General features: G+C 41.4%; 2 protein-coding genes across 2 annotated transcripts; one reads left to right on the top strand and one right to left on the bottom strand.

The window, feature by feature from the left end:
• Window positions 1-3,112: 3,112 nt before the first annotated feature.
• LOC308308886 (sodium- and chloride-dependent betaine transporter-like) lies at window positions 3,113-46,350 on the bottom strand (the record flags this gene model as incomplete). Its single annotated transcript, XM_080754342.1, has 15 exons — window positions 3,113-3,277; window positions 4,289-4,435; window positions 9,061-9,161; window positions 12,365-12,467; window positions 13,607-13,744; window positions 14,496-14,608; window positions 15,944-16,068; window positions 17,069-17,172; window positions 22,326-22,460; window positions 23,962-24,091; window positions 28,288-28,332; window positions 33,409-33,529; window positions 36,849-36,989; window positions 41,585-41,719; window positions 46,146-46,350. 15 exons carry the CDS (start codon window positions 46,348-46,350, stop codon window positions 3,113-3,115), a joined length of 1,908 nt encoding a protein of 635 aa, XP_080610468.1.
• Window positions 46,351-50,919: 4,569 nt separating this feature from the next.
• LOC308309015 (protein mono-ADP-ribosyltransferase PARP11-like) lies at window positions 50,920-60,323 on the top strand. Its single transcript, XM_080754472.1, has 8 exons — window positions 50,920-51,096; window positions 51,219-51,352; window positions 52,501-52,621; window positions 53,793-53,868; window positions 54,699-54,771; window positions 55,329-55,472; window positions 56,267-56,414; window positions 57,648-60,323. The coding sequence occupies exons 2-8, from the start codon at window positions 51,230-51,232 to the stop codon at window positions 57,962-57,964; spliced, it is 1,002 nt and encodes a 333-aa protein (XP_080610598.1). The 5' UTR covers window positions 50,920-51,096; window positions 51,219-51,229; the 3' UTR covers window positions 57,965-60,323.
• Window positions 60,324-60,948: the final 625 nt, after the last annotated feature.

A 60,948-nucleotide genomic window follows, 5' to 3' on the forward strand; every position in this document is an offset into this window, starting at 1 on the left:
TATGTAGAGTTTTTGTTCAGCAACAGGAGTCTCCATGTCTCTCAAGCATTTATTCAATTATACCAATTTCATCCAATCAGGATAAAGAACTCAGACAGCATACAGATTAAAGGACAACTTTGGTTTTTTACAACAAGGGTTCATATTTTATAGAAAAGATAAAGTGAGTGTTAAAATGTTTTCATTTGCTTCGTTCAATTGTTTTATCACGTTTACCGTGCCAAGGACCCATATTGTGTCATTTGCGCTGCATAGAAACCAATGGCTTCGCTTTGTCCATATCTTTTATACAGTCTATGTTTAAAACCCTGAATTGTAAGTGAAACAAATGGTACTTACTGGTCCATTCAATTCCATTTGTACACTCACAGTTACTGACCCATAAGGGTCCATTTGGTCCCCTCTGTATACTCTTGGAACTTTTGAACAGATTGAAAAGTGTACAGTGTAATATTTAATAAGACGTACAGTAGCCTACATAGGTAATTGTCATTGATTACATGTACAGTGCACACACCAACAACCCCCATTACATTACAGAGGTAAACAAAGTGGACCCGTCAGAATTCTTAAAACGATTCTTTCACAATTATGTTTTTTTTAAGTGACACTTTTAATCCACACCTTTTTAAAAGCTCGGTTTAATTTAACTCAGAGTGTACAGATAGACCAACCAAATTGACCCGTCTGTACACTCCCAGAGTTAAATTAACACTCCTGTCCTGTCATGAATAACATAGAAATGCCTAAACTTTCTTTGAAACACCATTGGACTCTAAATCAATCATTGGAAAGAAAAAGAAACTAAACAAAAAGAAAGCCAAAGATGAATGTACAAATATAAAAAAAGGAAGTTCTCCCTGAATAGATGAATAAATGTAAACAGCTCAAACTATTTACATGGGATTATTATTATCATTTTATTTAATTGTCACAGATTGGTGAAAGTCAGTGACACTTAGGCCTGATTTACACTGCAGCCAAATCCAGCCTGAATCAGATCTGTGTCACATCCAGACTGGAATCTGATTGGTATAAATGGTCACATGGTCATATGAAACCAATCAGATTCCACTCTGGATGTGACACAGATCTGATTCAGGCTGGATTTGGCTGCAATGTAAATCAGGCCTAAAGGTAGGGTAAGTGATTTTCCTTGGTTAAAATAAATGTTAAATAGCTCTATATTCTGAAAGTACTCATTGCTATGTAAAGTTTTTGTTCAGTAAGAGGAGTCTCCATGTCTCTCAAGCATTTATTCAACATTTTCAGGTCAGGATACCAATTTCATCCAATCAGGATAGAGAACTCAGACAGCATACAGATTAAAGGACAACTTTGTTTTTTTTACAACAAGGGTTCATATTTTAGAGAAAAGAAAAAGTGAGTGTTAAAATGTTTTCATTTGCTTCGTTCAATTGTTTTATCGCGTTTACCATGCTAAAATGTGGGGCATGCGTACGCATGGGGGCATGCGTACAAGTGGCTAAATATGTCTTTTTAGACACAATAAGCCAGCAGTTTCTTTATTGCTATTTACAGTAACACTTCTAGCCCCAATAAGTCACATCCAACCATGAAAGGTTGCGTTGTATCTTGGGAATGGGCTTATTCTGTGTAAAATGACATAATTATCCACTTGTATGCATGCCCCCAACCACTGAAATAATCTCCAAAACAATAGAAAGAAGTAAATGAAATATTTTTAACACTAATCTTTTATATTCTTTAATTACAATCTAAAATATGAACCCTTGTTCTAAAAAAAAAGTACAATTGGAAGTTATGACACGAAGAAATGAGCGGACAGGTTTGGAACTGGAACACTATAAAAATGAAGCTGAGTACTCTCTCCTGATTAGCTGAGATGTTGCCACCTACAGGGAGACTCCTGTACCTGAACACTATACAGTAGCAATGATTACTATCACAATATAGGGCTTTAACCATTAAACATTGGCTGTGTCCGAAATGCGGAACTCGTCCCCTACTCCCTAACCCTAAATGAGGGATCCAGATGTAGTGGACTACAGTAGTGAACTCATCAGCACATTTCGAACACTACTCCGTCGCCATCTAATTGCGTCATCGCTGTTGCACAGTTAAAACGCTCAGAGCACTGGCTTTTGGAGCAATAAATAATGGCCGATCTACAAGCTCTCAACACTGCGTGAAGCGACACGTTGTGAGCTTGTAGATCAACTCCCCAATGCTTGTGGATTGTAAATAACATACCAACATGTTGCAGTGTTATTATGAGAAATAGGCTTATATAATATGTTTTTATTTATCGAGATTCAATAAAATAATTGTATAAAAAATTGTTTTATTTTTTTAATTCATGGATGAATGAAAGAATAAAATGTTTGTGCCACATTCTTTTTTCTCACATGCAGACATACATCCATGTTTGTGATAAAATAGGTTATTCAAATTTAAATAAAATATTATTATCATGATAATCATTATCAGCTGTGGAAGGTTGGGAAGAAAAGAGCGAGATCGAAAAACAAAAGCCTCCAGCGTCTATTCTCGTATATTCTATTCATAAACAACTTCATAGCTTTTTTTTTTAATTTGTTCTCTGGTGACAAGGCTGTGGACATTTGTACGAGTTGTTTTCTTTAGCTGGTGGTTCTGCTACGGGTGGCTCGGTTGCGTTTGCTCAGCAACAGGTGGCTACGCAGCACCGTTGCCTGAGCTCCTGCCCAGAGAAGTGCCTGCAGTGTGCGTGTGCGCGTGCATAGTGCATGCACGTGCTCAAAGCGCGAGGTAGTGGCCACCGCGCAGTGCATTGTGGGGTGGTAGGGCTTGAATAGTGACCATCGAATGCACCCTACAAACAAATCCAGATGCATTGTGGGATACTTCAGTGCACTATATTAGGGTACAAAAATGCTCACTATACATTCGGACACTACTTCAAAATGGCGGAGCTCCTTTTTAGTACACTACATTAGGGAATAGGGCGGATTTCGGACACAGACATTTTTTTTGTTTTGTTTTATCCAAAAAGTATCACAAAATATAATTTACCCTACCTTTAACCAGCACCCTGACTGACAGCACCGTGATTGGTCAAGGTTCTCCATGTGACGTCGTCAGACGTTCGTCAGACACCTGTGGCTTCCGTCGTCATCTTCTCGTTCATCTCGGTGTCGCTCCTGTGCGACTTCTCACGCCCTTTAAAGACATTCACGTTACACAGGGTCAGGATGGGCCGGTGTGGCCACGCCTGACGCAGGTCGCTGGAGGGAGTGGTCATACCGTTGGGATTCTGAAAGAAACCAATTCATATTAAAGGTAATCTGAGTTCCCAATTCCCAGATGTCATTTTCTTTTTTGAAATTTACATAATTTCTCAAGACAGATTCAGAGCTCCGCACAACAGCAGAGGGTGCCGTTTTTCCTTGTTTTTGCAGATGAGTTCCCAGATTGTGCTAAAGGTAATAACAAAACAACAGGTAACACTTTACTGGTAATGTGCTTATAAGGCATTATAACACTCGTTATAAATGTTTATAATCATCTATGACTGCTTATAACAATGTTTATAACGTGTATTATAAGTGCTGGTCATAATGCATTATATATAAGCCCAATGGAACAGCACATTAACTACATATAACTACCATAACTTTGTCAGTCATAAAGTGTCTTTGTTTTAAGTTGTTATGCATCATTATTAACATTGATAACGAGTGTTGTGAAGCATTATAAGGGCATAAGTGAGATTACAATGCATTATAGATCCGACCTTTAAGTCAAGTGTTATCTGGTTATTACCACAGAGTTTACTAGTAAGACACCTCAGGGAGACGACCTCGCCCTAAAGGGCGTACCCATATATGGGTACCTGGTATATCGGACCAGGTACACATATATGGAGATCCATGTATTGCAGGGTTCCCCAATTCGTTTTCCCAAAGGGCCAAATTATGTCTAGAGTACCAAGCCGAGGGCCACAACATTGCGGGGGGCGACGGTGGCGTTCCCGCTACTCCAGCGACAGTTCAGATATACTAGTGTGTGGCTGCACTTATACCTCCATTATTATAATTATTATGAGAAATACACTCCTTAAAGTTGAAACAATAAGTTAAGAACCAACCAGTCTGCTTGAAAAGTATACACCTGTATACATAACAGCAGCTAGTTGACAGTGCAGAGACATAACTGCAAAATTCAAAAAGAGCAGATCTACAAGCTCATGCGGACGCTTTCCCAATTTGAATGGATTTTAGTTTACTGCGCAGTAGCATTATCATAAGCAGCGTGGTGGACTCACCCGCCACAGCGCTACAAAGATAAATATGGGGATGCACATCAAGGGGACGATGATGAGGATGGAGCAGAGCGAGGTGGTGAAGATCCCGGGGACGTAGTCGTAGACCCTCAGAGGTGTCTGGACCGCCAGGTCATACATCATTGTCACCTGCAGCACAGAGAACACAGGACACATAGAATTATTTTAGGCTTTAACCATTGAAAAATAGCAGATCTACAAGCTCACAGCGCGGCACCGAGTGCCGCGCTGCGAGCTTGTAGATCTGCTATTTTTGAAAAGTTGTGAATATATACCGGTATGTATTTTAGAGTGAACGTTTGTAACTCATTTTTGCTTCTGGGGTTCCTGGAACGAAATGTTTTGAGATGGGGGTCCGTGGCCAAATACATATCATTTTGGAGGTCCTTGACATGAAAAGGTTTGAGCACCACTGACATAGAAACATAGGTTTTTCAAAAAAACCTTAGGATTCAGAAGTCGCTTTTAGAATCGGGTCAAAATATTCAAAGACTTGCACAGATTTTCAAGATTTATCAAAAATAGCAGATCTACAAGCTCGCAGCGCGGCACTCGGTGCTTGTAGATTTTCTATTTTTTTGTGTTTAGGCCTAAATGGCTTAATATCATGACACCAGCTATGGGGTGTTAATTAATTAACTATCTACCACATCCAAACCCTATTTGTTTGACCTAGCACATCAGCGATTTACACTATTCTTCTTGCAAAGAAGTATATTGGGCTTAGGTGGTTAAGGGTTTTATTGATAAAAATGCATGAACATATTTGTCCATACAGTATCTGTCAAACGCTTGAGAGCTTATTTCCATAGTGGTCAGCCAGAGAGAGTTGAGCAGGTTTTACTGGTAGTGTCATTGTCACTCTGGTAACGGCCGCCAGGCCCTCTCCCTCTCTGACTGTCTGTCACCACCCTGCCTCTCCTGTCTTTTCCGTGGACATACATTAGTTCCCCTGCGCTCTCGCTCTCTTTGTCTCTCACTCTGCTCTTTCTCTTATCCCCATGTTACTCTCCTCTGGGCACTCCCACCTGCTTGTCCACCAGCTAGAGAAGGCAGAGATGAAACCAAGTTTCAACTGCATCCAAACTTGCATTTAATATACATGCAGCTATTTTCTACACAGTAGCATCATTCATTTTGGACACACTACATGTTCATACCCAACGGTCTCAAATGCACACAGAATGTTAGGAAAGTGTTCCACCTTGCAGTCAACAGAAGTACTGCACATACATGTTCATGGTATATCATGGTGTATTATAGCTGTTGACATTGTTTATTGGACTTGTACTATTGTACTATTCAACAAATAACATTCTACATTTTAGGTGGCATGTAGTTCCTCCATGGCACGGTGTTGTCAAATACCGCATTGCATTGTGGTACATTGCTACCAGCGCAATGTTGTACAGATTGCAAGCTGTAATAATCCCTTACATTTTGTATGCATTTCATGTAGATATTGATTAACTACCAAGCTTTGGGACACGTAAAAAAGTAATTTCTTGTATCTGAGTATAACTGTCGATTTAGGGCAAGAAATATGCTGTGGGTCTATGAATTACAATGTAAAAGTAAATGTGAGCGCATATGGCAAGAATCAGGAGTCGGCTGAATATTGGACCCATTCCTCGAGCTACATATCTTCTGAATATTCTGGTATCTTTTAGACAAACAAATCAGGGGGAAACGATCTTGTCTCCTTGCCAGCAACACACTCTTGCGAGATCTGGCAATAGCCGATCACAGAATGTTCACAAGATCTGGCAACAAACGATTCAACAGACCTAGCCTAGACCTGCTCCAGAGCATTAGCGAGTTCTCTCTAACAGGCACTCAGACTCCTAGACCAAAAATTCCACTGCCGTCAATGGTAATTTATATTGACCAGATATGTAGTGGGCGCAGTGGAGTAAATCAATTAATTTCCGTCTGGCGGACATATTTTATTTTCTTCCCAAAAAGTGTATTATACAGAGAAGGTGGGGTCCTGAGACATTTCCCACCAGGGGAATAGTCACAAAACGGTCTTTGTTTTGGTGAGTAGCAAAATGGTTTTGATTATTTTTGCTAAATGGAGACCCTCGCACTGGAAGTGGAATTGTCAGTCTATGAATCTGTCAGCGTGCCTAGCAGGGCGTTAGAGAGAACTCGCCAACGCTCTGGACCAGGGCTAGACCTCGCTACCAGTAAGACTCCCTAATCGCATAATGTTGTCTGCAAAAAGCAACCTCATGGTGGCGCTAGAAGAGGGGCATGTGAGAAATCAGGAGGTTTGGCAGCCAAGGAGTGTGTGTGCAAAGTTTGGCATGGATAGGGGCAATGGAGGCGGAGATAAGAGTAGGGGCAAAAGTGTGACGTGACGGACAGACAGACGGACAGCCAGCCGGTGGAGCTTTTCATAGATAACTTGCGAGCTGATGGTCGCAATTAAACCAGAAGTATAATAGTTTCAAAACTATTGGCCAGAATGTGGTCTCTTTGCTCTAGCAGCCTATCCTGTAGCGACTGCCCATTATGTTCATCTGTGTCTTCGCCTTCCTTTTATACTCCCCTGTGTCCTCTGTTCCTTTGACAGTTTGCAGGGTTTGTTACGTACATGTTCTGTATTATTTCATGTTAAAGAGGCGGTGCCATAGTTTTGTACTTTTTCTGGTTTTCATGTGTCTAGGAGGTTGACAGTACTTCATTAGACCCCCTGGTGTGGTTGTATTTGGGGTTTCTTCCTGGAGGCTGCCACCTTGTGGGTCAAAAGTGCCAATCCAAAAACACAGATAGAGTGACATCAGATTATCATCCCCTCTCCTTTTACCATTCACCCAACACTTGTGGGTGTGGCTAACTTCAGCTGGGTCACCACCCACCATGACAACCAGGCATACTTAATGAACTGGTGGGTGTGGCCACATCAAAACCTAATTTTAACTCTTTCTGTACACTTTTTTTGGAAAAAGAATTCCTCCTAGTATAATCATAATACCTGATAATCATGTTTTAGGGGGTAAAAAATCATGGCACTTCATCTTTAAGCGCCATTTCCACTGGGCATGATAACTTTAAAGATAACTTTAACTACATCTTTCACCATTGTATTTCGTCTGCGAACACTGCCATCCACTTGGCTTAGAACGATTTTAAAACTATATTTTTTATAGTTATATAGTTATAGTTATGAAGTTAGTTATAGTGTGATTGGCCCTAGTCTTTTTTCTTGCATAATAATCCCCAGGTGTGCCTCTTACGTTCTGCCTCAGACTGCGTTTTTTGACCTTTTGTATCCTTCCTTAGGACATTTTGAGATTCTCGCCAGCTCCTTCTGGTTTGGTTGCCAAGAATGAACTGATTGTTCATGAATTTGCTCTGCCTAAGCTAGCTGTCCTGCGTGTGGGTCCAACAGTGGTAGAAAGTAACTAAGTACATCTACTCAAGTACTGTACTTAAGTACAATTTTGAGGTATTTTGTTTTACTTTACTTGAGTATTTCCAATGTTCAATACTTTTACTTCTACTTACTTCTAAGGCAATTATTGTACTTTTTACTCCACTACAATTATTATCTAGTTATAATTTGTATTTGGATTATTATTACAAAAAATACAATACCCACTTCAGCCCTATATATACTTTGCAATTTGAAAATGGCCGATCTACAAGCCCACAACACTTCGCATTGCAACGCTTTGTGAGACTGTAGATCTGCTATTTTCAAGGATTTTATACATTTGAGAACTTGTAAATAAGACATTCTTAAGTATGTTTTGATGCCAATATTTTTGTACATTTACTCAAGTAAATACAGGACTTGTACTTGTAACAGAGTATTTCTATACTGCGTTATTGATACTTTTACTTTAGTAACGAGTACTTCTTCCACCAACGCAGGTCCAACTCTCCTGAAGCACAACAACAACATGACTCGTAGCGGAGCAGCACTAATTAAGATTTAGTTAAAGAGACGGGGTGAAACCGACTCCATCCAAATGAGAGAGGCTCCTTCATTGGTGGATTGACTGGAAGCATGAACGGGTCAGGAAATCAATGGTGGAATCAGTAAAATGAGTGCACAGAGTTTCGGCAGCAACACTTCTTCAGGGCTTAATGAAACAAAGAGAGAGAGAGGGGAACTGGGAAAACCGAGTTGCAGTGCAGTAAAAGTCACAATGATTTCTATCCCGAGTACATTATCTTTAACTTCATACCATACGCAGTACGCACCGCTCAGCATGTCGTAAGAAAAATAGAAAATGGAAAGTGAAATGGAAGAGATGTGGATGTGAAGAGATTAAAAAGTCTCCTTTAGACTTTGCATCATGAATGTGTAGAATTAGATAAAGGGCCCGGTCGGCTAGCGTAGCGGTCTGGGCACCAAAGTAGCCTGACAGTGCATTGTGCTTTTCCAAGGATCTTTGCTGCATGTCTCTCCCCATCTCTCTCTCCTCTCCCTCTCCCTCTCTACTGAAAAACTATAAATAAAGCCCAAAAAGTCCCCAAAAATATTGTAAGAATTGCTGCCACAAAACAAATCCCACTTTTGTTAAAAAAATAAATAGAAAAGGAAAACAATAGGCTACTTCTAACAGTAGTAGTTCCTAGTTGAATATATTCACACTAGACCGCAAAGAAAGGTGAATATTTTATTGCTTTGAGTTTCTAGATCAAACTATGAGGTCACAAAAAAGGAGGTCAGAATAAATAAATAATACAAATCAAAGAGAAAAAGTGTGTGTGTGCGTGTATGTGTGTGCGTGCCTCACCCCACAGATGAGCGGTGTGACAAACAGCCAGCAGTACTTCAGCACGGGGAACGGCCGGTACCCTATCATGTCCTCGATGTTGTCATAGAAACGGTCCGCACCTGCGAAGCCACACCGTTTACATCACACAGTCATTTGTGTCCATTTTCACGGGGCAAGGGTCTTCAACGCCGGGTCCGGGACCCCTAGGTGGTCCTCAAGAGTTACTACAGGGAGGGCCACAAAAACAAGCTGACAACGCCTCAAGCTGCAAGGCGTTGTCAGCTTGTAGATCTGCTATTTTTGGCGAAGAGATTTGATGTAAGGGGGGAAAGAGCTACTGAGGTTTACTCAGGTTTACTGAGGGTCAGTGCTGTGTTCTACCTGTCACGCGGGTATACGGAGTATGCTGTGAAGACATTTTTTTTTAAAAGCGTATGCCCTCGTGAACCTTTCTGATAGGCATTATGCACTGGCGTATGCGCTGGCCACACGAATAGCCGCGGATCATAGACTATAGTATGCCCTCAAAGAAAGTCTAGAACACACCACTGCTGAGGGTGTAAGCACATTGGAAATACTCCAGTAAAGTCAAAGTACCTCATAATTTTACATAAGTACAGTACTTGAGTACATGTACTTATAGTTACTTTCCACAACTGCCAATGGTACTTCGGAAAAATGTCCCTTAACTTGGGCTAATGGAATCGCCCCATGTTGACTGATTGACTGACTGAAGAGTACACAAACAACCATATTAAATTACTGTAGCTACTGATTCCATTGAATATTGCTCCATGATACTTAATCCCTTTTTTTTGTTGATTTTCACTCCTTTGGTATTTCCTTTGGGAAAGTAAACCTGGAATTTGAGAGGAAACGGAAATCCCTTCAGGCAAAACAGAACTCTAAACTAAACTAGCTCAAATTGGGGATCTCTGCCAATCCTAATAAACCCCAGCTGGGGTTCAAAATGATAAGAAAAGCCAATTGTTTACAAAGATGTTTGTTTAACTCCTCATAGTGGCTTTGCCATAACGCCTCTATCCTAGCTCTATTAAAAGAGTAGTTCACCACGGTAATTCTATCAATTACACACCCCATGAAGACGTTTTTGTTCCATTCCTGAGCCAATCATTTGATGACGAGACTCCGACGTTCATCAAATTATCGTCTTAGGAATGCGACAAAGATACAAATGTCCATGAATCCAAGCAGGGGCGTCACAAGAGGGGGAAAAGTGGGACTGAGTTACTAGGGCCCAAGGTGGAGGGGCCTTCATTATTTTACACTTAAATATTGAAAAATAGCAGAGGGCCCACTGCGAGCTTGTAGATCTGCTATTTTTGAAAAGTTGTGAAAATGTGTGCAAATCTTTGAATATATGTATTTTTTAAGCGAACATTTGTAACTCAAATTTTGCTTCTGGGGGGGGGGGGGGGGGGGGGGGGGGTCCCTGGAACGAAATATTTTGAGATGGGGGTCCGTGGCCAAATACATATGATTTTGGGGGTCCTTAACATGAAAAAGGTTTGAGCACCACTGACAGAAATATAGGTCTTTCAAAAAACCTTAGAAGGATTTGAAATATTCAAAGACTTCACCATTAAAAAAAAAAAATGCAGATCTACAAGCTTGCAGCGCGGCACTCGGTGCTGCGCTGTGAGCTTGTAGATCTGCTATTTTTCAATAGTTAAAGCACAAAATGTGAGTGAATCCTTGTGCCCAGGGCCCAGGATTTGGTGTGACACCCCTGAATCCAAGGGGCTGTGCTTGATAGAAAACAAGTTGTTTTCTGGGTGAACTTTGAGTCCACTCTTTCTAATCTAGAACGTTTAACCGCTGAGTAACTGAACAGGAATTTTGCAACACCAGATGTGTGTCCTAGATGTCTGTCTGTCTGGCTGGCTGGCTGGCTGGCTGGCGGATGTTTTCCTGCTGCCTTTCTGACAGCTGAAAAAAAAATAAAAGAAAAAAAGAAAAAATATTGAATTTGTTTACAAACCACCGGAAGGGATACACGCTCGTCAGAGCCGTCTGGGAGAAATGCAAGGCCCTGTGCAAAGCCCTGTGCAAAGGACTCTGCTGGTTTTATTGTACACGGCCACAGAGCAGACTGCTGCAGAATGAATATGAATGCAATAGAATGAGGTACATTTAATTTACTTCACTAGGCTATCAATCAGACACTGACAAGATCGTCATGTTGTCAGATGAGGGTATTCCTCATACAACTTTGTAGAACATTACCCTGGCCTTACCTTGCGCAGATATGATGCTCTCTCTCAACTAGCTCTGTTTCATAAGTAACAAGGAAGCCTGAAATCAAGTTGTAGGATCCCGCGTCTCAAGAGATACAGTAAATCCCATAGCCCAAAGGGACAGTCAGCCGTTTTACTGGTTGTTGCTGGTTGTCAGGGAGAAAGCACAGCCAATCGGTTGACAGGCTCTGTCTCGCGTCCTGCAGGTTGCAGTGTTTGTGTGACAATTTAATTTGAAAACAAAACCAACTAAATCAATGACCAAACCCAAATCCCCTCCACCACCACCACCACTACACCCCATACCATGATTATTTAGGTGGATTCATCATGTAAGTAAACCTAGATTTTAGGTCTGTGATGGAAAGTGATTCTGTAAAAAAAAGGGATTGTAAAAAAATAAAAAATAAAGCGAAAGGGACAGATACCAATAGAATCACAGGGGGATCAGCAAATGGCGACCGCAAGGTAGCAATGTGCAGCACCACTTTTGGTCAGTCATCGTATTCAGTAAAAGGGATACACTTGTGGAATGCCCTACCAACTGAAATAAAATAAAAAAAACTAACTGACCTCAAAATATTTAATGAAAAGGTTAAAGGTTGGTTAAAACCAAACGAAAGCTGTGAACATATTTAGGCACATTTAGAATGTTAATGTCACTGCTTTCTGAATTTGGGAATATTATTGATGTTGTACTTTTTAGAATAGAGCTTCATGCATGTATTTTTTAATAGACTTTTTAGGTAGATATTTGTACACTTTTGTAATAGACTTTTTAGGTAGATATTTGTATAGATAGGCCTAACCAGGGACTGGGGTTGCAAATTAGCCTTGGCTATAAACCCTATATACAATGCAACGGTTTCATGTTTTTATAACTTGATACATTGTCTTTTGTATTGTCCCTGTCAAATAAAATAAAAAAAGAAGAAAGAATCCGCCCTTATAGGTAGAATTGTGGTGTGACCGTGCCCCTTGTACTACATTTTTCAGATCCAGAATTCCATGACAGTAAGAGAGTAGTGTAGTGGGAGCGTTTAACAGCTTGTGACAGAACGTACCATACACCCAGGCGATGACGACAGTCTCAAAACAGGCTATGAAGAGCAGGCTGGTTCCACTGGGACCATAGGTGTCAATCAGCGAGAAGATCAGAGCCCCTCCCTGTAACAGACAGACACACAGAGGCATAGAACTGAACGGGCAAACCCTGGGTGGGGATAGTTGGTACACAACTAAGTACATGTTCGTACTGTACAATTTTGAGGTATAATACTTTACTTGAGTATTTCCAATTTCCAATACTTGAACTTCTACTCCACTACATTTATTTGAAAACCTTAGTTACTGGTGGTTATTTTGCAGTTATAAATTATAATATTACAAAACACACATACAGCGTCTATTTTTGCCAAATGTTTCTGTGGCAAAATACATATTAATTGACATGAAAAGGTCTGAGAACCAATGGTCTGCTGCTCTACGCTATAAAGTGTCTTCCCAGACATCTTGCAAGTTGCAACCATTCGCCATGTTGCCAGCGCATCATCGCTCAGGACTTTAAACACCCTGTGGTGTTGAGTTGCTTAAACCCTTCTCCTTCCTCTCTGTCTCTATGTGTTAGAACCGATGCATACTCCACTTTTAGAGACAAATTTCCTCTGGTTCAATCTGGTTGAAACGCAAGCCGACTCGCGGACAATTTGCAAGAACAAACCAAGGTTCCAAGAAAGTTGAACGGCACTGGTTATTGAACCACGGTTCTTTTGGTGGAAAAGGCCCCTAAAGGTTGAGTATGGATCAGCCTAGGGGTGGGCGATATGGAAAAATACAATATCACGATATTTTCCCAAGCTGTATCACGATACACGATTTTATCACAATTCTTTTTTCAAGTTGTTTTTTATGGATATTTTTCAAGTTACTTGACAAAAACTAGACTCTCTGGGTTCCTTTTGGGAGGTCTAAATTGAACTTTACAAGTATGTAACTCTGACAGTATACAAATGAAACCAAATGGACCCTTACGGGTCCATTTGGTTTCATTTGTATACTGTCAGAGTTAAGTGGAGACCTTGACATTTTAAAGTTTGAGAACTACCGATTTAGACCAAAATGCAGGTTTAAATTGAATTCTGCAATGAATCTCTGTATTAACAATTAAACAGGATTCTTTTACAAGGCTCCCTCAATTGTATCACGATATATTCGATACCTCTGAAAAGGCATATCGTGGAGACATTGTATCGTCTCAACGATAATTATCACCATATCGCCCACCCCTAGATCAGCCCTTAGTCTACCTGGCTGACGAGGGGCAGCCCCAGCAGGAAGCAGGACACAGCGATGGCCAGCACCAGGAGCTCTCTGCGACCGGGTCCACGCAGCACAGCCGGGAACATGTCTGTGACGGCCGTGGCAAAGCTCTCCACGCACACAAACTGATGGAGGGAGACAGCAGCGTTCACATTATTAGTAAGTAGCGAGCTTCAGGTAAAAGAATATCGATACACATGACAGGGCTTGCCAATATATCATGCACTGTATGTACTAAGGGGTGTAACGATACATTTTAACAGCGATACGATACGCATCACGATACATGGTTAACGATACGATACATGGACGATATTGGTTCATTCATGGAGATACGATACGATTCGATTCAATGATTTAAAATCGATATAGTAACTATTTAGCAAGGAAATGAAATCTGTGTAAAACGTGTAAAAGAATCTATTATTATGGAAGTAAACGCTGTGATTATCTACATTATATGGACAAACCCACCTTGACATGAACACAGAGATTATTTACACACATATCGATAGACCAAGAGTAGCTATATGGAATGGAAAGGAAATTAGACCCCTCTTTTCCCTCTTAAAATTGCCAAATACAAGGCGAAGCACAAATACTTAGTTTCCATACAACATTTGCATTGCAAAACGATTCGATACTGATTACCGCATTTTAAAACTATACGAGACAAAGCCAAATCGATTTTTCCGATTCAGTTACTATATCGTTACACCCCTAGTATGTACTGTGCTCTTTAAATTGTTTTATTTTGTAAAGTCTGATTCACATTCCTTGTCAATCTGTAATGGATATGGATTGTGCGAGTCAAAATGTCAAAACGTATCAAAAACTTGCTACATCTCAATTCACCGCATACACACATGCACGCACCTGGCTGTCCAGGCCCAGCAGGATGAGCATGAAGAAGAAGAGGACAGACCAGAAGTTGGCACCAGGCAGCATGGACAGAACCTTAGGATAGGCGATGAAGGCCAGCCCAGTGCCTGCATGTGGCCAGGACAGAGTTCATTTACGTTACATAATGCAGCTTTACATTTATAGTTTTTTATTTTATTTTTAGGCTTTTGCTCAAAATATGAGATTTTTATTTTCTTTAAAATAAATAATCAATCAGAGTTATAGGGAGTGAACGTATTTCATTGACACATTTATACATTGACCTCTGCAGCCACTAGAGCAGGGGTTTTCAAAGTGGGTGACGGGGCACCCTGGGGTGCCGTGACGGCAGTCCAGGGGTGCCGCGAGATCATTTGATAATATTTGGACACAAAAAAAATATTTAGTATCATTTTAAACTTGAAGTCAGTTCTAACCAAAATAGCTATTATCTCAACGTTTTCCTCGCAACATAATCACTAAAATATCGTCACTGTCGGGCAGAAATCTCCAAGTTTCAAATGTGTACGTCTTTTGGTAAAGCAAAGCCCTAGCTGCTTCATCATACAAGACTGTCGCACAAAACTAGTGAAAACAGACGATCTACAAGCACACAACGCCTCGCGATGCGAGGCGTTGTGTGCTTGTAGATCTGCTGTTTTCACTAGTTTAGTACATTTTATAGATGATAAATACAAAACAAACGGTTTTGGACATACAAGGTTTCTACCCGACAACGACGATATGCTATAAATATAAGGTGCTGGGAGTGACAATTATAATGTAAGGGTGCCTCGGATTTAAAAAAATATGTATGGGTGCCCTGAGACAAAAAGGTTTGGGAACCCCTGCACTAGAGAGCTCTACTGTGTTAAACTGTATATGGGGTGCCATCTGCTGGACATTGGTTGACATGGCAGTTTATCTTTTTGTCTGCTGTACTGAACTGAATGCATGCAAGTGAGAAGAAAGAAAGAAAGAAAGAAAGAAAGAAAGAAAGAAAGAAAGAAAGAAAGAAAGAAAGATGGAGTTGACTTTTCATTATAATTTTTGATGATATTTTGAATTCATCAATATCACTTCACTATGTGAAGACCTGAATTGCACTGTACTTGAGGAGTTATTTTTCCATCTACCGCCAAATCTCTTCACCAAAAATGGCCGATCTACAAGCTTGTAGATCGGCCTTCCCTCCAGAATAGGGATGCTGGGGTTCAAGTGGTTAAACATCAAGTATAGAGTTATTTTCAGACAGTTCTGATGGGAACAGATATTTCTCCGTGACATAGCCTACGTGTAAGATTCCCAAAATTAACAGTGTATAATTCAGGGGTGCCATGGATGAAAAGGTTATTTACAGGGGTGCCCTGAGTCAAAAAAAAATTGAAAACCCCTGATTTACAGTACTTACAGTAAGTAAAGAAGAAAGGGAAAGAACTCACCAGATGAGGCCACTTCTGAAATATCCACGCCCAGTTCATGAGCCATGTATCCCAGTGCGGAGAACACGGCGAAGCCAGCAAAGATGCTGGTGGCGCTGTTCAGGCAGCACAGCGCTATGCAGTCCCTGTAGCAATGAAACACATCTTCTCTGTCGGGTGGAAACCTCCTAATGTCCAACACTCTTACTTTTCAGGATTCACATTCAAAGGTTTCGTGCCGTGTTTCAAGCTTGTGGACAGTGGTGGAAAAAGTACTGAAATGTTTTACTTGAGTAAAAGTATCAGTACTGCAATGTAGAAATACTCTGTTACGAGTAAAAGTCCAGAATTCAAAATGTACTTGAGTAATAGTACGAAAGTATTGGCATCAAAATGTACTTTAAGTACCAAAAGTAAAAGTAAAACATGTTTGAAATGAGCCAATCTACAACCTCACAACGCATGGCATCACAACGCATGGCATCACGACGCATCGCATCACGACGCATCGCATCACGACGCATCGCATCACGACGCATCGCGACGCATCACATCACATCGCGAGTCTAGCTATAAAATAGGGCTAAAGTCGTTAATGTGTGTTTTGTGATATTATAATGTATATCTGCAAAGTAACTAAAGTAACTAAAGTGTTCAAATAAATGTAGTGTGGTAAAAGTACAACATTTGGGTCCCAGATCTGCTACTTTTGATGCGTTTGTGTGACGCTGTAGTACGATCAAGTAGGACGCTAATTTACAACAACAACAAAAACGCAAAAAGTTAGAATATGGAGAATTGCCCGACAGCAACGAAATACAACAGTGGGACTAATGTTTCACACTGTACCATAAGTCACAGGTGTGGGCCTACTGTGCATGTGCGTGTGTGTGCATGTGGGCATGTGTGTGTGTGTGTGTGTGTGTGCATGAGGACTTCACAAAGCTTGGCAGTGCTTGGCTCAAGTCCGCTTTAGACGGCACACCTCTGTGTGTGTGTGTGTGTGTGTGTGTGTGTGTGTGTGTGTGTGTGTGTGTGTGTGTGTGTGTGTGTGTGTGTGTGTGTGTGTGTGTGTGTGTGTGTGTGTGTGTGTGTGTGTGTGTGTGTGTGTGTGTGCGTGCGCGCGCGTGTGCGTGCGCTACTGACCTATAGCAGTTGTTGTTGTATTTGTTGTAACTTCCCAGAGCAGTTAACACTCCCTGACACACTGCGTATGAGAAGAATACCTGAGTCCCTGCATCACGCCATATCTAGAAAGAGAGGGAGAGGGAGAGGGAGAGGGAGAGAGAGAGAGAGAGAGAGAGAGAGAGAGAGAGAGGAAATGGGGAGAAAGTGAAAGAGAGGAGAAGGGGGGTGACAAATGGACAAAAGATAAATGAAACAATATAAGGCCGTTATAAGAGGAGGAAGAACAGCAGCATCTGTTAGCCATTAAGTTCTCTTCTTGTCGGGTGATAAAAAGTCATTAGACTCAGGTCAACAGCACCATTAAATAAAGGCTGCTTCACGGCAACACAAACAATCATCCCACTTTCCCCTGCTCTGCTGCCTGTGTGTGTGTGTGTGTGTGTGTGTGTGTGTGTGTGTGTGTGTGTGTGTGTGTGTGTGTGTGTGTGTGTGTGCGTGCGTGCGTGCGTGCGTGCGTGCGTGCGTGCGTGCGTGCGTGCGTGCGTGCGTGCGTGCGTGCGTGCGTGCGTGCGTGCGTGCGTGCGTGCGTTTGTGCGTGCGTGCGTGTAGTAAAATCCTCAGTATTAATTTAACTGGACCCATATTGATAACACAACATCTGTATACATCTGTATAGTTCCAAATACAGTAAATGAACACAAGGATTTTACTGCGTGCGTGCGTGCGTGCGTGCGTGCGTGCGTGTGCATGTGCACGTGCGTGTAGGTGTTGCTGGGCTGGTTCCTTTTGGTTTGAAGCATCTGGTTAACATTAGCAAAGCGCCATGCAGAGCCCTATAGGGCTAGAGCAAGGGTTCCCAAACTTTTCAGGCCGCGAGCCCCCCAAAATATACATATTTGAACTGGGGACCCCCCACCCACTGACAAGCACTTGGAATTTGTAGGCATTACATTTAGTTTGACTGGGTTCCACAGGTGAATATTCTGAAAATAGGTGAGGCGTTGTGAGCATGTACATTGGCTATTTTCACAATGTTTGCCTCTTTTTAATGTAATATTTGACAATTTGTTATTAGAAGAAAATTTGGTATTAAAATGGTCTTACAAGACATACAATTTTAACTTAAAAGTGCAGATAGGCCTATAGCCAAATCCACAGAACGTAATCTTTACCCTGGCCTGTATGCACTTATACCATTATGTTGGTTTGTTTACTGGTGAGTGAGAATACAATGTTGCATATCGTCACTGTCAGGTGGAAACCTTGTATCTCCAAGTTTCAAATTTGTACATTTTTTTGCAAAGTAAAGCACTGCTTCATCATACAAGGCCATCGCACAAAAGTAGTGAAACCAGCTGATCTACAAGCACACAACGCCTCGCGGTGCAAGGCGTTGTGTGCTTGTAGATCAGCTGGTTTCACTAGTTTAAATCATTTTAAAAATGATAAATACAAAACAAACGGTTTTGGACATACAAGGTTTCCACCCGACAACGACGATATTAAACTAATCATCTGGGGAACCTCCAAAACAATGAAGGGACAAATCCAGTTTGGGAACCACTGGGCTAGACCACATTCTATGGGACGCTCCGTTATCCAGGTCCCCCACCTCACTCCCAGCCTCATGTAAATAACACTGGCCTCTCTGACCGTGGCGTGGATCGATCGATCGATCGATCGATCGATCGATCCATCCATCCATCCATCCATCCATCCATCCATCCATCCATCTTCTCAGAGTCTGAACAATTTGTTGTCTGGGACAAGATTAAAATTTAAATTCCATCAAAAGAGGGGGCACGTGCTGGCCTACTGGTCCAGGCGAATACCACTTAGGCATTGCCACATAGGAATGGATGCCTGGCGGCGTCGCTAGTTCGATTCCCGATCCGGACGACCTTTGCCGCGCGTCACTCCCTATCTCTCCCTCCATTTCCTGTCAGTCTACTGTCCTATCAATAAAGTCATAAAAAGCCCCCCCAAAAAAATCCATCAAAAGAAAGCGTCTGTGTCATTTTAGATTTAATCACTTTAGCCCTATTTTATACCATGGCTATTTGAAAATAGCAGATCTACAAGCTCGTGGATCAGCTATTTTCAAACATGTTGTACTTTTACTTTTGGTACTTTAAGTAAATTTGATGCCAACACTTTCATACTTTTACTTAAGTACATTCTGAACTCCAGACTTTCACTTGTAAGGGTGCCCTCACACCAAAATACCTATGAGAGTGGAATCCGCGTTCCGCAGGAAGGGGGCGTTTTCATGTCAGGAGAGGATATCTGCGTGCCGCGCCGACCTTGCGTTTATGCTGGAGCTCTGTTTTTTCCCCCTCTGTCCAATCGGGTGAATCGAAGGCGGAATGGGGAGGGTTCTGGAAGTGACTGACAGGCGCGTCACGGTCTTTGGGACAGAATGCGCCCTCTGCGTTTTTAGTCAGTATTGCAGTATTGATACTTTTACTTGAGTAAAAAATGTGAGATGTGAGTACTTTTCCACACACACACACACACACACACACACACACACACACACACACACACACACACACACACACACACACACACACACACACACACACACACACACACACACACACACACACACACACACACACACACACACACACACACACACACACACACACACACACCCCTTTCAACGTTGCTGGCGCCCCACTTCCTCTGCAACCGAGGAGCGGATAAAGACCCTCGCACGCTCAGTTCAGTCTCATTTGAGACAGCTCTGCAGTGCCGGGGCGTTACATAACCCTGACCTCTGACCCCCACAGCTGCTTTCACTGTGAACGTTTTCCCCCCACGACGACATTCTCACAACTTCCTGACTGTGCGCTCATCTGGATTATAATTGCCAGCGGCGCCGTCCTCCCTCCCAGTGGTGTAAAGCAGTGGTAGGGCTGTCACGGTTATTACATAATCATGATGATTATGATTATTTGACATTATCGCAATTATTTTGTCATAATCGTGAATGTTGAAAAATTACCGGAATAGTGGAAATAGCAGATCTACAAGCTCACAACGCGTCGCATCGCGACACGTTGTGAGCTTGTAGATCGGCTATTTCCACTATCAAAGTTATTTTTTAAGTATAAAGTTGTCAAATATGTCAGTAATTTCTTTGTATATTTAGATTATGTGTCATATCTACCATGTACAACTTCAAAGCCTAAAAGCCAAACAGAAATGTAATTATCAACGACAAAAACACAATTAAATCGTTAATCGCCAATTATTTGAGTGACAATTAATCGTCATGTAAAATGTCATATCGTGACAGCCCTAAGCAGTGGTCCTCAACCTGTGGGTGATTAGCTTACTGTGCAACATTTTTTTGAATTACTCTACAGTACACAAACCAACATACAGCTTAAGTGTATATAGAGAGACAATTTAAGGACTTTTTAATACGTATAAAATGACAAATTCAACATTGGCCAAATTGTCAAATATTAGAGGCAAACATTGTGAAAATAGCAGATCTACATGCTCACAACGCCGCCTTGCGATTTCACAATAGAACTGTGTTACAAAATACAAAATGTAATGCCTCAACTCTTAGTGCTCGTCAGGGTGTGGGGTCCCCAGTTAAAATATGATTATTTTGGGGGTCACGGCCTGAAAAGGTTGAGAACCACTGGTGTAAAGTACATCTACCAGCTCACAACGCATCGCGTCGTGAGCTTGTAGATCGGCTATTTTCATAATATTTTTCTCCATTTTGGAAACTTGAAATGGGACATTCTGCATAATGAGTACTTTAACTTTTAGTACTTCAAGTATAATTCGATGCCAATACTTTTGAACTTTTACTCAAGTAAATTTAGAATTACTAATTTTTAGTATTTCTACTTTGCAGTATTGATACTTTAACGTTTAAATAAAAATAATTGGGTACTTTTCCCACCAGACCACCACTACTGCTCGCACCCTTGTGTGGCATGGAACCGCATTCCCAAGATGCTTCAGAGCAGTTCTTCTGCATGCATGACTGCCCCTCTTTGTTCAAAGATACAATGCATCTTTATTGACTTAAAGGAATAGTTCACCCCCATGGATTTGACTTATTTTCTATCAATTACACATGCCATGAAGCCTTGAATTCATTTTGTCCTCACATTCCTATAGGGCCAATAATTTGATGACCTTGCAGTGTCTCCTACTGAGAATCCTATTCACGGTCATCAAATGATCGACAAAAGAAGGAACATCTCCAAATAGCTTCACAGCAATTAGCATTCCTCTACATTTGCTGGTCAAAGTTACATTTCTATTGACTGTTATATCAAAGCAAATGTTTTAATGTTGGTGATTTCCCATTATATACCAGTAAGACGCCCTAATCGGGAGATAAGCGACCGTCACATCGCATACACAAACTTTAGAAGGAAATCGTAGCCAATCAGGAGGGAATATGGGAGATGGGACAGATCTGTGTTGATGATATGACTTTAGAGATACTGTGTACCGCTTTGCGTGATTTTAGGCCAGAATATGTAGGAGCAGTGAACAAAAATGTGTTTAGCAAAAGTCGGCCTGATGGTGGCGCTAGAAGAGTGCCATGTGAGAAATCAGGGCTGGAGGTTGTGATTTGCCATCCAAGGAGTGTGTGTGTGTAAAAAAGAAGAAGGCTTAAAGTAACTTCTATAAATATGTTTGGAAATCTGTATGGGTAAAAATGTATGGGCTTTCGCTCTGTGGAACCACAAAATGGCCGCCACTGCTATGCCCTATTAATCCCGGGAAGAGCAAATCTGTGAATCTCTTTCCAACTTTACTCAACTGGCTAAACGTTGTCCCCATGTCGCCATGTTGTTTTAGACACCGCAGAGAGAGCTGTTTTTATTAAGGTGTTGACGTTATGGGACACTCATGGGGGCCAAGCTTCCTTTTATAAACTTTGTTACTGGGAAAAAAAAGGTTCCTGGTTTGTTTTTCTTCTGCAGCGCTTCCGCCCCTTCGGGACTGGAGACTGCAAGAGAGAGAAGACAAGGAGAGGGTCTCATCTTCACAGAATGGAGTCTAATGAACCCCAGTTCTGTGAGAAAAGAGAGATAATGGAGGTTGGGGGCAGCAGTGAAGTACTCAAGTACTGTACTTGAGGTACCGTACTTTTATTTAAACTGTTTTAAAACGTTTTAAAAAATGGTAATGCTTAAACCTTTTGGGTATACGGGTGGTAAGGGAAGGCCCTCTGTCTGTATCTTCCCAAACTCTGGGTGATTTAGCGCCACCTAGAGCGAGGTCTTACCGCGGGGTCGGCGATCTTGGAGAGGTCAGGCATGAGGTAGTATTTGAGGCCCTCGCCGGCTCCAGGAAGTGTCACCCCGCGGATGAACAGGATGAACAGCATGAGGTATGGGAACGTTGCTGTGAAATACACCACCTGGAAATGCACGCACCCACAAACAAACAAACACACACACTGCGGTCGCGCGCGTGCACTTGAAGTTCAGCAGCTATATCCATATATGGAGTCCTTGAGGTCAGAGGAAGAGGTATTGACCAGCTCCATATATGGAGATCTAGGTCCATTTATGGATTGATGAGGTCAGTGTTGTGATCTTCATATATGGAGATCCAGGTGATGATAGTCAGCGGATTTGATTTTCAAATGAATTCTGTCTTGGCCATATATGGAGCGTCCATATATGGGCATTGCCAAACATGGGCATTCCCAGGTAAGCACTTGATATTGATGACATCGGGACAGGGATCTTCAAATATGGGCATAAAAGGGACAAGGTTGGAATTCATTTGCAAGTGTAACTCATGTCGCGGCAACCACACTGGTTAGACTGATACAATATGTCCATATATGGGCATTCCCGGATATGGGCTTAATATTGAAGGGCATAAAAGGGATTCTATTGTATGGGTATTTCCAGATATGGGCTTAATATTGAAGGGCATAAAATGGATTCTATTAGTTTGGTAGCCCCAACAGGGCATCTTCTGGGAATCAGATGTAGAGGTTTGATGAGGTCAGTGTCGTGATCTTCCTATATGGATGATAGTCAGCAGAATTGATTTGCAAATGAATTCTGTCTTGGCCATATGGACTGTCCATATATGGGCATTGCCAAATATGGGCTTAATATTGATGACATCAGGGATCTCCATATATGATTGCCAGAACAGGCTGTCTTGGTCATTCAATCAACAATGTGATGTCACAACAGGTCAGATAGACATTCAACATTGAGGCGTTACGGACTGACGGACAGGATCTGCCGGTTTTGATAGTAAACTGCGACCTACGTTTGCAAATATAGAATCAGTGGTGGAAAAAGTACTCACATTTCTTACTTACTGTACATAAAAGTATCAATACTGAATATAGAAATACTCTGCTACAAGTAAGAGTCCAGAATTCAAAATGTACTTATGTACGTAAAAGTATGTACGTAAAATGTACTTTTGTACATAAAAGTACAAAGTATTGGAATCAAAATGCACTTAAAGACGGGGTGAAATCAAAAACATGTTTTTCACACTTTTAGAGCATATCTGTAGTGATAATATGGCCATACCTAACACTAGATGCCAAAAAAATAGAAAATAAACAATTTCTGTGTATATTTATATCAAAGGTCCCTAAATATGCCATTCTTAATTACTTCCTGTGAACAGAAATTCAAAAAGTGATGACATAGATAGAGTTTTTGAATATAAATGAACCTTTGATTACATTCACCTGTTTGTTTCCCATTGCTGGCTCCCATTACTCCCATTACTCAGATTTTAAATCCCATCGAAACACACAGGCTTCCTTTTCAAACTGAAACTTAAAAATAAAATACCCAAAATAGCAATTTCATTGGGTCTTTAAAGTAGCCTACCGAAAGTAAAAGCACTCATTATGAGCAGGTCCTCAGACTCCTCACCTTGCCTGAGGACTTGACTCCCTTCCAGATGCAGAAGTAACATATGACCCAGGCTATGGCCAGACAGAGGGCCAGGTCCCAGTGGATCTCCCCCACTGACATGTCGTCTGACATCCTCAACACACGGCGCCTGGAGAGGAGGAGGATGAGGAAGAAGACGATGAGAAGAAGAAGAAGAAGCTCGATTTGAAAACCATCTTCCATATCGTCGTTGTCGGGTGAAAACCGATCGTTTTGCATTTATCATTTTAAAAATGATTTAAACTAGTGAAAACAGCCAATCTACAAGCACACAACGCCTCGCGGTGCAAGGCGTTGTGTGCTTGTCGATCTGCTGTTTTCACTAATTTTGTGCGACGGCCTTGTATGATGAAGCAGGGCTTTACTTTACGAAAGAACGTACACATTTGAAACTTGGAGATACAAGGTTTCCACCCGACGACGATATCGATAACCTCCTATCTCCATATTCTAACTTTTTCTGTTTTTCCATAAATGAAGGCCCTACTTGATCATTCCACAGCATCACACAAAAGCAGCACGTAGCAGATCTAGCTCTAGATCATTTAGCATCCATTAATCCAGAGAGATTTACACGAATGCAGAGTAAAACAAGAACCCACTATACAAACTATTAGCCTGGTAAACCAGACCACACAACACCACCCCCTGCCAAACGAAGCGTGTGATAGAGGCTGGCAACGCCAGGCTAACAAACTATATGATGCCAGGTCAACAAATAAACCTGGCATCTGTCTACATAACAAGCAACTAATTTACATTTTAACCTTTGCATAAGCCTGCAAGGTTGTCAAGGCTAGGGCAAATGCTACGACAAGTGCTTGGGCTAAGGTGCACAGACTGCAATGGGGAGTTCTAACTGCAATTGGGAGTTCGCTTCAAAGTTATGGGGTTGCCATACCCTTAGTTGCTTTGTAGGCCAACATCAGTGTTTTGTACTCATTTATCTTGGTCTCCATAGATTTATGGAGGCTATAAGCAGGAAGTCAGGGAACATGAGACTGTCTGGGTTTGTTATCAAATCGACTATCATCAGCATAACTGTGGAAATGTATATTATGCTGTCTAAATATGTAATGGAAGCATAGGGTAACAAGGGACCAAGACAGATTCTTTGTTTGTCACCGGAAATACAAGTCATGGGTTGCAGACACATGATAGCTCCCTGACCAACATGGAATTCCGTACCAGTTATATAGGATCAGAAAGTGTAGGCATACACTTCCAGTTAATGTACATTTGCTCTCCAATCTAACATGGGTCGCGGCACGAAGTGAGGTGTAGATGAGCTTGTAGATCTGCTATTTTCACCAGTTGGGGTCCTGGGGGAAACGTAAAATCTTTGGGGGGGGTTTGAGCTAAAAAAAAGGTTGGGAACCTCTGCGCCACACTGTAATCATTTTTCAAAAAGCTTTTGTTCCTCAACATACAGCGCAGAATAAATCTAACGTTCTACAAATCCATCATAGCCAAGACAGCATGGGGGGAAAAACATATTCGAACCATTTTCCCCTTTTATTGTGTCCATATGGACGCCCTCCTCAGATGCAGGAAGGGTTACTAAAGTAAAAGTATCAATACTGCAATGAAGAAATACTTCAGCCAAGTTACAGCACAAGTAAAAGTCTGGCAATCAAAATTCACTTGAGTAAAAGTACAAAGGTATTGGCATCAAAATGTACTTAAAAGTACCAAAAGTAAAGGTACGCATTATTCAGGATCTTCAAATGTATAAAACAATAGCAGATTGGCTATTTTCAAATGACCAAAATGTATGCAGAGCTGAAGTTGTTAATATATGTTTTGTAATAATAATCAAAATCTACAAATTCTAGTAACTCAAGTTGTCAAATAATTGTAGTGTAGCAAAAGTAAAATATTTGCCTCCGAGATGTAGTGGAGTAGTAGAAGCACAAGTTTTGTAAATTGGAAATACTCAAGTAAAGTACAAATACCTGTACTTAAGTACAATACTTAAGTAAATATACTTTGCTACTTTACACCACTGTGCACCATAAACACAGATGTTTCAGTCTGCCTACAGTTTACTTTAGCCAGCTTCAGTTTAAACTTTAAGAGCTGCGGAGAGAACACATATTGTTCCCATCTGCAATGGGCAGCGCAGAGTACACTTCTCCTCTGATTTCCCAACATCTGAGCCTCAAAAGAAACCAGGAATTCATCACGTGGAAGAGCAGGCACCCACGTTACGAAAGCCCCCTGACCAGGGACGTGCTGGGCCCCTGATTCAGCCCGGGAAAAAGAGTTGGAGAGGCCCTCATTGCCCGCTATAGTGCTGCTGCTACTCAAAAATTTAAATTTGCCATTTCAGATCATGACAAGTGACAAGCCAGTGGGCCAACTACATGAGTTATATTTCGTCGTTGTCGGGTGGAAACCTTGTCAAAAACCGTTTGTTTTGTATTTATCATTTTAAAAATGATTTAAACTAGTGAAAACAGCCGATCTACAAGCACACAACGCCTCGGTGCGAGGCGTTGTGTGCTTGTAGATCTGCTGTTTTCACTACTTTTGTGCAAACAGTTTAATTTTGACTTTTGTGCAAACAGTTTAATTTTGGGAATGAACCGGCCGTTCAGGAGTTGTCCCGCTTTTCCCAATGGCCAGCACGTCCCTGCCCCTGACATTTTGATCCCGTCAAGTTCAAAACCTGATCGAATTTGCATAATATGTAATGGAGATGTTTGGGGACTCCTTCTGGTTTACCGGCAACAACAACAGAATAATTTTCATGATGTTGTTTTGCAACGATTGTTCCTTGGTTCGTGGTCTTTGTGTGCCCGTTTGGCCTGACTCCGTCATCATGTCAGAGAAACCCCTGTTTTGTGTGGGAAACATCACTGCAAGAAGATTGCTTCCATGTAACCAAGGATCTGGCAGCACCAGGGTACGTTGGGTCTGAGAGGATTTAACTGTGATTTACGAGGGGACTCCCTGTTCCTTTGGTAACCTAACCCTAAGCTCACAAACATTTGCCAAACCCTAACCTTAAAGTCGTAGTTCACCCCCAAAATGACTTGTTTTCTATGTATTACTCACACCATGGAGACCTGAGTCCCAGAATATGTTTTGGTTTTTGTCACATTCCTAGGACAGTAATTTGATTACAATAAATGTAAGTGTGGTTTTGTCAGCTCCAAACAAACTCAATCAAAACTCACTGATGCACCCAGACTTGGTTATACGCAGGCATGAAGAAGAACATTGTCCACAGGTTGAACTTGGTTTGCATATTTTACTTAACTTGATATAGACACTAGTGCATTGGTACAAACAGCCTTTTCCCTGGGATTGTTCTCTCTGGCTCTGGTAGAAACCATTTTGTCCACCCAGGTGCATACCATCTCCCCATCAACTGGCCTACTTATGCCCTTGCAGCATAATCAGTGATCAGCCAGGCCTGGGGAGAGGCGTGCCCTTATTGGTGTCCAAATCATTCCATTATTCAATTAACTAATAAACGAATACAACTCGTAGTGCCAAATATACCAAATAATCACGAATATAATAATGAAAATAATAACAATAATCTAACAAATAAACCCAGTGCAATGGCTTTTGCAATAAATGTAGCCCCATTGATTCCGGATGGGGACCCAAATGCATTCGGGTCCCCATCCGGAATCAATGGGGGCAAATTTACAATAAAGTTGTTGTCTTCGGAGTGCGACAACTACAAAAAAATATTATTGAACTCAAGTCTCCATGGCGTGACTAATCAATAGAAAGAAGTCATTTTGGGGTGAACTACTCCTTTATCCTCACAAACACAATGCCTAACCCTAACCTCAACTCTAACTTTGCAGAAACCTCAAAACCACGTTGAACCACCCCATTCGAAAGATATCAACGCACTGAATGGGAATTTGTCACGTCTTTTTAGACCATTGAATGGTGCAGTAGCTACCGTAGGTTAGCTAGATTAATCACACCACTGATTGGGAGATAAATGACCTACGGACGGGCTCAGTAGCTCCGCCATATAAAGAATATAGTTATTGACCATGACAGAGGCACACCGTCTCAGGCGACCTTGAGCCACGTGAGACATCACCGTGCGAACGGTGATGTCAACGCATTGAATGGTGAGCTCAGCATCTCGCCTACTGCACCATTCAAAGGTCTGAAAAGACGTGACAAATTCCCATTCAGTGCATTTAGCATTTGAGCGACACACCGGGAAAAGACAGAGACCGGATTTATGAGCCTGTTGAGCATGTGTGCGTGCTTCTGTGCGTGCGCGTGCTTGCATACATACGTGCGTGGGTGTGCATTGTCACTTACATCCAAAACTCCTCTTCGGGCGTCTTAATTCCAAACGTTGCATTGCTGAAAAGTAATAATACATTTTTGTATAAGTCACTGTTGTCGGGCAGAAACCTCTTATCTCCATATTCAAACCTTTTGTGTTTTTTGGGACATTAACGCCCTACTTGACCACTGATTGATTGATTGAAGACTTTTTTAGAAGTTTGCATAGGAAAATGTACAGTTTCATGACGGTACAGTTCACTGGTACAAGGTCTACTAAAAGGAGATCCTAGAAAAGACTAAGCTTATTTCCACAGGAAACCATTTAAGTATCTCATATAACATTGAATGACAGACGAATAGAACACAGTACTATGCAGTAGATATGTAAAGAAAATAAGAATAAAGAACAAAAAAAAAGAAAACAGTAAGTGTAAACAAACAGTAAGTATATACAAAGAAGGGGCAGGGGAGGGTAGGTCTGGGCTAGGTTTTTTTTTTTTTTACCAGTTGCGAACGGCTGCTGCCTGTAAGTGGTTTTTCAGGGCAATTTTAAAGGATGCTAGGGATCCACACTCCTTTATGGCATAGTACAGACTAGTTACACAAAAGTAGCCAAAGTAGCAGATCCTATTTTATTTGAATCCTGAAAGGTAACAGTTTTGGACACATGAGGTCTTCACCCGACAGAGACGATATAATATAAAGACATAAAGTAATGTCACCAACAGAGAAGAGCAACAACAATACAGAAATAAAGCCAAACAGAACTAGCAACTGTATAAATAGTGACCATAAGTTCTTTGCAATTAAATGAAACTTTTCTTGTCGCTGCTGAACCCTAATGTTTGGTTTGTTAGACGGTGGTGTGGGCAAGGGCCTGTCGCAGGCTACAGTATTAGCGGGGCAGTTAAGGAGAACAATACTTCAGTTCTGGAAAGAAGCACCAAAATTTTACAGAGTGTACCTCTTGGGTCATTCTTTAGAAAAATCACATTAGACACTTAATTTTCAAAATGGCCGCCAGTTTTAAAGATGGCCGCCTTTTCGGATATGTTTTACAGGACGCCAGCCAGTTAATATCGATTTTTCATAATATTAGAGTTGTTTTGTAGGTTTTAAAACATCCTGAGTTCATTCATTACACTTTTAAAGCAGCCAGAATAACCTTTCTGACTTTTGGTTGGGGTCTTTCCTCACCTGGGACCCCCCAGACAGACCCCTGAGCCTATTTCAGTAATCGCTCTGCTCCTGCTCCAGAACAATGTTAAATTAGATCTGAAATATGCTCTGAAATAAAAAATGACGATTTTTTTTTTTTGAAACTTCGAATGTTTTTATGTATCCTGGTTTTATGTATTGTACTTTGATGGTTTATTAGTATTCTCAGTATTATTTATAATGTTTTTTTGTGTTAAACCGTTATGGTTGACAGCTGTTACTGCAGGGATTGCAATAATGAAGGTATTGCAAATTTTCACTTTGGGCGCAGAACAACATTTCCATTTATTGCACTGCACACACACACACACACACACACACACACACACACACACACACACACACACACACACACACACACACACACACACACACACACACACACACACACACACACACACACACACACACACACACACACACACACACACACACACACACACACACACACACACACACACACACACACACACACACACACACACACACACACACACACACACACACACACACACACACACACACACACACACACACACACACACACACACCTCTTTGTTATTGTCACCCCAAAACCCTCACCTTATCCTCTTATAGAGCCCATGGTCAATTACGCCCAAGGAGATTCACTACAATACAGTAATTTCAGACATGCAGGATATATTCGTCTTCATCATCATCATCTTCAATGTCCAACCTAATAGTGTTGACACAGTCTCCACCATAGCATAGAGTGAAAGGCAGGTTATTTGAGCAGCTGCACCGTCCCTTACAACCTGCCTTTGCAGACACATTTGATGAGCTCAAGTACTGCCTTTGGAGCAGGGAGAGCAAGACACCTGACTGGAATATACCCTCCACTCTCTGAATTCCATCTATTTTCTTCGATTGGTGGAAGCACAGGGCAATTTGTCAGGTATGATTTATCCTGCATTGTGACAGAGTTGGCGCGGAGGTAATGTGGTTGCAGTGCAGCACGAGTTCGAGGGAGCATCTCACCCTCCAAGTTCTTTGACAGAAATAGTTCCCATCTGAGTAATCCCAGGGTTGTTGGACCGTTTGAACTGTAAACATGGCATGCAAAATGTTCCGACTGCAATGTTGATGGAAGCTCACCATTTATAAGCTCAGGAGGAATGGCCAATGACCTTGCCAAGGTACTTGAAGCGGTTAATGTCTTGGTCATCATCATCATCAAGTAGGCATTGACCCATGTCTTTTTGGTGATTCCAACAAATGTTCTTCCCCAGTCAGCACCTGAAAAACTATGTACGCAAAGGAACCCTTCTGACATTTGTAACATCCAATAACTTGAACTCACTCGAATATATAAATTTCCTTTTTTTGTACCGGAGGCAAGGACTTGATCGGGTTATCAGCCTCTTCATGTGTTTGCACTTCCTCAAAATCATGTCCCTTGATGAAGGTATCGTATTATGATGCCTACTTTGTCATACCTGACATATTGCCCTGAGCTTCCATCAATTGAAAAAAATAGATGGAATTCAGAGAGTGGAGGGTATGTCCAGTCAGGTTTCTTGCCCTCCCTGCTGCAAAGGCAGTACTTGAGCTCACCAAATGTGGCTGCAAAGCAGGTTACAAGGGACGGTGCAGCTGCTCAAACAATAACCTGCCTTGCACTCTCCTCCCTGCAAATGCTATAGTGGAAACTGTCAACACTATTAGGGACGACATGTATAGTAGTGAATTTCTTTGGGTACAATTGACCGTGAGCTCTTTAAGAGGATAGGGTGCGGGTTTTGGGGTGATGATAACAAAGAGGTGTGTGTGTGTTGTGTTGTCAGTGTGAGTGCAGCGCAATAAATGGTTAGACTGCGCGCCCAAAGTGAGAAGTTGCAATACCTTAATTCTTGCAATCCCTGCAGTAACACCTGTGAACCTGTCTGTCTAACACAAAAATGTAATAAATAATACTGAGAATACTAATAAAAACAGTTAAAAAAAAGAAAAAAAACGTCCCCATCAAGATTCGGCAGGCCCCCTGTAGTAACTCTGAGGACCCCCTAGGGGTCCCGGACCCCCTGTGGAAGACCCCTGGTTATTTGCTACTACTCATTTTTGCTTTCAGAGCCCAGTTACAACAACTTAAATGCTTCAGTTATGATCTAATTTAACATTGCTCTGGAGCAGGAGCAATGTGATTACTGAGATAGGCTCAGGGGTCTGTTTGGGGGGTCCCAGGTGAGGAAAGACCCCAACCAAAAGTCAGAAAGGTTATTCTGGATGCTTTAAAAGTGTAATAAATGAACTCAGGATGTTTTAAAACCTACAAAACAACTCTAATATTATGAAAATCGGACATTAACTGGCTGGCGTACTGTTCAGAGGCAGCCATCTTGGAAACATGGCAGCCATTTTGATTTTTCAAAATGGTCAGTCACAAAAAGGCAGTGGAGGATTTCAAGTACTTCTACTCCACTACATCTCAAAGACAAATAGTGCACTTTTACTCCACTAGAATTATTTGAAAATTTTAGTTGGTAGTTTTTGTTGATTAGTTACTTTGTACATTTTGATTATTATTACAAAACATAACCACTTCAGTTTTCATATATTTGGGATGGGACATTCTATTCTACATTCTAAAAGTACTTACTTTTTGGTACTTTAAGTACATTTTGATACCACTACTTTTGTAACAGTGTATTTCTACATTGCGGTATTGATACATTATTCGTACTTTTTCCACCACTGTCTGAGATGTGCATGTAGATTAACATCATGAAGAAGTACTTCATTTGAACCAGGCCTGCCAAGGTTACTGGGGGAATAATCTTAGCTATTTAACGAGTGTAATATTTCCCACGTACAGGCCTGTAGCCTTCATTACAGAAGGTCAGAAAATGACCTCTTCCTCCTAAATCAACATTATGGGTGTGTGAGAATGTGCAAATTTCACGCAGACCAATACAAATCCTTAATTTCTTGTAATCCGCACAAATCACGACCTAGCCATAAACCCTTCAACGCGACCTAGCAATCAAAGCAAGTCACTATGTGCAGCACCATTATATATCCATAAATCATGTTTAATTCCTCTTTAACAGTGGTGGAAAAAGTACTCACATTTTAACTCTGTTACAAGTAAAGGTCTGGAATTCAAAATGTACTTGAAGTACAAAGGTATTGGCATCAAAATGTACTTAAAGTAGCAAAAGTAGAAAGTACGCATTATGCAGAATATCCCATTTCACAAGTTTTGAAATGTATAAAATGTATAAAATTCAGATATCTAGACACAGACGAGTGTTGTGTACCTACTACCTACGGGGATGGTCCTGAAAGTGAGTGACAGGTGCGTCACTTATTGGAACAGAATGCGCTGCGTTTTTAGAATCCGCTGGCTGCAGAAAACAGTCAGCTGCTCTGTTATTTAAAAAAAAAATCACACCCAGTGTGAAGTGAGCAGTGCTATTTATGAGTTAATTTCATTAAATGTCCCGCGAAGCTTGGTCAATGTGACCCTGGGCGTACTTGTACAGTACATACAGTATACAGACAAAACCAGATGTTTTGTCCGTCAGTCAGTCCCTCCGTCTGTCCGTCACGTCACACTTTTGCCCCTACTCTTATCTCCACCACCGTTGCCCCTATCCATGCCAAACTTTGCACACAGACTCCTTGGGTGGCAAATTACAACCTCTGATATTTCACATGGCCCTCTTCTTGCGCCACCATCAGGCCGATTTTTGCAAAACACATTTTTGGACACTGCTCCTACAGATGTTGGCCTAAAATCACACAAAGCGGTACACTATCTCTAAAGTCATCAACATGGATCTGTCCCATTCCCTCCTGATTGGCTACGATTGCCTTCTAAAGTTTGTGTATGCGATAGGGAGTCTTACTGGTGTTAACAATATGACTATTGCAGCTGTCACTGTAGTCATCGGAGCAGTAGGAGGAACTTACATATCACTGTAGTCATCAGGGTAATAGGAGGAAGGGGTGGTGTTGCTGAGGAAGGACCAGCTGGAGTCTGAGCTGAACATGTGGGGGTTGGCGTAGACGCTCAGGCGGTTGTGACACATCTCTGAACCGGAAGGAAATGCATCATTATAATAGGCAGTCTAAGCAGACCTTTTCTACAACCGCGACGCGAGGCGGGACTACGGCTGCTATGACGCAATCACCGTAGCGGGCTGCGGTCAAAATCGTTAAGCAACAGCCTTCCGCGACGGGGTCCCACCCCTGTTACTGAACTCTTTGGTTCCCATGGCGACCACGCAGCAGGTGTTGTAGACACCAGTGTTTCCCCTACAGCAGTGAAGCAGTGGCGGGCCGCCGCTGCTTCAAATAGGGCCGCCACTGTATGATTTTCACTTTCACTTTTTTTTTTTTTTTTTTTTTTTTAAGATTTTTTTTTTTTAAGATGTTTTTTCCCCCCACAACAATGTAGCGCTCATGTGAAGCATAGCGTTCTAACTTCTCTCGCTTACATACGGTTGTAAGGAGATGTATATGTCTAGTTTCTCCCCCTCCCCTCTCTCATTAAGTCCAGTCAGTCAGTCAGCTGCCTCGTCGCGCTGAGCACCTCTGATTCTGAGCTGACTACGTCTTTGCCCCTCGTTAGCATATTTGCTACTGGTGTGTACAATTAGAAGATTTGGGCTGTGGATAAAAGCAGTGCCTCAGCGACGGGTCTGAATCATGTAGTTTACCGCTGTTTGGCAATAGTAGGCTTACTTGTCGCATGCTAAAGAGAGCTAAGTGCTAACACGGTTGTCATTCTCTCACTGGTTAGATGTGGAATAGAAACGAGGGATGCATCACCAACACTGTCATTAGGCAACAAACATTGTTGACTAGTCAGAAATAAACTTTGCTGTTGTTCTTTCATACACACCTCCATTCCGAAACCCCACCATTCCGAAGATTGACTTACATTATTCGGAATGGTGGGGTTTCCCATTGTTCTATTAGACCCCACCATTCCGAAAATCAGAAACACCACCATTCCGAATATGCAGTTTCATTTTCACCCACCTCCACCCACCCCACCAACCTCCACCCACTTTCACCCACCTCCACCCAATTTCACCCAACTCCACCCATCTCCACCCACTTCCACCCACCTCTACCCACTTTCACCTACCCCACCCACCCACCTCCATCCACCCCACCAACCTCCACCCCCACCTGTACCCACATCCACCAAGTTTCACCCAGCCCCACCCACCTCCACTAACTTTCACCTACCTCCATCCAGATCCCTCCACCCACCCCACCCATCTCCACCCACTTTCACCCACCTCCACACACCTCCACCTACTTTCACTCACATCCACACATTTTCCCCACCTCCAACTATTTTCACCCATCTCCACCCACCTCCACACATTTTCACCCACATCCAACCAGTTTCAGCCACCCCCACCTACCTCTGCTCAATTTCACCCACCTCCATCCACTCCATCAACCTCCACCTACTTTCACCCAGCTCTATTCACTTTCCCCCAACCTCCACCCACTTTCACCCAGGCCCACCCACTTTTACCCAACTCCACCCACTTTCCTGCCCCTTGGAGTCAGGTGAAAGTGGGTGGAGGTGGTGGGGGGTGAACGTGGGTGAGGTAAAGTGGGTGGAGGTGGGTGAAAGTTAAAATAATTTAAATTTCGGAATGGTGGGGTTTCGGAATGGGGGTGTTTCGGAATGGTGGTGTTTCGGAATGGTGGGGTTTCGGAATGGTGGTGTTTCGGAATGGAGGGGTGTCCCCGTAGCAGTGGTGTAAAGTAACTAGTAGTCTACATTTACTTTACAAGTACTGTACTTAAGTACTATAGGAGTATTTCAAATTCTCAATACTTTTACTTCTACTCCACTACATTTATGACATGATGGCTATACGCAAATAGCCGATCTACAAGCTCACAAAGTGTCGTGTTGTGAGCTTGTAGAGCTTGTAAATCTGCTATTTTTAAAGGATTTTAAATTTTTTATACATTTGGAAACTGTTATGATTACTGAGAACTTTTACTTTTAGTACTTAAGTTTTCATTTTTTATACATTTGGAAACTGTTAGGATTACTGACAACTTTTACTTTTAGTACTTAAGTTTATTTTGACACCAATACTTTTGTACCTTTTTCTTATTCCACTACATTTTTTATTCCAGACATCTACTTGTAAGTTGTAACACAGTATGTCTACATTAGAATGTTGATACTGTACTTTTTCCACCACTGGTGAGTAGGATTGGTTCTCAAAGTGGGGTCCGGGGACCCCGAGGGGTCCTTGAAGGAGTTCCAGGGGGTCCCCAGGCCCCAGCCAAATGATAGATAGTTATGAACCAAATAGACCCTTATGGGTCTGTAGCTCAGAAGCCCCCCCCCCCCCCCCCCCCCCCCCGCTCTCCGCAATTCTCCCCCACTCCTTCAGCTTCTGGCTAGGGGAAACACTGGACACTACATGGAAAGCTAGCCTCTGCCGTTGTAAGGACGGCTGCGACGGTGGCAGGTTGATCTAGCGCTGATCATTTCCGGTTACCGTTGTCACTTGTCATCTGCCGTTGCCGTAGCGTTGCTTAAAGTTGCTATTGTTGATGTCGGGCAGAAACCTACTTGTCTGACTCAAATTTTGACCTGATGGCCAAGATTATCCCCAGAGCAAGGAGGCAAGGATCTATTAGCTCAATGGTCAAAAGAAATCTGCACTTGCGCAGGAAACCGGGTTCAAATCCGGAGTAGAAGAGGGTGGTAGGGATGGCAGCTTTAACCAATGTATTACAACTGTACATCATTGTATAAATTTGACAGCCTTTGAATGAAAGTTTAAAAAAAATGTTTAAAGTTGTAAAATCCTGGTGTAAATCTTCGATAGGAGGATACGTTGTGGTTTACACTTCCGATAACCCTGGGGTTCGGTGGGATAGCAGCGGCTTTTATTGCACATGTGTCGAACATGTGCAATAAACCTACAGTAGCCTTGGGGGGGAGGGGGCAGATGGTAGTAAAGTGAATAGTTTTATAGACTTTCAAAACCTTTTTAATACCTAAAGAAAAAAGACCAATACTGCAACAGCATCAAAAGTAATCAACAAACTATAATATAAAAACTGGTCAAACATTGGCCAAATTGTCAAATAATATAAGAAATGCAGGTTTTGGGAATATAGCTAATCTACAAGCTCACAACGCCTTGTGGAACCGAGTCAAACTAAATAAAATGCCTCAACTCCTACAATTCCAAGTGCTTGTCAGGGTGGGAGGTCCCAAATATGATCAAATGTTGTACTCCACAACAACTATTTGAAACTTTCGGCCATTTGAAAATACAAGCTTAGAATGAGTCGCATCGTGACGCATTGTACATTTGCAAAATGTGAGTACTTTTCCCACCACTGCATCTTACCAGTGTTCCAGGAGTTGTCGCAGGTGGCCCAAGGCAGAGGATACTTGAAGGAGTTGTACAGGTAGAAGAGAGCCCAGGCCAGGATCACAATGTAGTAGACGTTCAGATACATGACGATCACCTGGGAGGCGATCCCAATCCCTGCAGGACGCAAAGCACATGTCATACTCATGTCTATGTTTGCTTTCCATTTCTTTTCCTTTTGTCTCTCTTTTTTTTCATTTAGAGTAGCCAATTATTTTTGTAACCCTTTTTCTCCCCATTTTAGACTTTCTTCCAATTAATTCCTCCCCACACACGCTTCTGTGTTCTCACTGCTGTTGTATCCTACTGGCTCACCTGCCAGTGAGGAGCCCCCACCGGGAGCATGTAGGCCTATGGCTTTCGTCCTACTCCTGCCTCAACCCGTAGGAGTATGTGCAGTGACAAATATCACCCACCCTGCCCGGCTTCCCTCCGCTGAACACGGGCATATTGTGTTCGCGTAGACACCTGACAAAGCTGGATGCACCACTGTGGATTCAAACCCACAACAACCTAACCTCCATGGTGGTGGGCAGGGACTTTATCACTGCACCACCAGAGTGCCTCTTTGATTTCCATTTAAAATATAATTTTTGTTTGTGTGGACTGGAGAGAGTCTCACATTGTCTTCCGGATGCGGAGGTTTCAAGTTCAAGTTTGATTTATTTACAGTGCAAAATCACATGAATGTCTCGATACACTTTATAACATATTATGACACAATATCGTCGCTGTCGGGAAGAAACTTCTTGAGAGCATGGTCACACCGCACTTTTATTCTACCTATAAAACATCTAAACAGACTTTTAGATTCTTTGTTTTGTTTTTTCTATGTGCGTTCATCATTTCAGGAAAATCGAACGTTTACGATTTCTCAAACTGACGTAGCTATTTTACATCAAACTTTAGTCTTGGGAGAACATTCTTTGACTGATCCAGAACATTCACTGAGATGTTAGAAGATAAAAGATGCCTTGCCAAGGAGAAGTCAGGACTGTCAGAACAAAACACAAGCCAGCAATAAATAAACCTTTTTAAAGATGTTAAGATGCTGTCAACCTAGAAACTCACAAAGTCACTTTGATCGTGTCAAAGGACACCTGTTAATTCATTCCTTCCACATTTCGCAATAGATGCCAGATTCAACACATGGCAAAGCGTCCAATAGTTAATTGTATTGGACACCAAACAAAATAACATAGCAAAGTGTTACTAAAACCCTTACAGCTCTGTAAAAGAAAACTGTAAGTGATGAAATGTCTAGAATGAGTGTGTGTGTGTGTGTGCGTGCGTGCGTGCGTGCGTGCGTGCGTGTGCTTGTGTACACCTGTGTGTATGTACTGTACAGCAGGGGTCTTCAATAGGGGGTCCGGGACCCCTAGGGGGTCCTCAGTTACTACAGGGGTTCCTCCAAATCGCTGTGTGGTAGAAACTTTATTTTTTTTATATTAACCACTTGAACCCTAGTGTCCATATTCTGAGAACTTTTGCCAAAAATAGCAGATCTACAAGCTCACAGTGCCTCGTGCTGCGAGGCGTTGAGCCTGTAGATCGGCTATTTTTAGCAAATAGCTTTGGAGCAGACTAAGTACAGAGTGAAAGGTCAAGTTTATTAAGTGTTGACGCTTGACGGCTCAAGTGGTTACATATCTGATTACACAAATTGACATGAATCCAAAATACACTGATGATTGTGCTGTCAAATGATGAAACTATATGGAATCTGGGGATCCCTGCTTCATCTCTCTCTCAGCTAAGGGGTCCTTGGCCTGAAAGCACTGAAGACCCCTGCTGTACAGTATGCATCTGCATAGTTCGGCAGGATTACCATCCTGTACGTGTAGTGGAGGGCCGCACCTGCACCTATGGAGTGCTTGCTATGAGTCTGCGTGGAAAATGGAAACCGAGATGAACACAGACAGGAGTGTTCTTGAGAGCCTTTGATCTGTCGTCCAAGGACTAATGCCTCACATGTGTGCGTCTGTGCGCACGCTGATAAGGTGAAATTATATTATGTTATTATTGCTTAGTAGTGAATAGATTTGCTAGTTTGAGTGTGAGCCCTGAGAACGTGGATCTAACACCAGTTGTAGATAAGGCTAGAATGTAGGGAGTGTAGAGAGCAAGGGCACACAGCTGACAGAAGAGGAGCACTTGTTTTACGATTCTCACAGCTCAGTAGAGGAGATCACATGTTGTTCTTTAGACAATGATAAGGCGGACAGTCAGGGAGAGTAAAATGGTAAATGGTGCATGTATATAGCGCTTTTATCCAAAGCGCTTTATATTCACCCATTCACACACACACATTCATACACCGGTGGCGGTGGAAACCATGCAAGGCACCAACCTTGCATGGTAGATTATTGTAACTCATTATACACCGGTATTGATCAGGCTTCACTTAAACGCTTGCAGTTAGTCCAGAACGCAGCGGCCCGCCTCCTCACATGCACTAGAAAACGCGACCATATCACCCCAGTCTTGGCCACCCTCCATTGGCTCCCCATTAAATATAGAATTGATTTTAAGGTTCTTTTATTTGTTTTTAAATCCCTTCATGGCCTGTCACCATCTTACCTCTCTGATTTAATTCACCCCTATGTCCCTACCAGGACCCTAAGGTCAGCAGACAAGATGCTGCTAGAGCCCCTCACAACGAATAAAAGGAGCAGAGTTGACCGTGCCTTTGCAGCTACAGGTCCCACGCTATGGAACCTGTTACCTCTCCCCATCAGATCGGCCCAGTCCATAGGCGTTTTTAAGTCCTTACTAAAAACACATTTGTTCACTATTGCTTTTAATTGTACATAGCTCTGATCTGCTCATATCCCTTGCTTTTTGTAAATGTATTCACCTTGTTGTTGTCTGCAATTGATGTTTTATATTGTTTTGTTTTTAATTGTTGTTCAGCACTTTGGTCAGCATTGCTGTTGTAAATGTGCTATATAAATAAAGGTTGATTTGATTTGATTTGAACCTGCTCACCGGGAGCAACTCGGGGTTCAATGTCTTGCCCAAAGACACTTCCACATGTAGACAGGAGGAGCCCGGGATTTGAACAGCCACCGACCCATGGATCACTGGCCAACCTGCTCTACCTCCTGAGCTACAGCCGCCCCTAGCTCTGGTCCATCGCGTCACCTCCCGGTGACGCTCTGACAGACCTGCCGGCAAATGGCTAGACCGCGATATCTCAGCCCCTCCGAGCGCTCAGCTTCAGTCAAAATAAACAAAACTATTTCACTACTCACCAAACCAAAGATAGTTTTGCGCTGTTGAAAGTCTATTCTCCGCAGTGGTGAGCCCCTCAGCACCCCACCTACTCTGTAAAATACATTCTTTTTGTCATGAAATAAAACGCACCCACCTCGAGCCACCTAGCGGCCACCGCCAGAATAGACATTCAACAACGCAAAACTACCTTTGGTTTGGTGAGTAGTGAAGTAGTTTTGTTTATTTTGACTGAAGTTGAGCGCTCGTAGGGGCTGAGAAAACGCAGTCTATTCATTTGCCGACGGGTCTGTCAGAGCGTCACCGGGAGGTGACGCAATGGACCAGAGCTAAGCCGCCCCTAGAGTCTTGTCTTGTGTGTTGTTGGTGAAGGACGAAGGATGTTTATCTTGTGACTGTTACAGCGCTGTAAATAAATGTTTTCTATTATCTTTTAACATAGTTTCTGAGTAAAGGTTTGCTGATCTTTTGAGAGTTTCAATTCCACTAGACATGGAGTCCATAAATTAAGTAGGATTTCCACGTCAATGCGCACACACACTTTTGTGTCTTTTCCCATTACAGCTTTATACGACTACTTCCAGGCAGCAGCAACCACCCCTCTCCCTCTCTCTCACTTCTAGACCTGCCTCTGTCTAACATCTGTATCGGCCAGACATTGAATTTCACCTGTTACATCAACCGCACGCCTTTGAGGCGAGCAGACATACAGACCAAAAATGTTTGAACCTTATGCCCGCCGAGGTTTTTTCGGCAACTGTCCATCCTAATCTTGCAAACCACTGTACCGATCATTGCCAAATGTCTTGTGCACAATGCCAATAGGCCAAGGAAGCCATGCGTTTCCTTTCCACATATGTTTTACATCTTTTTGGGGGAAATAATTCACTTACATTTTTACAATGGAGGACATTGGGCGTGTCGGATGTGGCTGAAACCTTGCCCTATGATGTCATGGGTATGTATGTCATAGGAAGATGACTGATGTCATAGGCTGGCCTCATGACGCCACAACGCTATTAGGCCCTGTCTTCTTGTTTACAGCAGTGGTTCTCAAACATTTTCATGTCAGACAAGGACCCCACAATAATGTGTTGGCATCAAAAAATACTTAAAGTACCAAAAGTAAAAGTACAAAATGTTTGAAAATAGCAGATCTACAAGCTCACAACAAAAAAGTTGTGAGCTTGTATTTTCAAATAGCTGAGGTATAAAATAGCGTCAAAGTGGTTTATGTATGTATTATATAATATTATAATTTATATCTGAAAAGTAACTAGTAACTAAAGTTTTCAAATAATCATAGTGGAGTAATAGCACAATATTTGGAACCGATATGTAGTGGAGCAGAAGTAAAATTACTGGAAACTGGAAATGGTCAAGTAAAGTACAAATACCTCAAAATTGTACTTAAGCACAGTACTTTACGCCACTGTTGCCAACGATATGAGATATGAATGGAAGGCTTGTTCTTTTACCCTCAAACATGGGGCAGATCTTCCTCCAGGCCGTCACCCCGCCCTCGCTGGTGTACTGGCCCATCGCCGTCTCCAGGAAGAACACGGGAATACCACAGAAGAAGAGGAACACAAAGTAAGGGATGAAGAAGACGCCTGTGAATAAACACACACAGAGAGATAAAGAAGGAGGCCCGCACACCGTCTAGAGCTCCCCGAAGAGAATTTTATTGGCAACTTTTCGACCCACAATGGGTGGGTCGAAAAGTCTGTGAAAAGACAGTTTTGTTGGTACATTTTCTAGCCCAAGGAATGTTTTTCATGCAAAACAAATGCTTGCAATGGATTCAGAATCATGAAAACTCCCCAGTTTGACCCCTCACATGCTATTTAAAGCAGATTTCTTATTATAATTTTTTTTCAGTGTAGTGGAGTCAATGGGACAGTGAATACAAATTGCCATAACCTTTTTTCGCGATGTTTCCGGCAGAGCAGGCCTCTCATTCTGTGGACCTTAATGACCAAACTAGGGCCCAAGGTGGAGGGGCCTTAATTATTTTATACTTTAGCTACTGAAAAATAGCAGATATACAAGCTCACAGCGCGGCACCGCGAGCCCGCTATTTTTGAAAAGTCGTGAAAATGTGTGCAAATCTTTGAATATATGTATTTTTTAAGCGAACATTTGTAACTCAAATTTTGCTTCTGTGGGTGTCCCTGGAACTAAATGTTCTGAGATGGGGGTCCGTGGCCAAATACATATCATTTTGGGGGTCCTTCACATGAAAACGTTTGAGCACTACTGTCATAGAAACATAGGTTTTTCAAAAACCCTTAGAAGTATTTGAAATATTCAAAGACTTGCATAAATGTTCACGATTTTTCAAAAATAGCAGTTCTACAAACTTGCAGCGTGGCACTCGGTGCCAAGCTGTGAGCTTGTATATCTGCTATTGTTCAATAGTTAAAGCACCCAGGGCCCAGAATTTGTCTTGTATACTGTAGCTTCGGTTCAAGTGTCTTACCCTGTTAATCGCCATATTGTCGCTGCCGGGCATCTCCATGTTTTATCGAAAGATGTACGCCCTAGTTGATCATACTAGAGCATCACACGAAAGCATCAAAAGTAGTAGATCCACAAGCTCGAAAGCTTTTGAGCTTGTAGATCTGCTACTTTTGAATTTGAATCCTGAAAAGTAACAGTTTTTGGGAAATATGACCTTCCCATCCAACAGAGAATCACTATAGTATGGTGGTTAAAAGTGCATGGATGAAAAACGTGTACATCACAGAATGATACTGTATCCTTACGAGATTCCAAGGGGGAATGAATACCATTATTCAGTGGTTCTCAAAGTGGGGTCCGGGTTCCAGTGGGTCCGCGGCCAAATATATATCAATTTCGGGGGTCTTTGGCACGGAAATGTTTGAGAACCACTGGCTACGAGTCCCAGGACTTTGAAAGGAAACCCTTATAACTGAGTGAATACAGAGAGAGCCATTGAGATGATTCTGAAGGGAAGTGCGTTGACATGGGCCGATAGCCTTCTAAACCTCTGATTGTGAAGCCCCCTGCGTGCAGACATGGGATTCCGTTCCCTGCGGCTACGATCTCTTCTCTTTCTCATGATCAATCTCTGGGAATCTCTCTCATTGTTCTAGCTTCTCACAAATACCCCCTCACATACAATACATGCATGCACACACATGAAGCACTGTAGGAGCTGCACGATACATCGATTCAGCATCGACATTGCAATGTACACACTTGTGCAACAGTAAATGTATATTTTACCATCTCTTTTTCGTGCATGTAATGTTTGTATTTGTTGATTACATGTAAATATTGTGTTGATTTTGTAAGCTATGATAATGGATTGAATACATAGGTATATAATGGAAACAAGCCCTCAGGACAAAAATATCCTTTTAGCTTTAATGTCTCTCATTTCTGACCACTAAAGTATTCAATTAAATAAAAATATGAATCCCAGTGGGAAATTAGTTCATTTCATTAAGCGTCCACGAAGCTTAACCAATGTGTGATGGGGCAGGACATACAGACATGAGACATCCACACACACACACAGACAAAGGCAGATGTAGGAGCGCTTAGCACCGCTCAAAGATTAAAGAACAGCGACATTGCAATGGAGGCAAACTGATCCTGGCAGTAAGATTGTAGAAAAACATTTTTTAATAGAAAAACAAACTGATGTCTTTGCATTTTTCATGACATATCTGGGAGAAAATCAGTGCACTACGGTCGAATATAATTGGTCATTTTCATTAGCCTAGCTACATTTTCATCAGCTTTCAGCTGCATTTCATGTCATGAAAGTGCTATCCAAATAAAGTTGTATTACTAATAAGACGCCTCAGGGCGACATGCGACCTCGCCCTGCCATGTCTTGGCCATCTGGCCAGTGATGTATATCTGAACAGTTACCCATATATGGAGACCCCTGGTACCCATATATTGAGATCCATGTACAATATATGGAGATATGCTGTGAGAGCTCAAACATCCTTACTCAATTATTCGTTATGTGAAAGTCCTATGACGTCTATGACATCTGACATCATACATACAATCCCTTTTATGCCCATGGAGTTCCCTGTCTGTAGAACCAGCCACAGAGATATGGGCTGTCTTGGCCATATGGATTCTGTTAGTGTGGTATGTGGCCGATGTGGCCTCCATAATGGGCATTCCTATATGAAGTCCTGTTAGATATGGGCTTTAATATTGATGACATCAGGGATCTCCATGTATGGGCATAAAAGGGATTCTGTTAGTGTGGTTCCAATGACATCACAGTGAGTGAAGTCAGAGTGTGATGTCAAATATTTCAAAAAGCTGATCTACAAGCTCAAAACGCGTCAATGTAGATTGGCTATTTGAGGTATTTAAAAAAAAATCAAAATAGTAAAAAGGGGCAAAGAAGTTTAGGCATAAGAGGTAAGGCATGAACGAAAATATAATTTCCAAAAGTATTACTTTTCTGGGTCCAAATTCCAAAGTAGCAAAAGAAGCAGATCTACAAGCTCAAAGCGTGTCACTTCGCACCACGTTTCGAAACTTTCGAGCTTGCGGATCTGCTCCTTTTGATGCTTTTGTGGGTGATCAAGTAGGGTGTTAATTTACTGAGGAAAAAAAAACAAAAAAACGTTGGAATATGGAGATAGGAGGTTTCAGGCATTCTGCATTTCTGTGGTCAGAGATGTCATGTTGAGTCAAACCAGAATATTACACTTAGCAAATTCCTTATTCCACCCTCTGAAATGACCCTAATCATTGTGATGAATCATTTCCAAATGGAAGAATCCTCTTTCCTGCCTTTCTGTGTAGCCTTTGTTCGGTGTTCTTTGTCCATGGCTTGTGTCAGGGCTGCAGTGGTGGAGGAGTACTCTAAAAGTCAGATAGCTATCTTCATTAAAAGCAACACCACTATAAGAAATAGTACAAGTAAAAGGCTGCCCTGTATTCAAATGTATCTGGACTGGAGTTAAAGTAGAAATTATTGGCATCAATATATACTTAGTTACAGAAGGAAAGGTAAAAGCAATCAAATTTGACAAAAGGTTTTCAAGTTTTCATCTACAAGCTCACAACTTGGGCTAATCAATGTTTTGTATCAATAATCGAAATCGGCCAAGTAACTACTAACTAGTAACTAAGTATGCCAAATAAGGTGGTGTAAAATGTACTTTATTTCTTTATATTATACGTTTTACCTATCATCCTATAGGCTCGTGTTTACCTTGCTTACTGTATCGCTCTGTATTAAATGCCTAAATTGTCAATTCTTAATTGTAGTGGAGTTGACAGGCAGCATTAAGAAATCACGTATTCTCCAAAATTGGAAAGCTGAAAATCCTCCTTCTCAAAGACATTGGTTGAACGAATTAACTTCCTACTGTACTCCTGAAAAGATCCTGTATAATGTCAGGAGGAAACCAGCAACATATAAGAAAATATGGGGCCCTTTTATGTCTTTGTTACCATCATTGCCCCCTTGTAACTAAATGGGATATTGTAATATGTAATGTGCTGTTAATAATACAAATGTAGGGGAAGAAACTATACTGTACCTGGGGTGTGTTTGGGTGGGTGGGTTATTTGTTTGTTGTTTTTTGTTTTGTTTTATTGTTCTTGTTCTTGTCTTTTGTCTTTGTTGTTGTGTAAAATCAAAAAAAAAATGTGACTTTTGTCTAAATAAAAATATCTTTACAAAAAAAAAAAGAAATCACACCCAGTGTGAATGAGCGGTACAGGCTGCTCAACAACACCGCTGGGTGGCTCAGCTGGTGTTGGCGTACTCATACGGTCTATACGGACATACATATGGACATATGGACAGACAGACAGACAGACAGACAGACACACACAGTCAAATGTTGGAAGCAGCAGGCACTGCTCAAAAATTGAAAATACTTAAGTAAAAGTACTTCAAAATTGTTCTTATAAGTACAGTACTTGAATTCCAGGCTGGTTTATATACAGACAAACCATCATCCCCAATCCATCCACCAGTAAACACATAACTTCTTCAAACATAACTCCATCATCCTCTCTCACCTCCTCCGTTCCTGTAGCAGAGATAAGGGAACCGCCAGACATTTCCAAGGCCGATGATCTCTCCCGCCATGGACAGCAGGAACTCCGTCTTGCTGGCCCACTTTCCCCTCCCCTGGGCCCCTTCCCCAGCCTCGGGGTCTGCTTTGTGGGGCCCTGTGTCCTCTGCGATCCCAGGAGGGGCCCCACTCGATGTCTCCTCAGCCATGCTCTCTCACCTCTCTCTCCCGATCGACACCCACTTCTTCTCTCTGTTGTTTGTTGACAAGCAAGTGCACACATATACATCAAAGGGGGCTTGAGCCACTGCCCTTTTATCCGTCTGTAAAAAGTGCCCTCTACAGACCATGAATGCCGTTTTTACTATGGTAAAAGAAATACAAATGCCCCTTTCGATGCCATAACTGAAGGCTGCATTCAAGAGAATGGCCTTGTCCAAACTCTCCTTAACTTGAATGCAGCATCTTATGTTGAAAGAATTGCCCTCTCTGTGTAGAAATCCATGCCATACTTGATAATGCTCAGAGATGGGCGAAAATACAAGTATTTGATACAAAATACAAATACTGGGTCAAAATATTTATCAAAATACAAAATATAAATACAGGCCAGAGAAATGTATTTAAGATTCAAATACGTATTTTGTATTTTGAAAATACATAAATACTTTTTATAAAAATTGATGCAATGATTAGTAATTTTATAGATTGACTGCCAAGTATTAAATTAATTGCCTGTCAGAATTTTGAAGAATAAAGTGCCCTCCAGACTATACGCGGTCACAGCCTCCTAGTAATTCATTTTCAATGGGAGGCGGGCGGCTATTTTGGGGCGGCGAGGCAAGCGGGCGCGTTCTCGTTTGTGCATGCGTACGCGGGCGGCGAGAGATGGATTGTGTTCATCTTTGTGAAATACCGCCCGGCGTTTACTCACTGAGCGAGTGTGTTTGTGTCTCACCACAGTGCGGTAACCGCTGACCCAAGCGGCAGCCGTAGCGGTGACCGCGTATCGTGTGGAAGGCACTTAAAGGAGTAGTTCACCCCCAAAATGTTTTTTTTCCATTGATTAGTCACACCATGGAGACTAGAGTTCAATAATATTTTTCGTTTTTTGTCGCATTCCTAAGACAAAAATCTGATAACAATAAATGTACCCCCATTCGTTCCGGATGGGGACCCGTTTCGAAACGGGTCCCCATCCGGAATCAATGGGGGTAAATTTACTCGAATCAAATTTTTGTCTTAGGAATGTGACAAAAACCCAAAAATATTATTGAACTCTAGTCTCCATGGTATGACTAATCAATGAAAAAAAAAGTCATTTTGGGGGTAACTACTCCTTTAAATTGACCATACTATGAAGTTTGTCTTGAGCAGGCGGCCTAAATGTTTACCACTGTGTGCCACAGTGCCAGTGTGTGAGAGCTCAGGCCAGAAGTGCCTTCCACACGATACGCGGTCACCGCTACGGCTGCCGCTTGGGTCAGTGGTTACCGCACCGCGGTGAGACACTAACACACTCGCTCAGTGAGTAAACGCCACACGGTATTTCACAAAGATGAACACAATCCATCTCTCACTGCCCGCGCATGCACAAACGAGCACGCTCGCTGAGATTTTCACGGTACTGCGCCCGCTCGCCTCGCCGCCTCAAAACTTCACTACGCGGAAGAAATAGCCGCCCAACTCTCATTGAAAATGAATTACTAGGAGGCGGTGACCGCGTATCTTCTGGAACCCACTTTACCGTTATCTTCTAAAGGAACTATGGCATGAGACTGAATGCACCAGTACTTCATAGAGTGCAAAACCCGCTCTGCCAGCCTTATAATAATAACTAAAACTGCACTCTGTTGAGGTGCCAACTTGCGTCTTGTGCACAAGTAGGCCATGTATGGCCTACTTGTGCGCCAGCAGAGTGCGCCATGAGGTGCGCTCACCACTGGCATCACCACTGGTCAATGCCAGTGATATCACCACTGACATCACCAGGAATGCTGGTCCCTCATTGGCTGTTAATGATGACATTGCCAGAAATGCTGGTCCCTTATTGTGCTACGTGCTTAAACACACACAGCTACCTACCTACCAACCTACATACATACGCAGATGAACGCATTTTGAATTACTTGCACACAAGTAATTCAAAATTGTAATCATAATGCACGTTACATTTGAAGCAAATCAAAGTCAAGTGCTATGGCTGTATCACACACACAAACCACCAGCAAATTAGATTGAAAGAAAATGTATCTGCCAACTTGCCCCCCTACAATTTAAACCTTTGTGAATGTTTAAAATGTGTCCATTTGAGAATAAAATTACATTAAAAGTATTTTGTATCTCAAATACGGAAAATACTAGACCTGAAAGTATTTTGATACAAATTACATCCAATTTTTTCCATCCCAGCCAAATACAAATTACAAAATACAAAAAAGTATTTCAAATACGTATTTCAAATACATGTATTTCAAATACTGCCCATCTCTGATAATGCTTAGTTCAGTGTGGTATCAAGCACCGAGAATAGCACACACACCAAGGCCCTTTTGGAAATGTCAGCCCCTGCCTCTAACATTCTCTGCATGTCCCCGTCTCTGTTGTTTGTAGACAAGCACATCATTGCTGTCGGGCAGAAACCTCTCATCTCCATTATTTTAACTTTTTGTGACAAAAAAGTAGCAGATCTGCAAGCTCGAAACGCTGCGCGACGCAGCACGTTTTAATCTTGATCTGCAATTTTTAAATTGCAAAAATAACAGTTTTGGACATAAGAGGTTTCCATCCCAAAGAGATAATAACCTATATATGTATAAGTAGGCTACGTAAGTTCTTTGCATAGGCCTATATGTAGGCTACTCAACTTAATAGGTTAAACTTATTATGAAACCATGGGGTGACACTTTCATTACATTTTTTTAATTAATTATTAGTTCACTGAAATACATTCAAAAACTAGATTAAACAAAACACTCAATGTATAACATGCAGATTAACAGATCCTAACAATCACACCAATACATTTAGCTCTGTTTCACAACACTCCTGTGCAAAAGAGGTGCCCAAACAAAAACATTTTTTACAAAAGGAAAACTAACATCATTATTCAGTAATTCAGTAACGACCCCACCAAAGAGGATTTGCTGATGATTTAAAAGAAACTGAATGTTTTGTATTGGAGTGGAATCTCCAAAAGCTAGAACCATACAGAAGCCTTAATCGATCGATCAATCAATCAATCAATCAATCAATCAATCAATCAATCAAAATGTGACATTAATGAGTAGGCTACTTTGTACTTTAAGTAAGCTACATTTTGATACCAATACATTTACTCAAGTACATTTTGATTATGATTACTAGTATTTCTACATTGCAGTATTGATACTTTTACTCAAGTTTTAGTACTTTTTCCACCACTGGTTTGCAGTTCATTCCTATCCTCAATTAAATAAGTAGCCTAGCCCACAAAAAGGACCCCAGTGCAAACAAGCTATAGCGCTTTCTTGGGTTTAAAAAACCAACAACCTTGTAACTGAACTGTAGGCTACTGTCCTGTGCTTTTCCTTTGCGAACTACTAATAAGTAGTAGCCTATTTAATCAATCAAAATCAAATTCCTACAGTGTGGTAAAGGTAGGCTTACCAGACTCACCAGAGCGTTTGGAGAATTGGGACAGATGTGTTCTTATGAGAAGAACAGAGCTCCTTGGACCGACTGACTGACAGCGACTGATAGGAACACTGTTTTAAAAGAATAGAAGTTTTATTCTGGGGAGGGAGGGGCGGGGCTCGATCTGTCTGCATTCTGCAATGCATGAATGCATGCCCCGTCCCTGTCAGCAGGCGGAGGGGGGAAATGTTTTTTTTTTTTTTTTTTTTTTACTTCGTCGCACGATGGTGTCGCGCGAGGAACTTAGCAGAGCTTTCGGCAAGCGACACCGTAGGCAGTTAGGCTACTAGTAGGCCTACTATTAATACACTTTTACTTTTGCTCTTCACTTTTATTTGGGAAAATTAACCAAAGCGGTGTGCTTATTTTTGTTTAATATAGGATATGAGCACGCGGTCCAGTGTCCACCGAATGATGTCATAATTAAACGGACCCCTAATATATGGGCTATTTGATTGATTGAATAATTTTTATTATAGCCTAGGTTTGCATAGGAAAAGGTACAAGAAAGTGATTAAAACTGATTAAAAGGATACAGACCACAAAAAAGCTCAATATGGCTTGTTTAAATTGGAGTCCCTTTGAACTCAATTCATAAACATTAAATGATATATGTCATATGACAAACCCCTATTACCCTCATGTATATGTAGTCCTAATTAGTCCCTGCAAAACTTCTTCCACAATAAATCTTCCACATTTTACTTTCGAGATATTTTATTAAAATAGCCATAGTTAGGTTCCTGTGTAAATAAGCCGTAAGGCTTTCTAGGATCTCCTTTCAGTTGACCTTGTACCAGTGATTTGTGCTGTCATGAAAATGTACCCTTTTCTATTGCAAACTGCTAATAAACTAATCAATCAATCAATCAAACCAGAGTATCATAGGTTTAAAGTGCTTCTTTCTTTCACAAAATCTGGCAACGCTGCTCGTGGCAACGCTGCTCGTCACCGGCCAAAACGCAACGCCGTGACGTCACGTCTCACGTAATATTACGTTTCCAAACCCGGAAGCAAATATAAATAAACAACAAAACAGCGGAGGAGGAGCGGATTCTTGTCATGTAGCCGTTCTATTGTTATCAAATCACCTGCACTTTCTTTCTGCCAACAGTCCATCCGTCATGGATGACGACCACCGCTTCACGTTCACGTCCACCCTGTTTTTAATCAAACTGGGGATAGATTGATAACAAGAACAATGACAGCCGTTAACAAGTGAAACATTTCCTGGTTTGACTTCCTGTCATTTCTTTTTTTAGCGTTGTCATTCACTCTAGGTAATATTATATTATAGATGCAATGTGAAGACAATCAATACTGTGAATTATGTTGTGCTGGTGCTCATTACTACTTCGTTACTGTGAATGTTATTGTTATTATTATTATTTAATTGTTTCAGATTGAGTCATTATGTCGGCTCCACCAGAGGAGGACCAGCTGGCTTCCTCCCCAGAGATGGAGGAGATGGACACCTCAGAACCCAACTGGTCCTGGTTCTATCTGGCCGAGTGTGGAGTGTGGCACATGTTTGAGGTACCATAAACATGAGCCACCATCCATTCCTACCCCACCTCCATTTGTATACAATATCTGTCTATCAATCTATCTATCTATCTATGATCTGATTTGTAAAATCACAATAACTTGAACCCATCGATAAGAAGTTAAAGCGTAATCATAGATAGATATCTATCTATCTATGATGATTTTGGTAAATTCACAATATAACTTAAACCCATCTGTAGTGGCTAAACAACAATACAATCAAAGGGGCCACTGAGTGCATCAGGATGAGCGAATCTTACACAGAGTGCAGGGAAGGAGTCCACTGTCCAGCCAGAAAGCGCATTCTTTGTTTGTTGCATTTATTTCAGCTCTGGATCACAGTACAGAAGATGTAAAAACTGTCTGCTAAAACATATCCCTGTCCCGCTGGTAAAAACCCACGTACCCTCCTGGTGCTTCTGACTGCCTCTGTGTGCTCATTAGTTAAGTAAACCCTGCTGTGCTCCTCAATGAACTTGAACTCCGCCCATGAGCTTGTAACTCAAATTAACTGAAATAATACGTCTGTAACTAAATGAATGAAGTAAAACAAAATAACAAATAGGAATCAAATAATATAGTAAATAAATAGCAAAATACTAAATAGCTCCCACACCATCTATAAGACATATAAGCAATTAGAGATGTGCCGATTGATCGCGATCGGTCGATAATACCTCTATTGGCTTTGCCTATCGGCTTTGCCGATCTACAAGCTAGATCAGCTATTTCCACAATATTTATCTGTGGGACTGAATATAACCTCAGTTTCAACTCCTACAAGTTGAGTTGGATACTAAAGGACCTCAGCCTGCAATCTTCTAATGTTTATACTTAATATACAATGTCAATGTTTTGTAAGAAGAATCATTAAATATATAAATGCTGCTACGTCAGTAACTCAACAAACAGAAGAATTTATGGATTTCACGCTGTGATCGGGAATATCGGTAGTTGATCGGTATCGGCCCCAAAAATTGGAGCATCTCTATTTCCAATGTGGTCTGTCTGTCTGTCTGTCTAATGGCATCCTTCCATTCTATATCTATATATCTATATCTACATCTCATGAATTTGCACCAGTCCACCGCCCGGTTTTCTCATTATCTAAAATATTGTCCCTCCCTCCCTGTCAGATTGACCCCAGCGCCGCGTGTTCTGTGACCAGCTCTCAGATTGAACAGGTTTACAGCAGGAACCAACATGGCGTCATGGAGTTCTACACGGCCAAGTACACCTACAAGCTGGACTTCTCAGGTAACTTAGGAAGTACCCATACCCTGCTATTGGAACACTGCTTCTCAACCTGTGGCTCACGACCCCCCAGGGCCTAGAATTATTGAATGCTTTAACCAGTGAAAAATAGAAGATATACAAGCTCACAGCGCGGCACCGAGTGCCGCGCTGCGAGCTTGTAGATCTGCTATTTTTGAAAAAGTCGTGAAAATGTGTGCAAATCTTTGAATATATGTATTTTTTAAAGCGAACGTTTGTAACTCAAATTTTGCTTCTGGGTGGTCCCTGGAACTAAATATTTTGAGATGGGGGTCCGTGGCCAAATACATATCATTTTGGGGGTCCTTCACATGAAAAAGTTTGAGCACCACTGACATAGTAGTCTCTAAAGAACAGACTAACTGAGCTCCAGTTAAGTGAAAAGGACCTTTTCTTTGACGATGGCTGGCCAGATTGCTGACATAGAAACATAGGCTTTACAAAAAATCTTAGAAGGATTCAAAAGACACTTATAGAATCGAGTCAAAATTCAAGTTTCACGATTTTTCAAAAATAGCAGATCTACGAGCTCGCAGCGCGGCACTCGGTGCCGCGCTGTGAGCTTGTATATCTGCTATTTTTCAATAGTTAAAGCATAAAATAATGATACACAATAATTAGGGATGGTCCGATCAGGTTTTTTGGAACCGATCACCGAGCACCGATCACAAAAGTTTGATCACCCGATCCCGATCAATCACCGATCCGATCAAGTTATTATTTATATTTTCTAAATGTTAATGTTTTAACTTTAATTCATTCATTCACTCATGAATTCATTTAAATATTTGCCTAATAGTTATTTACTAGCATTACTATGTATTTATTAGCATAGCAGTAACTAATTATTCCTTCAGCACTGTGGAAATCAAAACCCCAAAATGGCCTCAAGTGGGCATACTGAACGGCTGGTTGATCGGATGCACCGATCGGATCGGATCGGTGAATTTACCTTTTGATCTAAACCACAGATTATCGCCGATCACGCTTTGATCGGCCCGATCCGATCCATTGCCGATTGATCGGTAACATCTCTAACAATAATGTGTACCTGTTCTAAATGGGTTAAGGACTTTTATAACCTTTTTAATACCTAAAAGAAATGAAGAAATGCAGCCGTGATAACATTTGACTTGATGCAATTCCTCCCTAGTCATGAAGCAGATCAACGTAACAACAGGGAAGCAGCGGCCGATCAAACGCTCCCTCCATTCTGCAACTGGCTTCAGGTACATTTGAAGAATATTTGAACTGTGAATAGGCCTGTGACAATTATGACATGATTGCATAATCGTAATTATTTTAGTTAAAGGTGTATTCAGTATTAATGAAAGTGGCCGGTGGTCATCTTGTCCCTTACTGGCCTTACAGCATGGAAATGTTTAGTTTTTTGTAGATTTTATACACCATTATAACGTTTTGATCATTAGACCCAATCACTGAATATCGGTAGGCCTACGTGTCTCCAGCTTCAGGATATGTATGATACTGATTTACTACGAGACTGTGGCATTGTATGAGTTCAGTAGTATACAATTTAGCAGACGTTCTTGATTCAGAGCGACTGTGGTTCTCAAAACATTTATTTTGACCATCATAACTATACATCATAACATAACTACTGCCATACTTTACCCTGATTTGTTGAGGACTGGCTGGCCACCTCTGAAAACCGAATCTAGCTATGCTCGTAACACGGGCCATGGTGGAAGTCCTTATATGGTCAGCACACATTCTATTGAGGAGAATGAATGGAAAATGTACCAATTATATTTTTATTTGAATGAAATACAATCACTGAATATACCTTTAATCACAATTATATATTTTTTCATAATTGTGATAATCATCATAATTATTTGCACGGTCAAAATGTTATATATATTAATTAATTAATTATTTTTTTTATTTTGGAAATGGCAGAACTGCAAGCTGAAAACGCTTTGAGCGTGTAGACCGGCTATTTCCACTACAACTAATTTACATCGTATTCAAAAGATTATGACTAAACTAAATCAAAATTTGCTGTCAAAATTCATATTTTATTCACATCTCCCAGGTTCATCTGTGATAATCTTGCATTGCCTGTTCCCTGCCATTGGGAAAGAATCAATACAGATGAACCCTATCAGGTCAGTAAAACTCCATGTATGAATACCGGTAATAATAATATGCATTCATGTATGTGACATACTGTGTAGCGGTTATAGTCAGTGTTGCAGGATTCGGCTAGAGAAATACGTGACTATGTCTGTTAAAAGAAGCCCAAAAGAAGCGACGTAAGCACTTATTTGAAAATGGCAGATCTACAAGCTATGCGTTGTGAGCTTGTAGATCTGCTATGTTCCCCAAAGAAATAATTTAAAAAAATATCCCTAGCTAATAAGCCTTATATGCCTTAATACAATATAATTGCACCACTGGTCTAAACAACATTTATGAAGCAAGACCCAAAATAAGCAACTACACTTAAAAACACCCACAACCACCAATATTTACAAGCTACTTTATAGAAAAAACAAGCCCAAAGTCACTTCTAATAAGCAGACATGGCAACACTAGTTACAGTATGCTGCATCGCATGAACTCACTGGAAAGTCTTCATCGCCCGCAACAGACAATCAGTACAACAGTCGTCTGTGGTTTTTGTTCATGCTTATTTTGTATTTTACTCCCTTCCCCTTTTCAGCTCATCCAGCTGGGCAGAGAAACCTACGAGTTCAAAGAAGTAGCCAGGCTGTATGACAGGACGATGGGACACCCCATCAAATCCATCCAGAGAATTCAGAATCTAGACTTATGGGAGTTCTTTTGCAGGCATGGCAGAAGTAAAGTATTTTGCGAATGTTGAAGTGTGGAGCCGTAGAGTCGTTTTTAAAGGGAACTTTCACTTTCAAACAGGGTTGGGGGTCGTTTTTTTTTTACGTCTACTCAGGCTTGTGTGATATTCATTTGATCAGACACACCCCCTTCCTCATTGTAACTTCAAACTCTAAACATTTTTAGATTCATTGAAAACACCTGTCCTTGGTTCTGGCGACTCATCGTGGGGGGGCCATTTTCTTTTTTTTTTCAAATACTTTTTTGTACATTGTCTTTAGTTTTTTATTGTATTTTTATTTCCCCCCAAAAAATAATTAAATAAATGAAAAAAAGTCTTTGTAAAAACACCCCCCCCCCCCCCCCCCCCTCACGCATTAGAAGGACAGTATTAATCACCAAGGACGGGTGTTATCGATATGATTTGTTTTGGTTTTGGAATTAAGCTGTACTGGGTAAAAACTATCATCACATCGTGGAAAGATGCAAGCCGCATTTTTCTTTAGACTCTGTCTCTTCCTCTGCAGACAAACTAATTATTTATTAAAGATTAAATAAAAATAATATTCAAAAAAGAATCAATGTCTGGTTTCTCCAAAACCAAAAAATAGTTTTATTGAAAACACCATCTTAAACCATATTTGGTGTTAACTTTGGGTAGCAATTACAATTCATTATGTTTGAGTGCATCAATGCCTTGGTTGGTGATACATCTTTACTTTATTTGTTGATGAACATCTTAACAAATAACAATAAGAACTATGTCCTTTGTTGTGTTCTCATTTGCCGATTTTCCCTAAAAGGAAGAAGACGCAGTTAAGAAAAATCAAGCGCACCCTGGACATCGATGAGCGAATGTTGTTTCACGGCACTGGCCACAGCAACATACAGGCTATATGCACATATAACTTTGACTGGCGCCTGACGGGGAGTCATGGCGATGTCTACGGCAAAGGTAATTTCTTACTTTCGACGTTGTGACAATCTATACAATTTCAGTTCAGTTAAAAAACATACGTTTACATATCAGATTTTCATTGAAGGGACTGCCTTTTGAGATGCATCATCTAATTTCCGTGGGGGTCCCATAAAAACATGAACAGCAGACATACAATACATACTATACAAGTACACAAATGCATGCATACCAATATAGCTTGCTCTCCCACCCACCTCATCAGCTGTTAAACCAGTAAGACGCCTTAATCGGGAGATAAGCAACCGTCACGTCGCATACACAAACTTTAGAAGGAAATCGTAGCCAATCAGGAGGGAATATGGGAAATGGGACAGATGCATGTTGATGACATGACTTTAGAGATACTGTGTACCGCTTAGCGTGATTTTAGGCCAAAATCTGTAGGAGCAATGTCCAACAATGTGTTTAGCAAAAGTCGGCGGAAAAAGATGGTGGCGCTAGAAGAGGGCCATGTTGCTCTCCCTCTCCCACCCACTCCACACCATCAGCTGTTAAACAACAGAAGAGAAAGAAGGGCAAATACATGTCCCTACAAGTACAGTCAATTTAGAAGCTTTGTATCAAGATGTGAATATAGGGAAGTCCTGAAACGACAGAAGGATGCAATGGATCTAAGAGTTAGGAGGAAGATCATTCCAATCAGATGGAGCTTTGCTGCAGAATGACCTTCGTCCAACCTCTTAAATGATTTGCGGGACAACAAAGTAAGGACATTGCAGCCAGGTGTCTGTGGATATGATGAAGTAGATGGAACCAAATAAAGAGACACTAGTGTAATTGCCTTCTTGATTTAGGCTGTAACATTGCCAAAGCAAGTGTCAAAACATAACATAAAAACTATTCAAGAAACAAAAAGGTAAAGTATGTACAGTTGAAGTGGGTACAGTATTGTGTTAAACAGAGCTATGTCACATTGCGTCATTATATACATGTAATACAGTATATTCAGAGTATAAAGCTTTTTGAAACAAATAGCATGCAGCAATCATTTGCACTTTTGGGACAATTAGCTTCATAGGTATGGGATGTTTTCATACCGTAGCGATGCACTCTTACTCGCAAATCTTTACAGATTTATTAACACTCACTCCTACATTTCTTTATAATAACATCATGTATTGCTCAAATACTCTAATAATACTAATATACATTTTGAAATAATTACTCTACCCCTACCTAAGTCCAATTCCTTCTGCTTCTCTCTACCAGGGAGCTATTTTGCTAGAGATGCCAAATACTCGAGCAAGTTCTGTCTCACAACGGGGAAGCACAACACCACCTTGCAGAGACACGGGCTCGCGCCGCCAATATTCGCCACCGAGCCCCCTTACAAGACGATGTTCCTGGCCAGAGTGCTCGTTGGGGAGTACACCGCGGGCCATCCTCAGTACTGCAGACCGCCGTCTAAGGATGCCAGCTTCACCCACTTTTACGACAGCTGCGTTGACGATATCGGAAACCCAAAGATTTATGTGATCTTCGACAGCAACCAGATTTACCCCGAGTACCTGATCGAATTCTACTGATGATCTTGACAAGAAGAGTGCGTCAAAGGCTATATGAACCACACACATCTCCAATCTGGATTAGATTTAGGTTCTAAAAAGCAAATGATCAGTAATTATGCAAAGAAAAGCATTTGTGGGGGACCATGGTGAGTGTTTTCGTTTAGTTAGATTCAGCACCTAACTGAAAAGCAGTGGTTCTCAACCTTTTCAGGCCGCGACCCCCCCAATGAGTTTTGAGCTTGTAGATGAGCCATTTTCAAAATGACTTGCCTCCTTATATTATTTGACAATTTAGCCAATGTTTGAACAGTTTTTATAGTATAGTTTGTTGATTACCTTTGATGAAGTAATGGTCTTTATTCATTCCGTTTCTTTTATTTCTTTCCCAGGTATTAGGGTTAGGGTTAGGTTAAAAGTCCTTAATTGTCACTTCACTGTCATCTGGGGACCCCCTCTGGCCCTGGGGGTCCCGACCCGCAGGTTGAGAACCACTGATCTAAAAGTGCCTTTTATGGGATTTTTGGGGACAAGACAATGCCGAAATGTATGTAATTGTGTCGTTTGTTTTGTATAGGTTTTGTACTACTATATAATATATAAATTATAACTTATCATATGTGCAAAAGAAAGGCCCAATATTGGATAACAGCCACACAATGCCTGAGGCGCTTTACGATGAAAGGACGCAGATTAATGAAGTCTGTAATCTGAGGACTCTTAAAGTTACTTTGTGGCGGTTTTTGTATTTTATACAGTACCTGTTGTTGCCTGTCGAGTATCTGTGCACAGTTGTTTAAAAATAGGTGACACATGCAGACATGGAGCGTCTAGGATTGGGGTCTTCAACGTTTTTCAGGTTAAGGACCCCTTAGCTGAGACAGGGATGAAGGACCCACCCACCACTACATATTATAAGATTAGGTTGCAGATTAAACCATGTCATAGATTCTTAAATAGACATGTTTGACAGCACTATCATCAGTGTTGGATTCATCTTAATGTGTATTCTCAGACAGTTAACCACTGAAACCTTCAATACTTTGAAAACTTGATCTACTCTTTTTTTTTCCCCATACATCAAACCTCTTTGCTGAAAATCTCCCATCTACAAGCTCACAACGCCTTACAGTGCGAGCCGTTGTGAGCGAGTAGATCTGCAATTTTCGGCTAATCCTCTCAGAAAACAAAAGGAAAAAAGGTCCTATCACACAAACATTTGGTGGCCCTCTGAGAGCCCCCTAGGGGTCCTGGACCCCCTGTTGAAGACCCCTGGTCTAGGATGTTATACTGTAGGTGTCACTCACTATACCTGGATTCGAACCAGTCTCTCCCGCTCCGTACGGGAAGCCAAACAGCCAACCGCTCATGGCAAAGGGTTAACTTTTCCTTTCCGTTCCCAAACATGGTCGGAATCCCCAAATTATTTTGAGGGATCCCCAGATGATGAGCTTAATGTGCAATATTGTTTTCTCACTCAACAGTAACCAAACCAACATACAGTATAATTGTATATATCTGCACATTTCTAAAGTTAAAATGTAATGACTTTTAATACCAAATTGGCCAAATTGTAAAATGTTACGTCAGACAGACCAATGCAAACATTGTAAAAATAGACTATCTACAAGCTCACAATGCCTCACCAGTGTTTGTAGTTCAGCCATTTTCACAATATTTACAGTATCTGTGGAACCAAGTCAAACTAAGTGCAATGCCTACATTTCCAAGTGCTTGTCAGGGTGGGGGGGTCCCCAGTTCAATTATGATTCTTTTGGGAACCCTTGGCCTTGGGAGATATTAGGCCTCTGGACGTCAGGCAGGGCTACTCCTTCGCTAGACCGCTACACACACACTAGATGATACGGCACTGCATCCAAATCCACTGCATCAAGCATGAGCTATATGAGGTTGTAGGGATCTTGTAGTGTTCAGAACCACTGGCCGTCCCAACTGAAAAGTGGTGCCAACTGCTGTGTTCTGACTGAGCTTTGTTGCCTAAAAATAACGCCTTTTTAAAAAAAAAAACAGCTTTTTCTTGCTTACTCATCGGAACTGTGACCTTGTTAATTGTTGTCGCACAGCGCAAGCTGTGTGTGTATGTAGTGTAATATATATTACGTATGCATGGGAAGCATTGTTTGTTTTTGTCAGCGAAACCTACCTCTGCACCTTTTGTACGGCGTATATTAAATCCCAATATTTTGTTTTCCTTTCCATGAAAGGTTTTTTTTTTATTGTATCACCATGTGAAATCAGACATTTCACGTTCACTCATGCTATGCTCAGTGGGCAATACTTTGGATGTGCAAAAGAAACACTGATGGGGATAATGAATACATAATTAAGCTGAATTTATTGTGACTGCGTTATGAGAACTTTCTGCACCATAAGTTTTGATCTGCTGATGAGGCAAAGGAAAGTTTCAAAGGTTTTATGTAAACTTGCCTAATATGGCAGTAGTACTGTAAATAAACATGTATGAACTATGCGTTATTTTTGTTTGTTTGATGATCTTTGAACCTTTTTACACACTTGGCTGCAGTGGTGTGTGTGTGTGTGTGTGTGTGTGTGTGTGTGTGTGTGTGTGTGTGTGTGTGTGTGTGTGTGTGTGTGTGTGTGTGTGTGTGTGTATTGCATTATGACGAAATCAATACAATTCTTAACCAGTTGTGGTAAAGTACTTGTATTTTTTTTTACTTAAAAGTATTAAATACTGCATATGTAGAAACACTAAGATACAAATAACATGCTCATATTATGTTTCTAAATAATCATACTGTACACACTCAAAAGGGTAAATGGCGCCACAGTGTGGTCAGAAGTTACAATAGCATGCAGCAACAGCAGTGGGAATGAAATGGACACAAAATGATTGGTTTGATCAAAAGTGTTTGTGTTTGTGTGTGTCACTAGCATGAATGGACACTAAAAATGTAAACTGATTGAATGGATACTCTCCTGATTGGCTGAAATTGTATTTTCTGTTTAAAGAGCAGGAGAGA

The sequence above is a fragment of the Nannobrachium achirus genome (assembly GCF_963921795.1).
Source record: "Nannobrachium achirus genome assembly, chromosome: 23".
Lineage (NCBI taxonomy): Eukaryota > Metazoa > Chordata > Actinopteri > Myctophiformes > Myctophidae > Nannobrachium > Nannobrachium achirus.

What these genes read in the sequence shown, in the direction of transcription:
- LOC308309015 (XM_080754472.1), top strand. Translation starts at nt 51,230, where the DNA reads ATGTCGGCTCCACCAGAGGAGGACCAGCTGGCTTCCTCCCCAGAGATG. An exon ending in GCAGGCATGGCAGAAGTAAA is followed by an intron (nt 55,473 to 56,266) that starts GTATTTTGCGAA and finishes CCTAAAAGGAAG; the next exon opens with AAGACGCAGTTAAGAAAAAT. An exon ending in TGGCGATGTCTACGGCAAAG is followed by an intron (nt 56,415 to 57,647) that starts GTAATTTCTTAC and finishes TCTCTCTACCAG; the next exon opens with GGAGCTATTTTGCTAGAGAT.